At 44.6% G+C, this 72089-nt stretch overlaps 1 long non-coding RNA gene across 1 annotated transcript; it reads left to right on the top strand.

Moving 5' to 3' along the window:
- Window positions 1–1040: 1040 nt before the first annotated feature.
- Window positions 1041–45270, top strand: LOC127567557 (uncharacterized). Its single transcript, XR_007955909.1, has 3 exons — window positions 1041–1101; window positions 40696–40854; window positions 45189–45270. It is a non-coding gene; the product is annotated as an uncharacterized LOC127567557 (long non-coding RNA).
- The last annotated feature ends 26819 nt before the right edge of the window (window positions 45271–72089 follow it).

The raw sequence follows: 72089 nt of genomic DNA on the forward strand, positions 1-72089 counted from the left end.
ACGCTACGACTCTACTCAATGTCTCCTCATATGGCTAGCCCCCACCATCCCAGGAGTAAGCCTGGGCGTTCTTTGCTGCACTCCAGCTATCACAGTTATGTCATTTTTTGGGCAAGGACACCAAACTTGTTCACAGTATTCAAATGAAGCACTTTTACTGTGTGGTCAATGCTGTAATGTTGAAACTGCTGCAGGAGAACTGTACAGATCAAGTTCCCACTGTGTGATTGTAGTTACATGATCTGTTTGCAGTGAGATTGAGGTGAGTATGGGTCTGGGCACTGGGGAGAACTCTTCTGTTCGAGACACCATGCGATAGAATCTGTCACAGCTGCCAGCAAGAGCAGACAGGACCTCAACTTTAAAATTCCATCCAAAAGTCAGCACATCCAATGGTGGAGCAGGCTCTCAGGCAAGATGTCCATGCACAACCCTCCCCACCATCGAGGACATCTTCAAGAGGCGGTGCCTCAAGAAGGTGGCAGCCATCACTAAGGACTCTTACCATCCGGGACATGCCCTTTTCTTGTTCAGATTATCAGGGAGGAGATACAAGACCCACACCCAATGATTTAAGAACAGCTTCTTCCCCTCCACCATCAGGTTTCTGAACGGTCCATGAACCCATGAACAGTTGTGTAGCGGTTAGCGTAACGCTATTGACCCAGGTTGAATTCCGGCTGCTGTCTGTAAGGAGTTTGTTCGTTCTCCCCGTGTCTGCGTGGGTTTCCTCCGGGTGCTCTGGTTTCCTTCCACATTCCAAAGACATACGGGTTAGGAAGTTGTGGGCGTGCTGTGTTGGTGCCAGAAGCGTGGTGACACTCGTGGGCTGTCCCTAGCACACTCAACGCAAAGATGCATTTCACTGTTTGTTTCAATGTACATGTGACTAATAAAGAAATCTTAACAACGTTATTCCTTAACAACGTTATTCCTTTCTTTGCACTGTTTACCTATTTGATAATTTATCATAATTTTTTCTCTTTCTACAGTACTGCTGCTGCAAAACAACAAATTTCACAACATATAAGTGATAATAAATCTGATTCTGATGCTCAAGCACCTGGAGTGGGAATTGAACCTGCAAGTTTCAGATTCAGGGTAAGAGTAGGAACCACTGATCTGAGTTGCACTTGTTAAGACAACGGTCAAATGTTTTCGAAAATCAAAAAAAAACTGCAGATGCTGGAAATCTAAAACAAAGTCAGAAAATGATGTAAATACTCAGCAGGTCAGGCTGCATCTGTGGGAAGAGAAACAGAGTTAATGTTTCAGGACAAGAGACCCTCCATCAGACTGGATGAAAGATCAAATGTTTTCCTTTTGGAGAGGATTGTGTCCCATATGCATAACATCAACACAATGAGAATTGAGGCATGTCTTCTTTTCCTTTCAAACATTTTGTCAAGACCCTTTTGAGTGAAAACCACATCTTTTGATGGGTTTGTGTATTTTTCTGAGGGGGCACTTCTTTAGAGAATCAATCTTTCAAGTGAACCTGGAATATTGACTCTGTTTCTCTTCCCGTGGACACTGCCTGGCCTGCTGAGCGTTTCCAGCTTTTTCTGTTTTATTTCAGATCCTCTGAAAGAATGTCAAAGATTTACCTACATTGCATCTGTAACTGCATTTCAAATGCACTGTAATGTGTGATGGGTTGTCCAAAGACCCCAGAAAGCTTTGTAGATCCAAGGTCTTTGTGGACGTCCTGTGAGTCTTTCTTGGGAGCACACATTGACTTTGGTTACGCTGACTGGTTGCATCACAGCCTGGTCTGGAGGCTCCAATGCACAGGATCGCAAGAGGCTGCAGAGGGTTGTAGACTCAGCCAGCTCCATCACGGGCACTCCCCTCCCCACCATCCAGGACATCTTCAAGAGGTGGTGCCTCAAAAGGCAGTATTCATCGCTAAGGACCCTCACCATCTGGGACACGCCCTCTTCTCGTTACTACTATCAAGGAGGAGGTACAGGAGTCTGAAGACCCACACTCAACAATCCAGGCACAGCTTCTTCCCCTCCACCGTCAGATTTCTGAATGGTCTATGAACCCATGAACACTACCTCATTATCCTTTTTGTTTGCACTATTTAGTTTTGTAACTTACAGTAATTTTATGCCTTTGCACTGTACTGCTGCCATAAAATAACAAATTTCATGTCATATAAGTCAGTGATAATAAATCTGATTCTGGTTCTTTGAAATAGTTGATGGCTTTCTGATCTCTGAACTAAGGTTATGAGTCCCTCTTCAGAGATCTTACCACAAAAGCTCCAGCTCACACTCCAGCGCAGTATTGACAAAGTCCAGCACTGATAGAAGTGCCATCTTTTGGATGAGGTGTAAAGGTTCCTACAGAAAAATTATGAAGTAAACCAAGGCCTCATTCCTGATATCCTGGGCAATATTTATCTCAAGCTCAACATTACTGAACAGATGATCTAGTCATTAGCACATTGCTGTGTGTGGAAGCTCACTTTGTGTAACTTGGCTGCTGTGTTTCCTACCTTATAAAAGTGATTGTATTTCATAATTTCTTCATTCGTGGTGGAACACTTTGAGAGATTGCTTTTATAAATGCAAACCTTTCTTACTTCAATATCATGATGGGGCATTGAGGGAAGAACCAACTAGGTTGATATTGGGCTTGGATGATCCTGAATTAAGTCATGGGTCACAGGTGCGGAATCTGTACTGATGTAATGTGTGAGCAGCAGAGATTTGTTCAGAGATGGATAACACAAACTAGAAGGAGTGCATCTCAGCTCAATGTGCAGAAAGGAAACATGCTGATGAACATAGATTTGAAGCTTTAACAGTGCATTATTCACAAATAAAACACCATTTTTCATATGTGAACGTTCAGTTATATTCTCAAAGTTACATGTTTTAGTGGTGCTTAATTAATTTTAAAGTTTCAATTAACAAATTTTCTTTCCAATGTGCAGCTGGGATTAAACTTTAGGTAATAATGAATGTTCTGATTCTCCAAGTTGATGTTAAAATATTATTCAGTAATCAGGACTAAAATAGAAAATATATTCAATGATATTTCATTTCATTATGGAACCCTACTGTTCATGTGAATGGATATCCCTGTTTACAACATAACAAGAGTCGCTCCACTCTAATGACCGATTTTGGTAACAGATGATATTGTGTTGAATACTATGCAATGGCAAGTATCAAGAAAGCCATTCACCAATGATGAAAAAGTGCATGGAATAGAATAAACAACCTTTTTAAGAGCACCAAGTCATGGTTATGGGTGGCATCCCAGCTTCAAACACAGAAGGGAATGAGTCAGAATGTGTCCAAAAAGGCTACAAATTATCCTAGTTTCTGCTGGGTTTTGAACACAGTATTGCCTTTATATCTCAGAAGCGGACTATCCCACCTTCTTAAATCTCCAGTCTGGCAACAAGTGGACAGGTGCATGGATAGGAAAGGTTTAGAGGGATATGGGCCAAACATGGGCAAATGGGACTGGCTTAGATGGGAATCTTGGTCGACATGGACCAGTTGATCCAAAGGGCCGATTTTTGTGCTGTGTGACTTGATGGCTCTAAATGAAGATCACTACATTATATTCTTATTGATGAACGATTGGCGTTGAGAGACATGGCTAGCTCAGCCCTCCATATGGTTGCTCTCCCCATTTTCTGATGTTCTCCATTCATTGCATGGTTCTCCCATCTCCATTTCCCTACAGACCTGATTTTTGGGATCAAAGGGAGAAAGAGTGAAAACTAAGAATTTTCAATGTATCCTTGAAGCACAGCTTACCTTCCCTGCTCTCAGTGTACAGCCCTTGGGAAGTTGTTATTGAATCTGCTCTGAGCACCCTCTCATTCAATGCTTTCCAAACCACAACAATGTACTGCAGAAAGTAAACACCTGCACGTGATGTAAGGATCTGCAGAGAGTAGTGGACTCTGCCCAATGCATTGCGGGCACATCCCACCCCACCATCGGTAGTATCTACAGGAGGTGTGGCCTCAAGAAGGCAATGTCCATCATCAAAGATCTCCACCATCCAGGCCATGCCATCTTCTTGCAGCTGCCATCGGGCAGGAGGTACAGAAGCCTGAAGTCCCACATCACCAGGTTCAAGAGCAGCTACTTCCCTTCAACCATTCAGTTCTGAACCAACCGGCACAACCCTAATCACTACAGTTTAGCAACACTATGACCACTTTGATCACTCTGCACTAAAATGGACTTTTTTTTATTCTAATTGTGTCCTTTCTTGTAAAATTGTGGATAATTTATGTTTAATTTATGTTTTACTTGTGAATGTTGCTTAAATGGTGCTATATCCCTGTGATGCTGCTTCAAGTAAGTTTATCATTGCACCTGTGCACACATGTACTTGTGCATATGACAATAACTCAAATTTGACTTTGACTTCAACTTTGACATCCCCTCTCTGGTATTTTCATGAATTACCTTAAAAAGCTCTGTCGTTTTTCTGGGGAGTGAGGGAGTCAGTGGCTGGGGGAGGATTTTAAATTGTTGGATTAACTCCAGCACTTAGTCTCTGCCAGATTTACTCTGGTGTGAATCTACCAATGCAAGCAGTGTAATAGATGTTTTTGAAAAGTTGCTGGATCCAAAAAGTACCCTGATGAGAAAAGATAACACAGAAACATCCAGTAAAGGTAGAGCAGAACCTCATTGTTAAGCACTGCCTAGACTGCTATGACTAATGCCTACTGTGTGTGCAGAGCAAGCTAAATATTTTGATTTTAAAAAGTAATGGAAAACCTCTGTCATTTAATACACCATCCTCTGTTTAAAGCAGCCCCCTACATAGTTCAATGTGTTTTCAAGAAGCTATTCATAATATTGATAATCTTGAGGTTACTAATGAGCTTAGGCCTACTGTGTATAATTGAGCAGTCTGCTGCAGAACGCAAGATATAAAACAGAAGCTGATAGCCTTGTGCTTTGATCATCTCACAGCTCCCAGTTACAGAGCAGAGGCTGTGGATCACACACTATAGACTATGTCTGTTTTGTAGTTACTAAATCAGTCAAATTTCCTTTTATATTACATAGGTTTACGGGCATTTTGGAGATTGCATTCCGAAATTCCTTTCACTTTTCCATCAAAATTGAAATTTGACAACCCGTGCCTGGGACCATTATTGGATACTTCACTTGCATCCATACTGACATTCATTTGATCCAGATATGATTATGGTTGCTTTCTCACTGACTGCTTGAAACTCTGAACAGGCTGTCAGGAAAACTCCGAGGCGACTGTGAGTCTGTGATCATGAGTCTTGGAGGAGAATATTACTGTTGCTGTTAGTTTTCTGTGTTACCTCAAACATCGACTGGATGCACATTGGCATCAGACTTTGACTATTTTTAAAGGCACGGAGTTGGCAATATCAAGCACTGGTGAATGCTTAAAGAATAATCCTTAACATAGCAAAGAAGTAAACTGCCGGAGGAACTCAGTAGGTCAGGCAGCACCTATAGAGGCAGAGGGATGGTCAACGTTTCGGGTCGAGACCCTACATCAGGACTGAGGGTGTAGAGAGGAGATCATCAGTACCCGAACATAACCTGATATCAGAATGCAACAACATCAGATTATAGGTCATGATAACTTAGAACATTTCTGATCTAAGCAAATACTGATACCATCTTAGTGGTCTGTTGCTTAAATATTGATGAACGTTGGGCAAATCTCACCTGTGGCTATGCAAGTGACTCCAAACCTTGATGTATTTTATCCATCTGGCCATAATGTGGGGGATGGAAGTCTGCAATGCTATTATTACAGTACAGAAGGAGGCCATTGATCCCATCAGGACTACAAATAGCTCCCATCAGTCGTACTTCCGCTCTTACTTCCCTGTAACCTATTCTCCCTCAACTGCCCATGAACTCCTCTTTGATTCTTTTACCAGCTCACCTACACTAGGGGTAATGTAGAGCAGCCAATTCACCCTCTCTTTGGGACGTGGGAGGAAACTGGACCACTCAGAGGAAGCCCACGCAGGAAGGACCTGCAAACTGCACACAGACAGCACTCGAAGGCAGGATCGAACCCGGGCTGCTGGAGTCGTGAGACGGCTGCACTACTTGCTGCATCTCCCTCCTGCCCTCACTAATGACTGATGCACAGCCCAGAAATGGTTTTGTTGATCATGCTGAAAGCTGCAGTACACGTGTCTTGTCACAGACTGTCAGAAGGTTCTGTCCTGACCCACTGACATGAGATCCTTTGGGATGATGTCCGCCAACTGAGCCCGTTGCTCACGCCTCTCTCTTCTGCCCTGCCTCTGCTCCCCATACAACCTGTATTGATGAATTGGAACTGGTATTGGTTTATTGGTAAAGGGGTTAAGAGTTATGGGGAGGTGGGAAAATGGGGTTCAAAAAAATTCAGCTACGATTGAATGGCACAGCAGTCTCGATGGGCCGAATGGCCTAATTCTGCTCCTATATCTTATGGTCTTATCACCTTATTATTGTCTCATGTACCGAGATACAGAGAAAGGCTTGGTTTTGCATGCCATCCATACAGATCATTTCATCACATCAGTGCATTGAGGTAGTACAAGGGAAAACAATAACAGAATGCAGAATAAAGTGTTACAGTTACAGAGAAAATATAGTGCAGGCAGACAATAAGGTGCAAGGCCACGAGGTGGTAGATTGTGAGGTCAAGAGTCCATTTTCTTGTTCAATAACAGCGGGATAGAAGCTGTCCTTGAGCCTGGTGGTACGTGTTCACAAGCTTTTGTATCTTCTGCCCGAGGGGAGGGTGTGAAGGGAGAATGTCTGGGGTGGGTGGGGTCTTTGTTGACTGCTTTTCTGAGGCAGAGAGAAGTGTAGACAGAATCCATGGAGGGGAGGTTTTCGTGATGAGGTGGTGATCTTCCCTCCTCTCAGAGGCAGCACTTCCTAGATGTTCAGTGTGTTCAGTGCTGGCCGTTCCTCTCCACTAACCAACGCTCATTATTGGGCATGTCCCACTAGTGTCAGCATTTATATGTTCTGTTTTTGCAATTATTGCAGGAGGGCACAGTGGGGCAGCGGTTAATCCTTGCCTTACAAGTCCAGGAACGCATGTTCAATTGCACCTCCAGTGCTGTCTGTGTAGATTTCACACATTCTCAGAATCAGAATCAGGTTTGTTATCACTGACACATGTTGTGAAATTTGGTGTTTTGCGGCAGCAGTACAGTGCAAGACATAAAGCCATAAAAATTACTATAAGTTACAAAAATAAATAAATAGTGCAAAAGAGGAATAATGAGGTAGTGTTCATGGGTTCTTGGACCGTTGAAAACTGATGGTGGAGGGGAAGAAGCTGTTCCTGAAACGTTGGCTCCTATACCTCCTGCCCGATGGTAGTTACGAGAAGAGGACATGTCCCGGATGGTGAGGGTCCCTAAAGATGGATGCCGCCTTCTTGAGGCACCGCCTCTTGAAGATGTCCTCAGTGGTGGGGAGGGTTGTTCCCCTGATGGAGCTGATTGAGTCTACAACCCTCTGCAGCCTCTTTCAATCTTGTGCGTTGGAGTCTCCATACCAGGCTGTGATGCAACCAGTCAGAATGAATCTGTACATCTGCAGAAATTTGAATGAATCTTTAGTGACATCCCAAATCTCCTCAAACTCCTAATGAAGTAGAGCCACTGGCGTGCCTTCTTCGTGATTGCATCGATGTGTTGGACCCAAGATAGATCCTCTGAGATATTGACACCTAGGAATTTGAAGCTGCTCACCCTTTCCATCGCTGACCCCTCAATGACTGGTGTGTGTTCTCCTGACCACCTCTTCCTGAAGTCCACAATCAGTTCCCTGGTCTTGCTGACATTGAGTGCAAGGTTGTTGTTGTGACACCACTCAACCAGCTGATCTACCTCACTCCTGGACACCCCCTCATCACCATCTGAGATTCTGCCAATGACAGATTTTCTGTCATCGGTGATTTTATAGATAGCGTTTAAGCTGTGCCTACTGACTGTATTTACTGTAACTGTGTGTGTTTCTTTCCTCCAATGTCCCAAAGGTGTGCTGGTAGGTTAAATGGCTGCTGTAAATTACCCTTAGTGTAGGTTAATAACAAAAAGAATCAAAGTGGAGTTGATGGGCATGCGTGAGGGAGGATAAGTTGTAGGAATACAGGGAAATAAGGAGATGGGGAATGGAATTCACGGGATGTTCTGCTGGGAGCTGGCAAGAAGCCAGTAGTTTGAATGGCCTTCTTTTATGTTGGTATAAGCATCATAGTATAAGGTAAGAAGCTGCTTGTGTTGTTTAACATGCAATCTGTAGATGCCTCTCGTCTCAGAATAGTGAAAGGGACAGGACACTGTCGATCTTCATGGAGGTGGTGCAGTGGTTGAGGATTTTAAACTCAGAGATAAAACTTGGGAATAGAAAATGTAAAATTACCTCATCACCAACGGCCTGTCCTGGTCAAATCATGTAGATGCCACGACCAAGAAAGCTCACCAGCACCTCTACTTCCTCAGAAGGCTAAAGAAATTCAGTATGTCCCCTTTAACACACACCAACTTTTATTGATGCACCATAGAAAGCATCCTATCTGGATGCATCACGGCTTGGCACACGGAAACCAGCCTCCCCTCCTTGGACTCTGTCTTTACCTCTCGCTGCCTTGGTGAAGCAGCCAGCATAATCAAAGACCCCACCCACCCGGGTCATTCTCTCTTCTCCCCTCTCCCATTAGGCAGAAGACACAGGAGCCTGAGGGCACGTACCACCAGACTCAAGGACAGCTTCTACCCCACTGTGATAAGACTATTGAACGGTTCCCTTGTACAATGAGATGGACTATGACCTCATGATCTACCTTGTTGTGACCTTGACCTTATTGCACTGCACTTTCTCTGTAGCTGTGACACTTTATTCTGTGCTGTTATTGTTTTTACCTGTACTGCCTCAATGCACTCTGTACTAACTCAATGTATGCACTGTGTAATGAATTCATCTGTATGAATGGTAGGCAAGACAAGTTTTTCACTGTACCTCGGTGCAAGTGACAATAATAAACCAATATTAATACCTTCCACTATTACTGCTTGGGCTCTGTATGCTTCCATCGTTAAAGCTCAGTGTCCAGACCCTTCCTGTCTGCATGGTTTTGGGGCCAGGAATTTTCATGAGTCAGTGAGGATGTTACGCGTTTCAGGGAGACTTTGAGAATATCCTTGAAACATCATCTCTGTCCTCAAGGAAATGTCTGGCTGTGATGGAGATCAGATTAAACTGCTTGTTCTGGGAGGCTGATGCTAGGCATGTGGACAATATGCTTCAGATACCAAAACTTGAGCATAACCCAACCCTCAGTGTCGGAGATGTTAGCTGGGAGAGGGCGCTGATGTTGGTTCACTTTCATTGCCAATGGACTAGGAGGAGTTAGTGTAAGCAATGTTGGTGAAATCTCTCCAGTGTGTTGCAATGTCTACTGTAGGTAATCCATGTCTCTGAAGTATAACAGTTACTAATGTCTGGTAGACCAGAAGCTTGTGGCCTGGTTTGAGGTCATAGAATCACAGAGTTATACAGCACGGAAACAGGCCCTTCAGCCCAACTCATCCATGCCGACCATGGTGCCTCCCAAGCTAGTCCCATTGTCCTGCGTCTGGCCCATATCTCTCTGAACCTTTCCTCTCCATGTATCTGTCTTGGTCCATGTACGGGTCTTGGGTTTATTTGGAGCAATTGTTCACACAGTGCTGCTTGGAGACAAATTTTATTTGAGAACTCTTCCCTGAAGCATGTTGGTACTTCTCAACCACCTCAGTGTGATATAAATCCTTCAGATGGTTGTTGGTTTAGAGAAAAACCACTTCAAATTCTCCAGATTTGTCAAACATAGAGTCATAATTATTATTATTAATAATGATCATTATTAACCATCAGTGAGAAACTGGAGTGTCCAATTGAGAATGTGTGAGGCTGATCCTCGGCTGGGGCCACATTATAATATGCAGGATGACTGCTTAGATGTACAGGTTGATGCAGAGGGTGGTGAGGGACAGGTTTTGGGAGGGCATGTTAAGGGAACTCTTGGACTGACAAGGAAATTGGGATGATCTCTTGGCTTGGACTGGGTTACTGTTCTGTTGGGCTGCGAGTGACCTCATTATTACACGTTGAGCACCTGCTCAGGTTAACCATCGTGATCTTGGCATCGTTCCAGCAGGATGAGAGGGGATCTTATAGACCCATATAAAGTTATGAAAGGGAGAGATAAGATAGAGGCAGGAAGGTTGTTTCCACTGGTAGGTGAGACTAGAACTGGGGGACATAGCCGCAAGATTCGGGGGAGTAGATTTAGGATGGAGATGAGGAGGAACTGCTTTTCCCAGACAGTAGAGAATCTGTGGAATTCTCTGCCCAGGGAAGCAGTAGAGGCTGCCTCATTAAATATATTTAAGACACAGTTAGATAGATTTTTGCATAGTGGGGGAATTAAGGGTTGGGGGAAAAGGCAGGTAGGTGGATCTTGAGTCCACAGCCAGATCAGCCATGATCTTATTGAATGGTGGAGCAGGCTCGATGGGCCAGATGGCCTCCTCCTGCTCCTATTTCTCATGTTCTTATGAGGAGAAGCTGTCTGGCTTCCACTCTGGATGGAAGGGTTAAAATCCAGTCTTAACCCCCCTCACCCCACACCCATGAACTCCATCATCAATATTTAGTATCCGTTCATCCATCTCCACCTGCCCTTTGGAAATCAGTATGTCTTAAATATAATTGCCCTACAACATGATCCGTAATGCTAGTGCTAACTGTTGTATTGTGACTCCTCTCCCCCTCCCTCTTCATGGCCAGCTGATTTGGAAACATTCCAAAGGAGCCGACTGTCATTGCTGACTTGACTTCCTTGTGACTTTTCCCTGCAGAATGCAAGGGAAGGAAGAAAGCCTTTCAGCTCTTTTTATCCCTCTGTGGGTGTGAAGTGATCAGGTTGGATAGCTCACACCAACAGTTCATTAAAGAGGATTGGAGAGCCACATCTCAAAGGTAGATGGCACAACATCTTTTTAGCAGCATTAAGATGCAGTCCTATCATTTGTTTCCCACTGCAGATATTTTACCCTTGTTTGGTTAAAGATTGTGTCTTTAGTTCTCGTGGTTTGTTACTTGTTTCCCAGGATGGACACGCTGTGAGTTCAAGCCTTCACCACACCGGCCAGCATCTGAATGGTGATTGAGTTGGCTATTCTCTGGAGTTTAGAGGGGTAGCCTCAATGGGACATACACAATGGACGCGGCAAGGTCGATATGGGGAGGATGTTTCCCACTGGCTAACTTGTCTAAAACTAGTGACACGGGAGGGGCAGGCCAGTTAGGACTGAGATGTGGAGAACTTTCTTCACTCAAGAGGGTGGTGAATCTTTGGAAATCTCGACCTGGGAGGGCTGCGGAGATTCAATCATTGATCGCATTCCCATCAGAGATCAACATATTACAAATATCAGAGGGATCAAGGGATGGGATTAGGGAAGGGAAATTGCAGTGAGGTAGAAGATCAGTCTTGAGCATGTTGAACAGTAGAGCAGGGTTCAAGGGACAGAATGGCTGGTGCCTGTTTCTTTTGTTTCTGGTAATGCAGCAGCTCCTGCCTGGGTTTCGTACAACTTCAGTGTCTAATCAGTGACCCCTGTACAGCTGACCTCCACTGACTTTTAGTCCAGCTCAGCTAGAACTTTAAAATTCTCACACTTCCAGAGAAGTGTGAAGTGGTACACTTTGGAAGATCGAATTTGAAGGCAGAATACAAGGTTACTGGCAGGACTCTTATCAGTTGTGGAGGAGCAGAGGGATCTTGGGGTCCATGTCCATAGATCTCTCAAGAGGCAGGTCCTGCAGGTCGATAGGGTCGTTAAGAAGGTGTATGGTGTGTTGGCCTTCATTAGTTGGGTGATTGAGTTATTGAGTTCCAGAGCTGCAAGGTGGTGTAGCAGATCTATAAAACCCTGGTTAGACCACACTTGGAGTATTGTGTTCAGTTCTGGTCACCTCATTATAGGAGGGATGTGGAAGCTTTAGAGAGGGTGCAGAGGAGATTTACCAGGATGCTGCCTGGATTGGAGAGCATGTCTTATGAGTGGAGAGAAGGAGGATGAGAGGTGACTTGATAGAGGTGTACAAGATGATAAGAGGCATAGATCGAGTGGACAGTCAGAGACTTTTTCCCAGGGCAAAAATGGCTCACATGAGGGGGCATAATTTTAAGGTGATTGGAGGAAGGTATAAAGGGGATGTCAGGGGTAAGTTTTTTACACAGAGAGTGGTGGGTGCATGGAACGCACTGCCGGCAGAGGTTGTGGGGGCAGATACATTGGGGACATTTAAGACTGTTAGATCGACACATGAATGATGGAGGAATGGATGGCTATGTGGGAGGGAAGGGTTAGATAGATATTAGAGCAGGATAAAATGTCAGCACAACATCGTGGGCTGAAGGGCCTGTACTGTGCTGTAATGTTCTATGTTCTATGTGCTATGTTATGTTCATTCTTGTTCTCTGATCCTTCTTGGTCTTGTTCCTCTCTAACCGTAATTGGTAATTGGTTTATTATTGTCACAACTACCGAGATACAGAGAAAAACTTTGTTTTGCATGCCGTGAATACAGATCATTCCAAACATCCGTACATCGAGGCAGTACAAAGGGAAAAGCAATAACAGCATGCAAAATGTAGTGTTACAGTTACAGAGAGAGTGCAGTGTTGCCTCTTCCAGCCCCAGAACCCTCTGAGTTCTTTATACTCCTTTAATTCCAACCTCCTGCCTCCTTGATTTTAATCACTCCAATACCGACAGTCATTGACTTCAGCTGCCAAGACACTATGCTCCAGAATTTTCTCTTTAAACCTCTCCGCCTCACCATCTTTCTCTATGCTCCTTAAATACATTCTTATAAATCTACAACATTTAGTTAATTATACGACTAATGAAGGAATTGTTTGAAGACTGTCTCCAATGTCTCACCAAGTACTTTCTTAATTAAATCCATTTTTATTGTATAATTCTCCGCTATTTTAATTCCCTCATATGCTTAGTGTCATACTTTGATGAATGCTCCTGTGAAGCGCTTGCAGTGTTAAAGGCACAGTATAAATCCTTCTCCTTGTTGGTGATGTTGGCATGGTTCTGTGGTGGCCAGTGACTGCTCTGCCGATTGGCAAAGAGTGTGCAGGAATCTCCCACACCACAGGACACATTGCAGGGGAGAACCATTGAGCAGATTCCAAGTGTGTCCTTAAGGGGGAGACATTCCTGGCTTGACGAAGGTTTCAGTCAAGGTCTGGGAATTCGATCATATTCTCGTTCTCCCAGAGGTGAAGCTGTTGTGGGGCCTGAGGAAACGATGTGAGTACAAAAGAAAGTGAACAAATCTTCACAAAGTAAGATGCCCCAGCAGGAACCTTGTTTTTGTTTATCTTTTTTTGTAGCACTGTATTCACGCTTTACTCCAGAGTCTTGAGTGATGCACCAGCACGATACTGAGGGAGTGCTCTACTGTCGAAGGCACTGTCATTTCAACAGAACAAAGAACAGTACAGCACAGGAACAGGCCCTTTGGCCCATGATGTTGTGCCGAACTAATGGTAATTAAATGCCTAACTAAACTAATCCCTTCTGCCTACACAATGCCCATAACCCTCCATTCTCTGCACATTCATGTGCCTATCTAAGAGCCTCTTATACACCTCTGTCGTGTTTGCCTCCACCACCACCCCTGGCAGTGCATTCCAGGCACCCACCATTCTCTGTATAAAAAACTTGCCCCGCACATCTCCTTCAAACTTACCTCCCTCACCTTAAATGCATGCCATCCAGTATTAGACAATATGACCCTGGGAAAAAGATATCGGCTGTCTACTCTATGCCTCTCATAATTCGATAGACTTCTATCAGGTCTCCCCTCAGCCTCTGCCGCTCCAGAGAAAACACCTTATAACACCTGCCCTCTAATCCAGTAAGCATTCCTGGTAAACCTCTTCTGCACCCTCTCCAAAGCTCCACATCCTTCCGACAATGGGGCGACCAGGATTGAATGTGATACTCCAGATGCAGCCTAACCAGAGTCTTATAAAGCTGCAACATAACTTTCTGACTCTTGAACTCAATGCCTCAACTAATAAAGGCAAGCATTCCATACACCTTCTTTACCAATACGGCTTCTTCACCAATTTAAGCTTATGTTAACATGTTTGCCCTCACCTTGTAATGTACTGTGCTGCTGCTGCAAAAAGCTGATTTTCGTGGCATTTATATCCTGGATATGTATGTCTATGACAGTAAATTTGAACTTGAACTTGGACGCACATCCTGCCCCACCTGTGATAGAACCTGTGCATTATACATCAGTCTGATCTGACACCTCACAGCTCAGAGAATTTGAGTGGAAACAAGTAATTCCAACCCTGAGAGGCTGCCTAAATTACAAAAATGTTAGGTTCAGATTCACGCCTAATGTGAATAATCTTTCTATTTCCTTCCGAGCCCAGTTCTTTGAAGTTCCTCAAATCTCCTGTCCTCCCTCTCTTTCTCTCTCTTTTTACCTGAGCCTTTCAGGTGTATGACTAACATGTCTGTTAAGCAATAAAAATTAATTTAATTATGAAAATACTCAGTGAGATGATGGAGGCTGTTGTTCATTCATGTCCATTATTAGTTATGTAATTAACTCAACTGATCGCTGATGTGCCACAGAATGTCAGCCTCTTTGTGAAATGCAAGTGCCGAAAATTGGTGGCTTTGTTTTTTAAGCTGTGTTTTATCTCTGTTTAACCTGATGCATGAGATCAGTTGGCTAATTTGTTGGACCTTTCCAATAATGATAGATCACACGCATTAAGCAGTGAAAATGATTCATGATTTTCTCCTACAGTGTTTCATGAAACCAGCAGCGAAACAAAACGAAAAAAGATGTGGATTCCAATCGTGTCTTTCAGGTCACTTCTTGGAGTTTTGTGTCCAGTGAAGTGCTATTAGGATGTAGTCACTGCAATCAGGCAAACACAGCTGCAATTTTGTGCACAGCAATATCCCACAAATAGCTTTGAGATTTAGATGATGTTAACAGAGGTATGAATATTACCTGGGCATATTACCTGGGAATATTACCTGGGGATAACGACACTTCTCCTCTATGTAACCCGTGTTGATCTTTCTGTCCTTCCCCATTCTTCAGGTCTGTTCATTTTGGCACTCAGTGATCTCTTTTAAAGTGTAGACACAAGAGACTGCAGATGCTGGAACCCAGAGCAACAAACCATCTGCTGAAGGAACTCAATGGGTCGAGCAGCATCTGTGGGGGGGGGGGGGGGGGGGGGAAGGAATTGAGGCGGGGTTTCGATCTGAAACGTCAACAATTCCTTTCCCCCACAGGTGCTGCTTGACCTGCTGAGTTCCTCCAACAGATGGTTTGTTCTGTCAAAGTGTGTCATGTGGTCACTTTCAGCATGTGTAATGCCAACCAATCTTGGTGTTGTACCTTAATATATTTGAATTAGAGGGCACACAAACTTTCTTCAAAAAAATAGACTCCTTGGAGAGTCAGAGTCAAATTTAATTATTCATGGAAGTAATTTGTTTAGTTACCCTGATAAGAGACCTTGAATAAAGACAGAAATATCTACCACCCTGAGTAATTGATTTTCCCAGAACACAGAAAGGCCTTGTTGGTTCTTCTTTGCAGGGGAAAAAAAAACATATTTCTCCACTTTTTTTTTAATGTTTTCATTTTAAAACTCTCTAGGATGTCAGGCTATGACTGAACTATCAGAGTGCAACAGGCAAAAATATTTTCTCTTCTCCCTCCCCATGAGTGAGGTAGAAAAATATCCACTGTTACCTGAGCTAAATGTGTGATAATAGTTGATACACATTGAATTCTGCTTCTGTAATTTGATTTCACTAAGGTTAAAGTTTCATTAAAGTATACACTACAATATTGCCTGTGGTATATGCAGTGTGAAGGTATCGTTCAGAACTGAGTATATCATGTGGTATGACTTTAATACATTGTTGTAGCAGCCACAGTTAGTTGTGAGTTTACTGTCTTCAGTAAAAATTTGTTCTGTTAGTTATTCTACCTCAATTATTTGTCTCTGAAAGCAGCAGCACTAAAAAGCTGACAGACGCTACATTACCCATTTATGTCAGAGAGGAATTTCTACCCCAAGCATTTTGTACCGATTTCAGAGGCCAGATTCCTAAACAAATTAACTTTTGTGTTAGTGCACTTTCAGGAGGTTGGCAACGTTGACAAAGTTGGAAGTTATTGCCCACAGCCTCATTGTCCTGAAGAGCTGGTCGAGGGACTTGTTGAATCCTTTAGTAGTCACTTCAAAGTCAAAGTCGAGTTTATTGTCATGTGCACCAGTACATGTATGTACTGCATCACAGGCACATGGCATTAGAGACATAACATTCACAAGATAAACATAAATTATACAAAATTATATAAGAAAGAACACAATTAGAACAAAAAAAACAAAGTCCATTGTAGTGCAAAGTGGTCATAGTGTTGGTATATAGAGGCAGTGATGAAGGTTGTGCAGGTTGGTTCAAGAAGTGAATGGTTAAATAAGATGATATCTTTATTAGTCACATGTACATCGAAACATACAGTGAAATGCATCTTTTTGCGTAGACTGTTCTGGGGGCAGCCCGCAAGTGTCGCCACGCTTCCGGCGCCAACACAGCATGTCCACAACTTCCTAACCTGTACGTCTTTTGGAATGTGGGAGGAAACCGGAGCACCCGGAGGAAACCCACGCAGACACGGGGAGAACATACAAACTCCTCACAGACAACGGCCGGAATTGAACCCAGGTCGCTGGCGCTGTAATAGCGTCACACTAACCGCTACACTACCGTGCCTGCCCAAGTGGAAGTAGCTGTTCTTGAACTTGGTGGTGTTGAAGTACAAGTTGCTTTGGTGTATCTCAGAGCACAGATAGTCTCCAATTCTAAGCACTGGGGGCACTCCTAGCCCAAACCAGATGAGGACAACAAATGTTCCTTCCCTATAAGACACTCTGGTGAGTACTTACACCAACCCAATACTGATGGCTATTTGATGTAGACATGATTCTACCAAATAAAGAGTATTGAAGGAGTCAACAAATACAACCTGCACTTACGTAGAACCATTGGTGGGAAAAGGCTCCCAAGTTGTCAAACAATATTTGACACTGAACCGTTAAGGAGGTGAGTAAAAGCTCTGTGATAGGCTTAGGTTTTAAGAAGCACCCTAAAGTCTGCTTGTTACAGAGAAAGAACCCTAGAAAATTTGTCAAACATGATTTACTTTTCATAAAACCATGTTTGACCTGGTCTGATTACATTGAGCTTTTGCAAGTGACTATTTCTTGCTTGATTATAGACTCCAGCAGTTTGCCAACCACAGATGTGAAGCTAACAGGCCTACAGTTTTCCACTTTGTGTCTCCTTCCCTTCTCAAACAAAAGATCACATTTGTGCTTTCCAGTCCACTGGCACCTTTCTGGGACTCAGTGAATTTTGAAAAACTTCAGTCGATGGCTCCATTATCTTTGCATCTCTCAGGTGCAGGCCATTGGGTTCTGGAGACTTGTCTGCCTTTATCCAGTGTCTTGTCCATTGTGATAGGGATTATTACAAGCTGTTTGAAACAAGCCCATTGGATAGATGTGTGGTCCTTCACCATAAACACTAATACAAAGTATTGGATTAACTTATCTGGCATTTCTTTGTTTCCTGTTATTGAGTCATAGGCTCATGGAGAAATATACCATGAAACAGGCCCTTCCACCCAACTTATCCATTGTGACCAAGGTGCCATCCAAGCTGGTCCCATTTGCCCATGTTTTGGCCATATCCTCCAAACCTTTCCTGTCCATGTACCTGCCCAAGTGTCTTTTAAATGTTGTTATTGTATCTGCCTCAACCACTCTGTCTATACTTCTTGCTGCCTCTGTAAAGCAGCCAGCATAATCAATGACCCACACATCCCAGACATTCTCTCTTCTCCCCTTTCCCATCGGGCAGAAGATACAAAAGCCTGAAAGCACGTACCACCAGGCTCAAGGACAGCTTCTACCCCACTGCGATAAGACTATTGAACGGTTCCTTAGCACAATTAGGTAGACTCTTGACCTCACAATCTACCTCGTTATGGCCTTGCACCTTATTGTCTGCCTGCACTGCACTTTCTCTGTAACTGTAACACTTTATTCTGCATTCTGTTATTGCTTTTACCCTGCACTACCTCAATGCACAGTGTAATGAATTGATCTGTATGAACAGTATACAAGACATGTTTTTCACTGTGCCTCGGTATATATGACAATAATAAACTAATTTACAAATTTAGCAATTTACTTCCTCTGACAGCTCATTATTAATTCCCCAGTCTCATTGTCTAGGGGTCCCACACTTACCTTAGCTGTCCTGTTACTTTTTCATATCCATAGAAGCTCTTGCTATTATTTTCCATTTTACTTGCCAGTTCTCTCTCATAATCAATTTTCTCCCTTCTTATTAGGTTTTTACTCTCTTGCTGTTGGTTCCTGTAAAATTCCCAATCTCCTAACCTACCAACTAGCCCTTGTGCTCGGGCAATGACTAAACCTTGCTTGTCAACGGTCTTCAGTGAGATTAGCTCTGTCGTAGACCTATTGGTTAGGGTCAAGGCAGGAAGCAAATGTAAGAAACTGCAGACACAAGAGACTGTAGATGCCGGAATCTGGAGCAACAAACAATCTGCTGGAGGAACTCAGTGGGTCGAGCAGCATCAGTGGGCGGGGGGGGGGGGGGGGGGTGGTGCCGTGGGGGGCAAAGGAATTGTCAACATTTTGGATTGGAACTCTGAATCAGAAACTGCATTGTATGCTCAGGTCTTGGATTTAATATTTTCCTCGACCTCCTTTATAGAACACAGAAACCAGCCTCCCCTCCATGGACTCTGTCTACACTTCTCGCTGCATCAGGAAAGCAGCCAACATAATCAGAGACCCCACCCACCCCGGACATTCTCTCTTCTCCCCACTCCCATTGGGCAGAAGATACAAAAGCCTGAAAGCACGTACCACCAGGCTCAAGGACAGCTTCTATCCCACTGTTATAAAACTATTGAATGGTCCCCTAGTACGATAAGATGGACTCTTGACCTCACAATCCATTTTGTTATGATCTTGGACCTTATTATCTACCTGCACTGCACTTTCTCTGTAGCTGTTACACTTTATTCTGCATTGTTTTACCTTGTTCTCCCTCAGTGCACTGTGTATTGAGTTGGTCTGTATGAACGGTATGCAAGACAAGTTCTTCACTGTACCTCGGTACATGTGATCATAATAAACCAATTCCAATCCCAATTAAAATCACCTATGAAAATTTCAGTACCCTTCCTACATGCGTATGATAATACCCCATTTTGTGCCTTGTCCTGCTGAGAAACATCACTTTGGAGGCCTATTGACTAGTTCTACCTATGCCTTATTTCCCCTATTATTCATTATTTCCACCCCAACCAATTCCACATCACTATCACTGCTTCTACATCATGACTAAGTACCCAGCAAAGAGTCCTGATGCAGGGTTTCGACCTGAAGCATCAACGTTTCCTTTCCTCCCACAGATGCTGCTCGACCCACTGAGTTCCCCCAGCAGAGTGTTCCTTGCTCCAGATTCCAGCATCTGCAGACTCTTGTGTCTCCATGACTAATTACCATGCCGATACCTTTCCTGATTAACACCACCATCCCACCTCCTTTCCTTTCTTGCCTATCCTTTTGGAACATTGAATATCCTGGAATATTGAGTTAACTGTCTTGGTCACCCTGCAACCATGTCTCTGTAATAGCTATTAGATCAAACTCGTTTGTTACTATTTGCGCTGTCAACTCATCGATCTTGTTAAAATGCTGTGTGCATTTAGATAGAGAGCTTTAAGTCTGACTCTTAACTTACTTTGGATGTCACTTTCTGCCACACAATTTTCCTTTTACTTTCTGTCCCATCCGTCATATTTTGCTTTTCGTTCTCTCCCTCCCTGCTCTTTCATTTCTCTTTGAGTTATGACAGGTCCTCCCCAGATTACAGCAGGGTTCCATTCTTGTGAACGGTTTGTAACCCGGACAGTTTGCAAGTCGGAAATGCGGGCACGGACTGAGTTCCCACACAGCAGAAGATCCCTGCAGCCCTGCAGCAGCCGGAAAATCCGTCTCGCTGGTCTCCCAAATGTTTGTTCAAGAAATTGCAGCGAGTTGTGGACACAGCCCAATCCATCACAAAGACCAGCCTCCCCTCCATTGACTCTGTCTTCACGTCCCACTGCCTCGGGAAAGCAGCCAACATAATCAAGGACTCCTCCCACCCCAGACATTCTCTCTTCTCCCCTCTCCAGTCAAGCAGAAGATACAAAAGTCTGAAAGCACAAACCAGCAGACTCAAAGACAGCTTCTGTCCTGCTGTTATCGACTCTTGAATGGACCTCTCATACACTAAAAGATGAACTCTTGAAATGTTGATCTCCCAATCTACCTCATCGTGGCCCTTGCACTTTATTTGTCTACCTGTCCTGCACTTTCTCTGTAACTGCAACACTATATTCTGCATTCTGTTTTCTTTTTACTACCTTGATGTAATTATGTACGGCATGACCTGTCTGGATGGCATTGCAAAACTAGTGCTTTTCATGGTATCTCAGTACATGTGACAATAATAAACCAATCATTTCCTAGTCGTCTCTCTACAAGTCCATCACTGTTCAAATCCTACTAATTCTTGCTACCTTTCCTTCTCTTGGTGTTAATGATGGCAAGGATCCAGCAATAATATGCCAGTAACTCCACTGGGTTCAAAAGATGTTTCAAGTTCACTCTCTGTGCTTTAGCAACGTGTCATTGTTTGATCACTGAGGTCGATGAATAGCATGGTGATTTTTGAGGCTTGAGCTAGAAAATGCTCGAAACACTCAGCAGGTCAGGCAGCATATGTGAAGAGAGAAACAGTCACCGTTTCAGGTCCAGGACCCTTCATCAGAACCGGCACAGAGAGAAATACAGGTCAGGTTTCAGTAGGAGAGAAGGAGGGGGAGGGGTTTGGGTAGAAAAAAGGAATATCTCTGATAGGTTAAGACCAAATGGCCGAATGGGTTAATTTTGTTTCAGATTTCCAGCATCTGCAGTTTTCTGAAGTTTTTTACATTTAGTTATGGGGATTTCTTTGGCCGGGTTGTTTGAAAATATAATTCAGTTGTACCTTCCCAAAGAATACTGAATGAAAGGGCAGCAAGGGGCTTCTTGTATAGGTTACAATAACCAATTGCTAATGTTACTAGGATTCTTACGGAGGTTATAGCAGAGCACTTAAACAAAAACAGTGTACCCCAGCTGTTCAAGTAACGGAAACTCGTTCTTACGGAATTCACAAATCACTCCCAAAAATTTGAGATGCAGATTAAAAATTCACTCTTACAGAGTTTATCTGAAAATAAATAAACAAATAAACAGAATATATACACAGAGAACTGAAGTAGTTTACCAAGGACAACGATTGCATGGTGCCAGTTCACAGTGGGACGCCAGTTGAGGGATTTGCTTTGGAAACTGACAAGGCATTCTCTTCTATTGATAATTGTACAGTGATACTTTATCGGACAATATAGCATCCATTTCTAGTTAATTAAAACAACAATGGTTTCTATTCTGCCTACCTTGATATTCTGCCTCCCTTGCTTATAGACCGCACACCCAATGGGGCATTACTGTTGAGTGAAAAACTTTCCATAGGAATGCATCTCCACTTATAACATGGGTTTCCGTGGGAGCACGGTAGTGTAGTGGTTAGCATAACGCTTTACAGCGCCAGTGACCCGGGTTCAATTCTGGTCACATTCTGTAAGGAGCTTGTACGTTCTCCCCAAGTCTGCATGGGTTTCCTCTGGGTGCTCCAGTTTCCTCCCACATTCCAAAGACGTACGGGTTAGGAAGTTGTGGACATGCTGTGTTGGCGCCGGAAGCGTGGCGACACTTGCGGGCTGCCCCCAGAACACTCTACGCAAAAGATGCATTTCACTGTGTGTTTTGATGTACATGTGACTAATAAAGAAATCTTATCTTAAAAACAGGTTTGTGTTATGAAATATCATGAACTGGATGCTTTTCTATGAATGCAACCCCTTTGTAATGTAGGGGTACAAATATAAACTCAAAGCCAGGCAAAACCAACATGGTTTTGGTGAAAGGGAGATCTTCCAGCCAGAATTATGGTGGATTTGTTATATGTTTCACTTTTGTGACCTGTTCCTATGACAATCAATTGATCCATCTCAGGTTTGAATAGACTCAGTGCCTGAGGACCCACAACCCAAACTTCCTCTTTCTCTCAGTCCCAAACATCCAATTCTTGTGACCTTGTTGTCCTGACCAGAGGAAGCAGCTTCTGTAAACTACAGTAATAGAAGGTAACTGAATGGACATACCCTATGGATTGAAAATGAGCCTTTTAATAAAATTAATCCATTGGATGCAGACGTCACAGGCAAGGCCAGCATTTATTGCCTATCCTTTATTGCTCTCGAGAAAATGGTGGTGACTTTGTCTGGTGAAGGGATTTCTGCCATGTTCCTGGGAAGGGATTTCCTGGGGAGGGACACAGCAATGGAAGAGTGGTGATATTTTTCCAAGTCAGAATGGTGTGTAACCTGAAGGGGAATCTGCTGGGGGTGGGGTTTTTGTGCATTTGAAATACTCATTCTTCGTAGAGTTAGAGAGTCATACAGCACGGAAATGGGCCTTTCGGCCCCATCTTGTCCACGCCAACCAATGTTCCCATCTAAGCAAGTCCCATTTGCTCGCGTTTGGCCCATATCCTTCTAAACCTTTCCTATCCATGTACCTGTCCTAGTACCTTTTAAATGTTGTTAATGTACCTGCCTCAACCACTTCCTCTGGCACTCCCTCTGGGTCAACAATTTGCTCCTCAAGTTCCTATTAAATCTCTCCCCTCTCACCTTAAACTTGTGCCCTCTAGTTGATTCCCCAACCCTTGAGAAAAGACCGAGTGTATTGACCCTACCTGTGCTCCTCATGATTTTATACACCCCTATAAGATCACCCTCACTCTCCTATGCTTTAACGAAAGAAGTCTTATCCTACTCACCCTCTCTCCATAACACATTCCTCGAGTCCCAGCAACATCCTCATAAATCTCCTCTGTACTCTTTCCGGCTTTAATAGTGTCTTTCCTATAGCAGAGTGACCAAACCTGAACACAATATTCCAAATGCGGCCTCACCAACTTGCTGATGGGTTTGGAAGGTGCTGTCAAAAACTGATCAGCCAAAAGACAGAACCCTCACCAAACTGCGTCATTGAATACTTGAGAAAAAGGTTCCTTTCAAAACCACTCTTCAAAGAATTTTCTTCTTTCCCTTGAAACGGCTGACTTCACTCGACTATGGGGATGTGGGTGACCATCTCCAGACAAGCAGCAGTGGCGGACAGGGGCTGATCCCTAAAAGATAGGTAGGACGCCACCAAGGTGCCAAGTGCCCTAATCTGCCCCTCCTGCTACCCAATCTATCTCCCACCTTCTCTCAGCTTTGGCAGGTCCTGGTTGGAATTTCCCCCATGCAGAGGATGGTGGGTGGTAATACAATCATCTACCACTGTGTGGCACAGTATGCCACCACGCTGCCCAAGCCAGTGAAGCAATTTCTTGCCACAACATTTTTATCCACCGACTCCCGTGGATTCACAGATTGACCCTTGACTTTCAGTAGCCACTGATCACTCTCCAGCACCTCAGCTGAGTGGGGTAAGGAAGGATTGATTGGAGCCTTCATTGGTTAATGCCTGCTGAGTATCCTAGGGCACCAAAGTTGGCATTAACCTTGTCGATAACAACAATGAAAGCTTGCATTTATAGAGCAATTTTAACAATGTAAAAAGTCCTACTGTGCTTCACAGAAGACTTATCAAGCAAAATTGGGCATTGACTTCAGGAAGAGGGGTGGTGCACATGCTCCTGTTTACATCAATGGTGCTGAGGTGGAGATGGTTGAGAGCTTCAAGTTCCCAGGTGTAAACATCATCAATAGCCTGTCCTGGTCCAACCACGTGGATATCATAGCCAAGGAAGTGCACCAGTGCTTCTTCTTCCTCAGAAGGCTAAGGAAATTTGGCATGTCCCTGTTGACCCTCACCAATTTTTGTAGATGCACCATAGAAAGCATCTTATTTAGATGTATCACAGCTTGGTACGGCAACTGCTCTGCCTGAGACTGCAAGAAACTGCAGAGAGTTGTGGACACAGCTCAGCACATCATGAAAACCAGCCTTCTCTCCATGGACTCTGTCTACACTTCTTGCTGCCTCAGGAAAGCAGCCAAGGACCCCTCCCACCTCCTATGTTCTCTCTTCAACTGGTCGCCTCACTACAGGAAGGATGTGGAAGCCATAGAAAGGGTGCAGAGGAGATTTACAAGGATGCTGTCTGGAATGCGGAGCATGCCTTATGAAAGTAGGTTGAGGGACCTCGGCCTTTTCTCCTTGGAGTGACAGAGGATGAGGGGGGACCTGATAGAGGTGTATAAGATGATGAGAGGTACTGATCGGGTAGATAGTCAGAGGCTTTTCCCCAGGGCTGAAATGGTGGCCACAAGAGGACATAGGTTTAAGGTGCTGGGGAGTAGGTATAGAGGAGATGTCAGGGGTAAGTTTTTTACTCAGAGAGTGGTGAGTGCGTGGAATGGGCTGCCGGCAACGGTGGTGGAGGCGGATATGACAGGGTCTTTTAAGAGACTGTTAAATAGGTACATGGAGCTGAGAAAAGTAGAGGGCTATGGGTAAGCCTAGTAATTTCTAGGGTAGGGACATGTTCGGCACAGCTTTGTGGGCCGAAGGGCCTGAATTGTGCTGTAGTTTTTCTATGTTTCTAACTCCCTCCCATCGGGTAGAAGATACAAAAGCCTGAAAGCACGTACCACCAGGCTCAAGAACAGCTTCTATCCCGCTGTTATAAGGCTATTGAATGATCCCCTTGTATGATAAGATGGACTCTTGACATCACAATCTACCTTGTTATGACCTTGCACCTTATTGTCTACCTGCACTGCACTTTCACTGTTTTCCCTTGTACTCCCTCAATGCACTGATGTGATGAAATGATCCGTATGGATGACATGCAAAACAAAGCTTTTCACTGTACCTTGGTACGTGTGACAATAATAAACCAATTTATCAAATGCCACAAGGAGATGGTGAGAACATGTGGCCCAAATCTTGGGCGGTTGGATTAAGTAACATCTTCAAAGTGGCCTATCTTACCAGTAGACGCCACATCAGCTCACATGCCTTGACGCTGATGTACACACAAGGCTCAGTGACCATTGGCTAGATTAAGATAACTCCATGTGGCAGCTTTTATCTATTCTGTCATGGAGTGTATTTGCCACAGAAAGATAAGGATGGAGAGGTTTGCTGAACCATTTCAGAAGACAGTGTTAACAGTTGACCACATGGCTGTCAGACTGGACTCACCATGTAAAGGATGAAATTCCTTCCCCAACAATCATTTGTGAAGCTGATGGATTTTTACAACAATCCTCCAGTCACCACTACTGATTCAATATCCTTTAATATTCCACATTTTCTTACCTAGCTGAAATTCCTCAGCTACTGTGGTGGGAATTGAACTCTTTAGATCATTAGGCTTGGTCTCTGGGCTGTTAGTCTTGGAACATAACCAAAAGGCTATTGCACCCCATAAACACAGTGGTTCTAAAGAAGGCATGGCTGAGATCAGCTGTCTCAGGGTGTGAGCTCACCTTATGTGCGCTGAATTAGCCGGTGAAGGAGTGAGTGGGGTGCAGTTCCGAGAGGTCATAAGAGATTGTGGTTGACATGATGGATTAGCAGAAAGATTGCATGTGTCCTCTCTGCACAGTGGCTCAGTTAGTAGCGCTACTGCTTCACAGCACCAGAGACCTGGGTCCAATCCTGACTTCCGGTGCTGTTTGTGTGGAGTCTGCATGTTTTTCCTGTGACTGTATGTGTTTCCTCCGGGTGCTCCGGCTTCCTCCCACATCCCAAAGACGTGTGGGTCGGTGGGTTAATTGGCAGCTGTAAATTTCCCCCAGAGTGTGGGTGAGTGGTTGAATCTGGGGGGAGTGGATGGGAGTTAGGGCAGGGGGAACAAGATGGGATTAGTGTAGGATTGGTGTAAAAATTGGTGTTTGATTCTGCTGAGCAGCAAGCCGTGGACTTGATGGGCCAAAGGGCCAGCTTCTGTGCTCCCTCCTCTATGATCTGTGTTTTGGGGGTAGACGTTGCAATAATGGTGAAGGTATGAGTGTGGGAATAAGGTACAGATGTAGTACGTGTGATGCAGTGAAGCTCAGGCTACATGAGAAATCACAATCCACTAGGATAAAAAGAAAAAAAAATCCATTTTACCATTTGGTAATTGGTTTCTTATTGTCACATGTACTGAGATCCAGTGAAAAGCTTTGTTTGCGTGCCATCCAGACAGATCATTCCATACATAAGTACATTGAGGTAGTACTAAAGGAAAACAGAATGCAGAATATAGTGTCACAGTTCCAGCAAAAGTGCAGTGCAGGTGAACAAATGAGGTGCAAAGGCCATGACGAGGTAGACTAAGAGATCAAGAGTTCATCTTTATCGTACAAGAGGTCCGTTCAAAAGTCTTATAACACTGGGATAGAAGTTGTCCTTGAGCCCGGTGGTATGTGTTCTTAATTCTAATGGTATACACAATTGCCACGGAGCTTATATACCTGTAGCATCATTGACAGAGCAAAACCTCTAAAGGTGCTTTGCAAGATGGTTGGCAAACTGAACCTGATGGAAGACCCAAGACTGCAGATGCCGGAACGATGAAAGGTCCAGATGAAGGGTCCCGACCCGAACGTCAACTCTCCATTTCCCTCCACAGATCCGCCTGACCTACTGAGATCCTCCAGCAGTTTGTTTCTGGCTCCTGATTCAAGACTAGACTGGAGATACTCAGGGAGAGAATCAAAAGCCTGATCCAAGCTATGAGTTCATCTTAAAGCAGGAATGAGAGGTGGAGAGGAAAGGGGCAGGAGAACTTCCAGAGATTAAGGCCCTGGTAAGTCCTAGCCAATAGGAGAGCGATTAGAGAAATAAAGGACTGCAGATGCTGGAATCTAGATGAAAAACACGATGATGCTGGAGGAACTCAGCAGGCCAGGCAGCATCCGTGGAGAAAAGCAGGCAGTCAACGTTTCGGGTCAGGACCCTTCCTCAGGACTGAAGATAGGAAAAGGGGGAAGCCCAATATACAGGAGTGAAAAGCAGAGCAGCGATAGGTGGACAGATGAGGGGAGGAAGGGTGGACAGAGGGTGGTGATAGGTAGATGCAGGTAAGAGATAGTGACGGGCAGGTGCGGGGGAGGAGAGGAGAGCAGATCCACCGGGGGATGGGTCAAAGGTAAGGAGAGAAAAACAGTAGAAAAAAGGAGAGAGAAGCTATGAAAGGGAAGAAAAGAGGCATGAGCAATTAAACTCATGCCTGACCACAGAGCTGAGGGAGGACAGTTACTTTAGAGGATGTAGTGTTGGAGCAGGCAACAACGGTGGGGAGGACTGAGGTTACTGAAGACCTAAAGCCACGGATGAGAACTTTAAAATTCAAAGCGTTGTTTAACCAGGAAACAATGAAGGGTAGCAACCGCCAAGGTGACAGGGTGCACAGATTTTAAATTGTGGCAAGTTATGGGGGACGTTTGAAAAAGTTTTTGTTTCAGAAACAGTGGTAATGATCTATAACTCACTGCCTGTATGGCTGGGAGAAACAAACTCAATTCAAAAGGAGTCATCAGGTTCTCTAACTTCTGGTTGAACTTTGCTGTCTCTAACTTCTGGTTGAACCTCGATGTCTCTAACTTCTGGTAAACGCTCCCCACTGTCCCTTCATTTCCCTTATCCCACCAGCCCCCGTCACCCCACCTCTTCCCCCTCCCCCACCCTCTCCGTTTGTCCATCACCCACACACCCCCTCCCGCTGGCTCCTCTCCTCACCTCCTTCCCCTTATTCCATGGTCCACTGACCTCTCCTATCAGATTCCCTCTTCTTCAGCCCTTTGTCACTTGCACCCATCACCTCCCAGTTTCTTAGGTCATTCCCACCGCCCTCATCTGCCTATCACCCCTTAATCCCACAGCCACTGCAATGTAACCTCATTAACGGTGACATTTTGTCTCATTTCTTTGTACACTTCGGGAGCTGTCTCTAAGTTCCTTCACTGATATTTTGAACATAATGAGAGAAATATTTCTCCGTCTTTCTGTGTCTAAGTGATCTGTGAATCCGTTTCTTTTATAAATGAGTTTACAATTGCATCCCAGATGGTTCCCACAGAGGATCTGCTTCTAACCTTTATTCATTTATAGGACATGGGTATCCTTGGAATGTCTGGCATTTACTGACCTTCACTCTGGTGATGTGCAGGAGAGTTGGGAGGAGCTGTTGTTCTCTCCTATCACCCCCTAATCCACCTATCACCTTCCAGCTCTTGCTCCATCCCTTCCCTCCACCTTTTTATACTGGCTATCTCCCCTCTGTCAGTCGAGTCCAGATGAAGGGTCTCGACCTGAAACGTCAACTGTCCATTTCCCTCCATAGATGCTGCCTGACCCGCTGAGTTCCTCCAGCTTGTTGTGTGTTAGTTGAAAAGGGAATTGGATAGGCACTTGAGGGAGGATGGCGGGGAATGGGCCTGATAGAATCGTTATACTAGTTGATAGCATAATAGCTTTGATGGGCTGAATGACCTCCTTCTGTATTGTTACAATGCTGAGATTCCAGAATTGTCAGAAGAGGTTGTACTGACAGCTTGATGCCTCTTCTGGAAATGCAAGTAAGCCAATAGATGATGTAGGTTTTCAGGCAGATTAGGAGTTCATTTGGTCATTCTACAGCCACTCCCTTCACCATGGGCAAGCCATGGATGCAGTGTGTCCGATCTACAAGCTTTCCTGGACCCACGTCCCCCATCTCCTCCTGGGTTGAGGGCAGCTGGAACGTGAGAACAACAGCTCCTCCCAACTCTCCTGCACATCACCAGAGTGAAGGTCAGTAAATGCCAGACATTCCAAGGATACCCATGTCCTATAAATGAATAAAGGTTAGAAGTAGATCCTCTGTGGGAACCATCTGGGATGCATTTGTAAACTCATTTATAAAAGAAACAGATTCACAGATCACTTAGACACAGAAAGACGGAGAAATATTTCTCTCATTATGTTCAAAATATCAGTGAAGGAACTTAGAGACAGCTCCCAAAGTGTACAAAGAAATGAGACAAAATGTCACCGTTAATGAGGTTACATTGCAGTGGCTGTAAAACATAAATGGGGATGCAGGTAACAAGATTTTAAATATTCTGTTGTAGGAGCAGAAATCATGAGTGAGCTTGGATTCAAATCAGCAAATGAAATGGGAAGTCAGCAACACTGGGAATTTAAAGGGATTTATGGAGTCATAGAGTACTACAGCACAGGAACAGGCCCTTTGGCCCATCTAGTCCATGCCAGCCTGGCTTCCTGCCATGTCCCATCTACCAGCACCCAGACCATAGCCCTCCATACCTCTCTCATCCATGTAACTATCCAAACTTCTCTTAAAAGTTACAATTGAACCTGCATCCACCACTTCTGCTGGCAGCTCATTCCACACTCGCACCATTCTCTGAGTGAAGAAGTTGCCCCTCGGATTCCCCTTCAATATTTCACCTTTCACCTTAAACCTATGACCTCTAGTTCGTCTCACCCAACCTGAGGGGAAAAGGCCTGCATTCATTCACCGTATCTATACCCCTCATCATTTTGTATACCTCTATAAGATCTCCCTTCATTCTCCTGCACTCCAGGGAATAAAGCCTGAATCTATTCAACCTTTCCCTATCACTCAGGTCCTCAAGTTCCAGCAACATCCGTGTAAATTTTCTCTGCACTCTTTCAAGCTTATTGATATCTTTCCTGTAGGTAGGTGACCAGAACTGCACACAATGCTCTAAGTTTGGCCTCAACAATGCCTTACACAACTTCAACATCACATCCCAACTCCTGTACTCAGTGCCCTGATTTTTGAAGGCTAAGGTGCCAAAAGCTCTCTTTGTGACCATATCTACCTGTGATGTCACCTTCAAGGAATTATGGATGTGCATTCCCAGGTCCCTTTGTTCTACCGCACACCTCAGAGCCCTACCATTCACTGTGTAAGTCTTACTCTGGTTTGTCCTCCCAAATTGCATCACCTCACACTTGTCTGCATTAAATTCCAGCTGCCATTTTTCAGCCCATTTTCCCATTTGGTTCAGATCACTTTGCAAGCTTTGATAGCCTTTCTCACTGTCCACTAAGCCCCCAGGAAGATCAAAGTTAATGTATCTGCTGTTGAAAGGTAGTGGACTCAAGCCACACTCAGGCTAGATGTGTGAGGAACTGTTAATAGATGGAACAAGGGGCAGTGATAATCATTTGAGGAAACTGAATACTCTGAAAACTGGACGTTCTCTCTTCTCCCCCCTCCCATCAGGCAGAAGGTAAATTGGTAAATTAGTTTATTATTGTCAGATGTGCTAAGGTACAGTGAAAAACTTTGTTTTGCATGCCATCCATACAGATCATTTCATTATAACAGTGCATTGAGGTAGCACAAGAGAAAACAACAACGGGATGCAGAATAAAGTGTTACAGTTACAGAGAAAGTGCAGTGCAGGCAGACAGTAAGGTGCAAGGTCATGACAAGGTAGATACAAGAGTCCAGATACAAAAGCCTGAAAGCACGTACCACCAGGCTCAAGGACAGCTTCTATCCCGCTGTTATAAGACTATCAAGCAGTCCCCTAGTAAGATAAGATGGACCCTTGACCTCACAATCTACCTTGTTTGCTGGAAATCTTTGCTTAAAAGCCAGCAGCTCCACACGGAGAGTTTAACATTCTAATGCTCTAGCTGCTTGGAACACACACAGACACACACACACGCACGCACGCACGCACGCACGCACGCACGCACGCACACACACACACAGAAGCACTGAGCTTCCACATTGCTGATGACTACACCGGGCTCCTCCAGCGCTGGAACACAGACCTCTCAGCATTTATGCTGGGGAGCTCACCCACTGATCCTGTGTCGGGTTAGGCTTGGCGTACACACTGTGACCCCAATCATTTTTATGGAGAAGAATGATTGCCAGGGAGAGAAATCAGTTTATTTATGATGTTTTGATTTAATAATTCACAGAGTGGTTCCAGCACAAAAGGAGACCATTCAGCCAGTTGAGTCCATAGTGGTTCTATGCAAGAACAATCCAACTGGTCACACTCCATTGCCTCTTACTTTCTTATTTCAACATAGAAGGCAGACACTTGATCTATCAAGTCCATGCCAGCTCCCACTAGTTAGGAAGGTGTTAGAGTCCATTATTAAGGATGAGGTTTTGGGGTACTATCCCTGGTTCATTCTATGCCTCTTAATTCTTGACCCATCAATGGAAACAGGTGCTCCCCATCTACTCTCTCTGTCTGTACCCTTCATGACTTTAAATCCCACCCTCAGATCCCTTCACAACTGTCTCAAGGAGAACAACACAGACACAGCTTCTCTCGTCTGTCCACACATGTAAAGTCCCACCTTCCTGGAATCATTTTGGTAAATCTCATCTGCACTCTCACTTTTACGTCTTTTCTGAAGAGCGGGCCCCAGAACTGGACAAATACTTCCGCTGCAGCAGACTCCAGCTTTTGCATTACGTGTTTTTTTTGGCGTTATTTTCTGTGGTTTTATTATTGTTAATTTTAAAAACATGTTTCATTTTTAAAGTTTGTTGACTGTTTCTGAAAATTTCTGCATAAAGTTTTTTCCTCCTTTTTCAAAGGAAATTTATTCAGTGATTACAGCCTCACATTATTACACAACTACAGTATTCCATGATTCACACAATTTACAGTCAACAGCTTCAAATTACAACACAGTAGTCTCCATCCAGAACACACTTGACTCCCTGTGGTACCCACTGGTCCTGGAAGGCCCCCAATGTACCCGTGGATACCATGTGCTCCTTCTCCAGGGACACAACAGGCACGGACGTAGCCCAGGAAGATGGGGCAGACAATCGGCTCGGACAGAACCCTCGACTGCCTGCCACCTGGACCCGTGAATGGCCACCTTGGCCAGGCCCAGGAGCAAAAACTGACCAGGAGATCCCCCCAGTGACCCACAACCACCGCCCCTCCGCACCGGGTGACCGAAGATCAGGAGCGTGGGGCTGAAGTGCAGCCAAAGCGTGAGGAGCTGCCCCTTCAGACACTCAAATAAAGGCTGCAGCCTCTCATGTAGACGTGATGCACCGACTCCTCCTGGCCGCAGAAATGGCGGGCGGCTGGGGAGAGTTTCTGCAGGTCACAGACATTTGACGGTTTTGAGAGCTTGTTCGGCCCTGCTTTGTGGCTTAAGTGACTGTCAAAGCATTCCTGTTTACTTATGACTGGAAATCTCTGCATTAGGCTCTTTTGTGGCTTTTATGCAGAGTTTGTCCGAGGACCCATATTTCCATTTGCCATAGAAGGAGGGAGTTTTTGCTCATTAAATCTATGCCACTTAATGGAGTGATCCCACTCCCCCTTTAATTATCCCCCTCCTGGCAGTCTCCCAGGGTTCTGTTCCTGAGAACAGTTCATAACCCAAACTGTCCATCGTTCGGAAATGAACAGAAAGAGTGTGTGGGAGAGGGTCACAAGGACACTGGTGACGGGGGAGCGAGCAGGCACGGGAAGAACGGCCGCCAGCCGGGCTTCACTGACTCAGTGAGTGAGCGAGTGAGTCTGCTCAGCGCCCCCGGCTCTGCTCGGCTCCACCCAGCCCCCGACTGTTGTGGCTCGGGTGGGACGTGGTGGGGGGAGAGAAGGCACGAGGAAATGCCCCGTTCCCACCCGGCAGAAGGTGCCTGCAAATCCATCCCCATCCATCTCCCACACACTAGTTCACATATCCTTAAGCCGGGTGCTCATAAACCGGAGGAGGGCCTGTGACACGTTCTCCTCATATTCCCAACAACTCCTCCTGGATTCCACCACCCACCTGCACACTGGATGCAATTTACACTGACCAATTAATTGACCGACCCGCACGCCTTTGGGATGTGGGAGGGAACCGGAGCACCCGGAGGAAACCCACGTGGTCACAGGGAAGAACATGCAAACTCCACACAGACAGCACCCGAGGTCAGGATTGAACCCGGGTCCTTGGAGCGGTGAGGCAGCGATTCTACCAGCTGCCACACCGTGACCCCTTTAACAGAAATCCTGAACCAATACTTGAATGGCTTTAGTTGTGTAGGTCTTGGGCAAGAAGCAGGAGGAGAGAGAGCGACTGTCACTTCATCCAAAACCATGCCTCGCACAGCCTCCTGTTCACCCACGACCCTCTGACCCACACCGGCTTCTCATCCGAGTTTCAAACCTTTCCCCACCCACCCTTCCTCTCTGTAACCACTTCCCTAACACCCTCCAACCTTCTATGCACCTGGAATTCCGGCCTCTTGAGCATCCCTGAGTTCCCTCACTCCATCACTGGCCCAGCCACCAAGGCCCTGAGCTCTTGAATTCCAAAACACTCCATTCCCATTCCGTGCTTGGCTGGTCATTACACCTCTGAGAGGGTGCAGTGGCAAACCGGTTAAGTGACTGAATTAGCATTTTGTGACCTGGACCAATGATCTGGAGGTGTGAGTTTGCCTCCGCCATGGGAATTATAAAGAATTCAAGTTATTTAATGTCTGCAATATAAAAGAAATGATAGTCTCATTAACGGCAACCATGAAATGGCAGATTGTTGAAAAACCCATCTGTTTCACACATATCCTTCAGGCTTCGGGGATTACCATTCTGGCAATTACAATGCTTAAAAGACATTTGGACAGGGACAAGGTTAGGAAAGGTTTAGAGGGATATGGGCCAAATGCAGGCAAATGGGACTGGCTCAGGTAGGCAAATAGAACATAGAACATAGAACACTACAGCACAAACCCTTCAGCCCACGATGTTGTGCCGACATTTGATCCTGCTCTAAGAGCTATCTAACCTTTCCCTCCCACATAGCCCCCTATTTTTCTATCATTCACGTGGCTATCTAAGAGTCTCTTAATGTAGTGGTTAACGCAACGTTATTACAGCGCCAGCGACCTGGGTTCAATTCCGGCTGCCATCTGTAAGGATTTTGTACATTCTCCCCGTGTCTGCTTGGGCTTCCTCCGGGTGCTCTGGTTTCCTCCCACATTCCAAAGACATACGGGTTAGAAAGTTGTGGGCATGCTATGCTGGCACCGGAAGTGTGGCGACACTTGCGGGCTGCCCCCAGAACATTCCACACAAAAGATGTACTTCACTGTGTGTTTCGATGTACATGTGACTAATAAAGATATCTTATAATGTATCTGCCCCCACAATCTCTGCTGGCAGTGCGTTCCACACACCCACCACTCTCTTTGTTAAAAAAAACTTACCTCTGACATCCCCCTTATACCTTCCTCCAATCACCTTAAAATGATGTCCCCTCGTGTTAGCCATTTTCACCCCGGGAAAAAGTCTCTGACAGTCCACTCGATCTATGCCTCTTATCATCTTGTACACCTCTATCAAGTCACATCTCATCATCCTTCTCTCCAAAGAGAAAAGTCCTAGCTCACTCAACCTATCCTCATAAGACATGCTCTCCAAACCAGGCACCATCCTGGTAAATCTCCTCTGCACCCTCTCTAAAGCTTCCACATCCTTCCTATAATGAGGTGACCAGAACTGAACACAATACTCCAAGTGTGGTCTAACCAAAGTTCTATAGAGCTGCAACATTATCTCGCGGCTCTTGAAGTCAATGCCCTGACTAATGAAGGCCAACATACCATATGCCTTCTTAACAACCCTATCGACCTGCGTGGCAACCTTGAGGGATCTATGGACGTGGACCCCAAGATCCCTCTGTTCCTCCACACTGCCAAGAGTCCTGCCATTAACCCTGTATTCTGCCTTCAAATTCAATCTTCCAAAGTGTATCACTTCACACTCTTCTGGGTTGAACTCCATCTGCCACTTCTCAGCCCAGCTCTGCATCCTATCAATGTCCTATTGTAACCTACAGCAACATTCTACACTATCCACAACACCACCAACCTTCGTGTCATCTGCAAATTTACTAACCCACCCTTCCACATCCCCATCCAAGTCATTTATAAAAATGAGAAAGAGCAGGGGTCCCAGAACAGATCCCTGCAGAACACCACTTGTCACCGACCTCCTATCAGAATACGCTCCATCTACAACCACCCTCTATTTTCTATGGGTGAGTCAATTCTGAATCCACACAAATGGGTTGGCATGGATGAGTTGAGCTGAAAGGCCTGTTTCCATGCTGTGTAACTCTATGGTCTACATGTGATTCTAGACCACCAACATAACTGATGCTTAACAAACTCCTCATTCAATTAGAGATGGATAATAGACACCAACAATGCCACATTCCTTGAGTAAATGAGACAAAAAGACCATTGATGCAGTGCATCAGTAAACATTCAGGGCCCACAACTTTAATGGGAATAACACAAAGTGCTTCACAGGTTGGAGGAGACCTGTGGTTGGGAAAGGCACCATGCTAATCCAAGTTTTTCGTTCACCACTGATCGATAGTCCCAAAGTTACACATGAACTGAATTAAAAAGTAATTGTCTACAAATAATCCCCAGTATGATCTATGGGAAGGGAAGGATGAAACTTAAATAGATTGAGACAAGAACAATTAATCTTCTCATTTAAGGCGATAAATCTTCATTGAAGATAGTATTACCATGCACCACTAATTTATATGGAGCTTCAATGACTCTCTTTATAACCCTTCACCCCTCAGTATATTTATTCGACAGCTCTTTATGTGGCTGTTAAATTGGTGCTGACGTGGTTATGTTTATAATTTCACATGTGGATGACTATTTATTTATTCTTCTCTTTCTATTATCTCCCATCACTCTATTAGCTTTCATCAGTTGGGCTCATCCCACTTAACGCTCTCACACCCAACATGGGTGCAAGGCTTGGACAGGGGGACAGCGGGGAGCAATTGGGCTGGAACAACACAACCCTAGTTTCTGGTGACGGGTCATTGATCTGAAATGTTGACTCGGTTCCCCCTCTGTTGATGCTGCCTGGCCTGCCGAGAATTTCCAACATTCTCAGTTTTTATTACAGTTCTAATTTGATGGGGTTGCTGAGTTAAGGCAGTAATGCAGCTGATGTTAGTTCCCATGTCACAGACTTAAGCATAGAGATCGGGGCTCTCACTGCAGTGCAGCACTGAGGGTGTGCTGTACTGTCAGAAGTTTATTCGTTTGCTTGTTTATGGGATGTCAATGTTATTAGCAATACTGACATTTTAATATCAATCCCATAATACTTCTTAACTGAGAGGACAATTAAGAGTCAGCTATATATGGGGCAGTACAGTGACATAGCTCGTAGAGCCGCTGCCTCACAGCTCCAGAGACCCGGGTTCAATCCTGACCTTGGGTGCTGTCTGTGTAGAGTTTGCACGTTCTCTGTCCCACTGTTATCAGACTCTTGAACGGACCTCTTAAGCACTAAAGATGAACTCATGATCTCCCAATCTACCTCGTCACAGCCCTTGCACCTTATTTGCTCACCTGCACTGCACTTCCTCCGTAACTGTAGCTCTACGTTCTGTATTCTGTTCATTTTTTTTCCTTTTGTACTACCTCAATGTACTTTTGTATGGATTGATCTGCCTGGGTGGCACCAAACAAAAGCTTTTCACTGTATCTTGGTACATGTGACAATAATAAACTAATTACTAATTGACTGCATGGCTTTCCTCCAATGTCCCAGTGATGTGCAGGTTAGTAGATTACTTGGCCACTCGCGTCGAGACCCTTCATTTGGACTGGTCCAGATCAGTCCAAATGAAGTGTCTTGACCCAAAACATCGACTGTCCATTTCCCTCCACAGATGCTGGCTGACCTGCTGAGTTCCTTCAGGTGTTTTGAGACATAGGAGATACCCCTGGTGTGGTTCAGCATTCTGTTTTTGTTTGGTAAAGCATCTTTAATGGTGTTGCTGCATTAAAGGTGCAATATAATTGAAAGTTGTTGATGAAAAGCATTACTTAAAATTGCTTATGCAAATGTGGACAAAGTTGACGAGGCTGTGTTTATGTTCTGGGAAGGTACTGACAGCATCTCCTTGATATGCCATACCCCTTGCCCAGGAATTGGGGAAGAGTTCCAGCAAATTACCCAAGCGGTGATGAAAAAATGCCACCGGGTACCTAAGCTGGGTGGCGTGAGACAATGAGACAATTGGAATTGGAATTGGTTTATTATTCTCACTTGTATGGAGGTGCAGTGAGAAACTTGTCTTGCATACCGATTGTACAGATCAACTCAATACACAGTGCACTGAGGGAGAACAAGGTAAAACGATACAGAATGCGAAGTAAAGTGTTACAGTTACCGAGGAAGTGCAGTGCAGGTAGACAATAAGGTGCAAAGTCATAACGAGATAGATTGTGAGGTCAAGAGTCCATCTTATTGTACTAGGGAACCGTTCAATAGTCTTATAATAGCTGGATGAAAGCTGTCCTTGAGCCTGGTGGTACGTGCTTTCAGGCTTTTGCATCTTCTACCCAATGGGAGAGGGGAGAAGAGGGAATGTCCGTGGTGGGTGGGGTCTTTGATTATGTTGGCTGCTTTACCGAGACAGCGAGAAGTGTAGTCCATGGAGGGGAGGCTGTTTTGCGTGATGTGCTGAGCTGTGTCCACAACTCTCTGCAGTTTCTTTGTGGTCCTGGGCAGAGCAGTTGCCATACCAACTTGTGATGCATCCAGATAGGCTGCTTTCTATGATGCATCAATAACAATTGGTGAGTGTCAAAGGGGACGTGCCAAATTTCTTTAGCCTCTTAAGGAAGTAGAGGCGCTGGTGAGCTTTCTTGGCCGTGGCGTCTACGTGCTTGGACCAGGACAGGACAGGATATAATCCTTGTTACTTTAAAATAGTATAATGCTAAAAAAAGCATTAAGTACTTGTTCTTTTCAAACTTTTAAAAACAGAAAAAGCTGCGAATACTCCACAGATTCTGACAGCCAGAATCTTTTTCCCAGGATAGCAATGTTGACTATGAGAAGGCATAGCTTTAGGGTAAGAGGGGGATGTGTGGGGCAAGTTTTGTTACTCAGAGTGTGGTAGCCTGGAATGGGCTGCCGGGGGAGTGGTGGAAGCAGATACGAAAGTGATGTTCAGGAAGCTTTTAGACAGACACAAGAATATGCAGGGCATGGATGGTGTGGATCATGTGCAGGCAGAAGGGATTAGTTTAATTTGGCCTCATGCTCTGCACAGGCATTGTGGGCAGAAGGGCCTATTCCTGTTCTCTACTGTTCTATGTTGTGTGTATGTCAGGATTTTTATTTGCACTAAAACCTGATTGTTCAATCTTATTGGACAATAAGCAGGATTCAATGTAAGAATGCAAAAAAAGTCTTTACAAAAAACAAATTAAAAAAATCTATTTCCACAATAATTATTCTGTATTCTTTTAAATTTTATTTGCTTTGTTCAGTTATTAATTTTTTTTTTATTGTTATGTGTCTGTGTTCCCTGGGGTTTTTAAAATGCCTGTTTAAGAGTGCAGTGCCATTATATTAGTGGCTAGAAGGAAGTTTACCACTTCAAGGCTTGTAATAACTTCTTAAACTTTTGAGTAAGGGATTTTTGCATTTGGGACGCCAGTTATGCAATGCGGTAACCCTTTTAAACTTTGGTGTTCAAGCCACACTAATCGCCTTCTCTGTGTCAAAGAAAATGAATGATGTTTTACAGTGGGATGATGCCTGCTGATTTGTACGGATTGGTGAGCCTATGTGCCCATTGAAACAGTTTGCTTAAAGCAGGGGTAATGGATGTCACCGGTGATTATAGCAGACAAAACCATTGGCTTGTCTGCACATTTCTTCACTTCAAAGCACAGGATACATGGGCAAATCAGCTCTGATCTGGATGCACCACAATCATTCGACATTCTCATGATACCACTGAAGCCTTACATGTTATTCATTCTGCAGCCTGATCCCAGCAGAAAATGTTCCTCATCAAAACTCCTGATCAAAAGTAGTAACACACTTAAAAGCACATCAAAGACTCTGAATCCTTATCGATAGATGGTCACTAAACAGGGGACTCATTAAACCAGTTAGGTAACCATGAATGGCTCATAATAAGGTCTTTTTGCACAGTAGTGTAGGGCAGGCAGGGTAGTGTAGCAGTTAGCGTAACACTATTACAGTGCCAGCGACCTGGGTTCAATTCCGGCCACTGTCTGTAAGGAGTTTGTACGTTCTCCCCGTGTCTGCGTGGGTTTCCTCCGGGTGCTCCGGTTTCCTCCCACATTCCAAAGACGTAGGGGTTAGGAAGTTGTGGGCATGCTATGTTGGTACTGGAAGCGTGGCGACACTTGCGGGCTGCCCCCAGAACACTCTACGCAAAAGATGCATTTCACTGTGTGTTTTGATGTACATGTGACTAATAAAGATATCTTATCTTATATATTTGCAAATTGATCATAGAACTCTTTGAACACATCTATTTAGAATCAAAATTATGGTACATCATAAAATTATAGAATCATAAATAAGTACAACATGGGAACAGGTCCCTTCAGTCAATGTACCAACCACCAAACACCCATTTTTACACTAATCAAAGTCGAGTTTATTGTCTTATGCACAAATACATGTGTGTACAGGTGCAATGAAAAACTTACTTGCAACAGTATCACAGGCACATAGCATCAGATAAGCAGCATTCACAAGAAAAACATAATTTAAACATAAATTATACACAATTTTTACAAGAAAGAACACAATTAGAATAAAAAATCCATTTTCGTACAAAGTGATCCCTCCCGAGTCCACCAATCATCTCAGACTCCTTTCTCGCCACTCCCCTTCTCCTCTCTATACCGGCCCTCTCGCCGTTCCACTCTCAGTCTTGATGCAGGTTCTTGACCCAAAATGTCAACAATTCCTTTTCTCCCACAGATGCTGCTTGACCCGTTGAGTTCCTCCAGCTCCCGATTCCAGCCTCTGCAGTCTCCTGTGCCTCCATTTTGGAAGAGAAATGGACCAAAAACGAACTGCTGGAGGAACTCAGTGGGTCAAGCAGCATCTGTGGAGGGGCAAAGGGACGATCAACATTTCAAGTTGAGACCTTGCATCAGAACTGAGAGTGCAGATGGGTGAGACGGGGGCTGGTAGGTGATAGGTGGATCCAGGTGTGTGGGGAATGATGGTCAGATGGGGCCCGAGCCCAATGGGGGAGGGGGAGGGAGGTGTTTAGAGGGTGGTGGGTGATAGGTGGAAACAGATGATGTACAGATGAAGCCAGGTAGGGGAAGGGGAAGCCAGGTGTGTGGCCATAAGGTCCTTCCCTTCTGCTCCACCATTTAAAAAAGATCTTGGCTGATCCCATTTTGGCCTCAGCTTCCCGTTCCCCATAAACCTATAATCTTCTGCAGACTGAAAATGTATTTATGCCTTTAATTTATTCAATGACTCTGCCTCCATGGTGTTCTAGGTTAAAGAATTTCAAAGGTTCGCCACCTTCAGAAAGAAGAAGGCCCACCTCACCTTCATCTTACCTGGTGCCTTCTTATCCTGAAGATAACCCACTAAATCTTGATTCCACAAAGAGAGGAATGGAATTTTACATCAACCAGCAGATGGAACCTGAAAGGTACCTCCTCTGTAGATACTCCACTGAAGTTTCAGTCGAGATCATTGGGTTCCAGTCTCGGATGTTGACTGCAGAGAAGCAAAAACCCTTTATCTTGCTGCATAGAAAACGTAAAAGCTGTCATTGTGTGAAATCTCCCGACTCCCTCACACGACCAATGAGTCGTCAGATGAAGTTCAGACAGAACCTGCCCAAGGTGCAAATTACTGCCCAAGTGACCTGGATGGAACATTATTCTGTTGGTCAGCTTTTTGGAAATGTTTAGGGTACTTTGAGGTATTGGTTGCAAATCTGCTTCTGTGTTGTGACACAGGTTACATAGAACATAGCACGAACAGGACCTTCGGCCCACAATGTTGTGCCAAACTAATTAGATGCTGATCTAAACTAATCCTTTCTGCCTACACAATGTCCATACCCCTCCATTCTTTGCACATTCATGTGCCTATCTAAGAGCCTCTTAAACATCTCTATCGTATCTGCCTCCACCACCAGCCCTGGCAGCACATTCCAGGCACCCACCACTCTCTGTGTAAAAATCTTGCCCCACACATCTACTTGCAAATTACCCCCTCTCACCTTAAATGCATGCTGTCTGGTATTAGAAATTTCAACCCTGGGAAAAAGATACCGGCTGTCCACTCTATCCACGCCTCTCATAATCTTATAAATTTCTAGCAGGTCTTTCCTCAGCCTCCTCCGCTCCAGAGAAAACAACCCAAGTTTGTCCAAACTCTCCCTATAGCACAGCCCCTCTAATCCAGGCAGCATCCTGGTAAATCTCCTCTGCACCCTCTCCAAAGCTTTCATATCCTTCCTATAATGGGGCGACCAGAATTGAATGCAATGCTCCAGATCTGGCCTAACCAGAATTCTATAAAGCTGCAGCCTGTGGACATCCACTCAGTGACCATCCATATATTGCCCGTCCTAACCCGTTCTTGAACTGAGTGGATTGCAATTACAGAGGAACATTAAGTGTACACAGAGGCTGAGCAACAATGGAAAGTTTCCTTATCTTTGGGACATAAGTGAACCATCTGTGCTTTCCAAAGCTCCAGAGGTTCCACAGTCACCATTGCTAATACCAGTTTTAATCCAGGTTTATATCATTGCTTGTATTTAACTTCACCAGCAGCTGTGGAAGCAGTCACACAACTTTGGATCAACAGTCCAGGTGTCAGGACACAGTTCTGGAAACTTCACCACCATACTCCTGCACCAAGACCACCTCTGATTCCTAATTGTTGCATTAAGTTCTAGTCATAGAGTCATATAGCAGACAAACAGGCCCTTCGGCCCAACTGGTCCATACCGACCAAGATACCCCATCCGTAACCTTCTCAACTTATCCAGTCCATGTACTTATCCAACTGTCTTTTAAATGTTGTCATTGTACCTACCTCAACCACTTCCTCTGGCAGCTCATTCCACATACATACCACCCTTTGTGGAAAAAAGTTGCTTCTCAAGTTCCTATTAAATTATTCCCCTCTCATCCTAAACCTATGCCCTCTAGTTCTTGATTCTCCAATCCGAATGTACTCCCTCCACCATAACCCTCTGCTTTCTACAGGCAAGCCAATTCTGAATCCACACGGCCAAGCATCCCTGGATCCCTTGGCCTCTGACCTTCTGAAGAAGCCTACCATGTGGAACCTTGTCAAACACCTTACTAAAATCCATGTAGACCACATCCACTACACTACCCTCATCAACCTTCCTGGTCACTTCCTCAAAGAACCCTATCAGGCTTGTGAGGCAAGATCTCCCCTTCACAAAGCCATGCTGGCTGTCCCTAATCAGTCCATGATTCTCTAAATGCTCATAGATCCTATCTTTGAGAATCCTTTCTAACAGCTTACCCACCACAGACTTAAGGCTGACCGGTCTGTAATTCCCTGGACTATCCCTACTACCTTTTTTGAATAAGGGGACAACATTTGCCACTCTCCAATCCTCCGGTATCATCCCTGTGGACAATGAGGACTCAAAGATCCTAACCAACGGTTCAGCAATCTCCTCCCTCGCCTCACGAAGCAGCCTGGGGAATATTCCGTCAGGCTCCGGGGACTTATCTGTCCTAATATTTTCTAACAGCTCCAACACATCCTGTCTCTGGATATCTACATACTCTAGAACATTACCCTCAGCAACACTGTCCTCTGCATCATCAAGACCCCTCTTCTTGGTGAATACTGAAGAGAAGTATTCATTGAGAACCTCACCCACTTCCACAGCTTCCAGGCACATCCTTCCACCTTTGTCTTTAATTGGACCTACCTTTACCCTAGCCATCCTTCTGCTCTTCACGTACGAGAAAAAAGCCTTGGGATTCTCCTTAACCCTACTCGCCAAAGCCTTTTCATGTCCCCTTCTCACTTTCCTCAGCCCTTTCTTAAGTTCCTTCCTTGCTACTCTATATTCCTCACGAGCCCTGTCTGATCCTTGCAGCTTACATCTCATGTATGCTGCCTTCTTCTTCCTAACTAGTTGTTCCACCTCTCTCATCACCTATGGTTCCTTCACCCTACCATTCCTTCTCACCGGGACAAATTTACCCCTAACATCCTGCAAAAGATCCCTGAACATCGACCATATCTCCATAGTGCATTTCCCTTCAAAAATGTCATCCCAATTTACACTCCCAAGTTCTCGCCTTATAGCCTCATAATTTGCCTTTCCCCAATTAAATATCTTCCCGTCCTCTTTGCTCCTATCCCTGTCCATGACAATTCTAAAGGTTATGGAGCAATGGTCACTGTCCCCCAAATGCTCACCCACTGATAGATCTGTCACCTGTCCCCGTTCATTACCTAAAACTAGATCTACTATGGCATTCCCTCTAGTCAGCCTGTCAACATACTGTGTCAGGAATCTGTCCTGGACACACTTAACAAACTGCGCCTCGTCTAAACCCTTGGCACTAACTAGGTGCCAATCAATATTTGGAAAGTTGAGGTCTCCCATGGTAATAACCCTGTTATTTTGCATCTCTCCAAAAACTGCCTCCCAATCTGCTCCTCAGTATCCTTACTGCTACCGGGGGGCCTATAGAATATTCCCAGGAGGGTAACTGCCCCTTTCTTGATCCTAACTTCCACCCATATTGACTCTAGAGAGGATCCTTCTACATTATCTACCTTTTCAGCAGCTGTAACAAGTGTCCCTGACCAGTATCGCCACCCTTCCTCCTCTTCTCCCCCCTCCCTATCCCTTTTAAAACACTGAAAACCAGGAATATTCAATATCCATTCCTGCCCTTATGTCAGTCATGTCTCTGTAATTGCCACAATATCGTAGTCCCATGTACTTATCCAATCTCTCATTCATTTCCCTTATTCCTGATGCTTCTCGCATTTAAGTAAATGCACTTTTATCCTACTCTAAGGTCTATCTAACCCTTCCCTCCCACATAGCCCTCCATTTCTCTATCATTCATGTGTCACAGAGTCACAGAATCAGACAGCCATACAGCATGGAATGAAAGAAGTCCCAACCTGCTCAAACTCTCTCCATAACTCAGTCCCTCGAGTCCTGGCAACATCCTCGTAAATCTCCTCTGCACTCTTTCCAGGTTAAAGGCATCCTTCCTATAGCAGGGTGACAAAAACTGAACACGATACTCCATTCTTGATTTGCAGGAAAATGTTCATCCCTCAATCATTGTCACCAAAATAAATAAAAAAAGACTTTTTCTGGTCTCTATTATAATGCTGTGTATGTGAGCTTGCTGTGCACAAACTGAGTGGCTTGCAGTTGCAGAGAAAATCATGCTGGTGTTTGTGGAGTCACATAAACACCAGACAAGGACAACGGATTCCCCTCCTGAAGTAACAGTGGTGAAATTCATTCAGTAGTAACAAATCAGTTTTGGGGAGGTTGCAAGGGACTGTGGAAAGGAACTTCTGTTTGTTTTTACATGAGGGCTGCTCAGTTTGTGAAGGTGGTTTGCCATCCAGCACTAAAACACACTAACCTCACGCTGCACACGTCTCTATAAGTTGTCGCCTGTTGTGAGGTGTGATGTATCAAAGGGGATAACAGTTGCAAGGTTAATGTAAATCATTACAAAACCCCTAAGAATAAAAACTGGAAATGAATTTTAAAACTAATTGTTCAAATCACTCTCGCTTTCTTACTCTCCTCAGTTGGCTAATCAGCTTCAATTTGCATTAATGTAATACTCTTAGTAAAGTAATACATCCCAGAAACAATTATAATCCTTTTATCAAAGCGAGGACTGCTTTTGTTTTGTTTCTAGTACATTCAGTTTTCATTGTTCTTTCAAGAGCACAGTTTTTAAAGGGTTTCCTATTTTTTTACATATGCAGGTAAACCAATCTCCTCTTCGGCAGATCAAGAGACTGCAGATGCTGGAATCTGGAGCAAAAAAACTTCTGGAGAGGAACTCAGCAGGTGGAGGAGCATATCTGGGGGGAGGGGGGGGAGGCGGGGAGGGAATGGATAGTTGACGTTTCAGGTCGAGACAGGTAGTCCAGGTCACGATCTTCAGCAGTCCCTGGGGATTGAGGATGTCCTGCTTCTGCTTTGGTTACCACGGGAACCATAGAACAGTACATCACAGGAACAGGCCCTTCCGCCCACAATGTTGCGCCAAACTAATTAAACTGGTAATTAGACGCCTAATTAAACTAATCCCTTCTGCCTATGCAATGTTCATGTCCCTCCATTCTCTGCACATTCATGCACTTATCTAAAAGTCCTTTATCGCATCTGCCTCCATCACCAACCCTGGCAGCGAGTTCCAGGCACCCACCGCTCCCTGTGCAAAAAACTTGCCCCGCACCTCTCCTTTGAACTTACCCCCCCTCACCATAGACTCTTTCAGAGATGGAGCAGGAAGTGGTTGACGTTGCAGGGTCACTGTGTGCTCCCAAAGCATGTCCTTCGTGTTCTCAATACCACCCCAACTGCTCCTTCTTCACTTTGTGGTCCTGGGTCAGATTCCTAGAAGTCAGTGGGGAAACTGCATTTTCTCAAGGAGGCTCTGAGCACATCCTTGAATCTTTCTCTGTCCTCCTGGTAACCTCTTTCTGTGACAGAGCCCGGAATAGGACACCTGTTCTGGGAGTCTGGTGTGAACAACATAGCTTGCCCAATGTTGTTGGCCTTAACGCTGGGGATGTGGGACGGGGAGAGGATGCTGAAGGCGGTTGTTTATCCTCCTGGTGGAAATAGATTGTCTTTCCTTGCTCATGCTGGAACTCTCTGTCCAACGACACTGTAGGAGTACCTACATCAGAAGGACTGCAGGTGATCTGAGGAGGAAATCTTTCACCCAGAGGTGCTTGTGAATGTAACATACTGCCTCAGGCATTGGGGGAGGCAGAGGCTCTCATAACATTTGAGAATTATCCAGATGTGTACTTGAATTGCCAAGGCGTAAAAGGCTGCAGAACAAATGGTGACACGAGAGACACCAGATGCTGGAATCTGGAGCAACACACAAAATGTTGGAGGAACTCAGCCGGTCAGGCAGCATCTATGGAGGGAGATGGACAGTCAATGGTAGAGGGAAGGGGTAGAGCAGGAGCTGGCAAGTGATAGGTGGATCCAGGTAAGGGAGGGACGACAGGGGAAGGGGAGAGTGGGAATGACGTCAGAAGCTGGGAGGTGATAGGTGGAAGTGACAAAGGTCTGAAGAAGATAGAGTCTGATAGGAGAGGGAGGGGGAGGGGTAACAGGTAGGGTGATGGGGATTGGGATTAGGATGAGAACCAGTAAAGAAATAAAATGGGACAAGGGACTGAGGGGGAGCAATTACTGGAAGTTTGAGAATTTGATGTTAACGCTGCCAGGTTGCCCAGGCAGAATATGAGGTGCTGTTCCTCTAGTTTGTGTTTAGAATCGACCTGGCAGCGGAAGAGGCCGTGGACAGACATGTCAGTGTGGGAACGTAGAGTGGAATTAAAATGGCTGGCCACCTGGAGATCCTGGCTGTTGCAGTGGACAGAGCGAAGGTCCTCGACGAAGCGGTCACCCAGTCGGTGTCCGGTCTCACCGATGTAGAGGAGGCCGCATCGGGAGCATCAGATGCAATAAACGACACTGATGGATTCACATGTGAAAGACTGCCTCACCTGGAAGGGATGTTCAGGGCCCTGGATAGTGGTGAGGGAGGAGGTGGAGGGGCAGAAATGGTAAATGGGGTTAGTATAGATGGATACCTGATGGTTTCAACGACATGGTGGGCTGAAGGGCCTGTTTCTATGCAAAAGATGATGGCTCATCACTCATCACAGTTGTTCTTGTTCTCCGGACAAGATTTTTAAGATTCATAGTAAAACTAATGAGTTTGTTTCAGTCAATAAATATAAACAAAGAGTAGTGTGAAGCTATTGTTGTGGTGAGATTCATCCTATTTTATATTGAAACAGTTTTGAACATTTTGAAAACATAGTTCCACTTGACCTTTGTTGCACACACCTACTACTATCTCTCCTCTGCAGTTACTGGCTTTGGTGTTTTATTACAATTTGCACTGTGTTTTGGAAGATTAATAAATGCTTGAACAAAATTGAATTGAACTGAACAGCCGCAATTAATTCCTGATCAAAGTAATTAAACTAAAGGACTCATTGTAAGGTTTTAAAGAGCTGGCGTGTAGATTGTGTTCAAAAGTAACATTCTTAAAGAACTGAAGCATCGGCTGTCAAAAGAACAAAAAAAAAGTAGAACAGAAATGTTTAACCAAAACTAATGTCAAAGCCATTCATTCTTATACACATCGTTTTAGCAGGAATAAGAAAACTTGCCTTCAAAGGATTCAATTATTGCTCTTTCCCACTTCAGTACAAAACCTGCCAGCTTTATTCACTGTAGACTTATTCATTTTAGCATACATCTCATTATAACAGTGCTTGACTCAATGCAAGTGCTTTACAATGTGCTCAAAGCAATGCATGTGATCCTTCATAACTTCAACGTTTTACAAGAAGAAATAATCTGGACTTTGATCATTGTCGGGCTGTACCTGATGTATGCATGCATGCACACGCACACACACACACACACACACACACACACATGCGCGCGCACACACAGACACACAGACACACACACACACAAACATGGATGGACACGCATACAAACATACACACATATACACAAACACGTGCATGCTCATATACAGAGAGAGATACATGAACAAATGCACACATACATATGTGCACATGCACATACATATAATCAAGTGCATAAGTGTGAAATCAGGTATCTGCACGTGTGTGTGCAGATGCATGCGTACAAATGCATACAAACACACACACACACACACACACACACACAAACACCACACACACACATGCGCGCATACACACATGCATACACACGCACACATATGCACCTTATCTGTTTTCATCCAACGGTTTTCTCAAACACTCATAAGTGAGAATGTCCTGCACTCTGTGAACAATCAGCTTGTTGAGAGTATTTTTGATCCAAGCTCATAATGCAACGTTTGCAACAGCTTGCTTTGATTTTCTCTCATTTTGACCTAGTTTTCTTTCCCTTTTATGAGCCTTGATCTTGGATTAAGAAGCCTCGGGTTTTGTTTCATTGTCCTCCACAGCAGCCCATTCACGGAGCAGTAGGTTACAGCAGTTCAAGTCTTCACACAGATATCTTCTAAACGCTTTCTGCCTCTTAAGGTCCTGAACCCGTCAATGCCTGTAAATGCTCCCAGACATGAAATGTTAACCTGTTTCTCTGTCCACTGAAGCTGCCCGATCTGCTGAATGTTTCCAGCATTTCTTGCTTTACCTCTCCGTTCCTGAACCTCTCGGTCTCACTTACCCTCTCTCCAACAACATACAAGAGGGCCAGGAGTAGGGTCTTCAACCCCGCAAGCTGTTTCCCTTACTTTTTTGATCAAGGTTTTAAACTGGTGAATTGGTAAATTGGTTTATTAATGTCACATGTACTGAGGTACGGTGAAAAACCTTATTTTGTGTGCTATCCATATAGATTATTTCATCACATCGGTGCATTGAGGTAGTACAAGGGAAACCCATAACAGAATGCAGAATAAAGTGTTACAGTTACAGAGAAAGTGCAGTGCAGGCAGATAACAAGATGCAAGGTCATAACGAGGTAGACTGTGAGGTCAAGCGTTAATTCTTATCGCATTAGGGGACCATTCAACGGTCTTATGATAGCAGGATATTTTTGTCACCTCTTGGGATATTTCACTGCATTAAAAATTCAGTGAAATATTACTTTACTACTGTGGAACAGCAATTGCAAGTGAGTTGGGATGACATTCTTTTTTTTGCTCCGTTTAGAATGAGCTCACCATTCTCATTTGCTCACTGAACAGAAATGGAAGTGGCTCCCCAAACCCTCTTCCAGACTGTGGAGCCATCTTGGTGGGACATCATCGATGAGAGGACATTGTAATGTCAGCCTTTATTCACTGTAGATTGGCAGATCTTCACTGCATGTGTGTGGTGTGTCTAATAGATGTTAATTACCCAAAGGGTTAATTAAACATCCACATCAGCCTGTCTGTGCAACAAGTTTTGCAAAATTTTAATGAACACTCCAAGGACCTCACCACGTTCTGATATTCTTTTTATGTATTTAGCATAGAAGCCTGATTCCTGCCCAGTGTGGCAGCACCCTGGGAAGGGACAGGGGCAGGAATGAGCAATGGTTCCATCTTTTGAAGGCATTCCTGAAACATTGAACACCATCTCTACACAGTCTGAGCCCTCTGCCTTGGCTCCCTTCTGGACCCTCAGGACTTCCCTCTACAGAGCAGCTGTAGAACTGGGGACAGGATCAAATCCACTCCCAATTCTCCCCCGCCTTCCCACCGCCCTTCCCAATACCAATGGGTCAGATGGAAGATCACCAACAAGAATTGTTATCTCTTCTCTCTCTCTCTTTTTCTCTCTCCATCTCTCTCCCCTTTCTCTCTCCCCTCTCTCTCCCTGTCTCTCTCTCCTCTCTCTCCCCTCTCTCTCCCTCTCTCTCTCTCTCCTCTCTCTCCCCTCTCTCTCCCTCTCTCTCTCTCCTCTCTCCTCTCTCTCCCCTCTCTCTCCCCTCTCTCCCCTCTCTCCCCCTCTCTCTCCCATCTCTCTCTCCTGTCTCTCTCCTCTCTCCCATCCCTGTCTCTCCTCCCTCTCTCTCTCCTCCCTCTCTGTCTCTCCTCTCTCTCCCCTCTCTCTCCCTCTCTCTCTCTCCCCCCAATTCTCTCCTATTCTCTCTCACTCTCTCTCTGTATCTCTACCTCTCTCTCTTACTTTTTCTCTCTCTCTCCCCCACTCTCTCTTAATCTCTCTGTTTGCCTCTTTTCTCCTTTTCCCATTTCCACTGTACCTCCCCCTCTCTCTCTCTTTCTCCACAAGTGATGACAGACCCACTGTGCATTTTCCGGATTTTCTGCTTTTAGCTGGGGTTACCAACTCCTGCAGTGTTTTGTGTTTTGCTTGCGTTTGAGGATTGCTTCTACAGCAGCCCAATTTTAGTCTGTGTTTGAGGAGGGGGTGAACAAGGGTTCAACCTGATCTCTCCCCTCCACCTGCCTTGGGTTAAATCAAAGAGTTGGTTTGGAATTATGGTAAAAGGAAAATGTGACTAATAAAGAAATCTTATTAACGGCAAATATCTTATAAATGTCCTAAAGTGATTTTTTTAACCAATGAGGCAGAAATGGCAGCCAGTTTGTGCACGGCAATATGAGAGGCTGCAGAAGGTTGTAGACTCAGCCAGCTCCATCACAGGCACAACCCTCCCCACCATCGAGGACATCTTCAAGAGGCGGTGCCTCAAGAAGGCGGCATCTGTCCTCAGCATCTGGGACATGCCCTCTTCCCAGAACTACCATCGGGGAGGAGGTACAGGGACCTGAAGTCCCACACGAATCAGAAACAGCTTCTTCCCCTCTGCCATCTGATTTCTGAATGGTCCATGAACCCATGAACACTACCTTGTTATTCCTTTCCTCTTACACTATTTATTTATTTTTTAATTTATCATAATCATTCTGTTTCTGAATAATGACCAGCTAATTCATTTTTGTCGTACTTTTGGATGGGCAATAACTATTGGCCTGATCACCAGAGAATCTTCACTGTGAACCAACGCAATGGGATCTTATAAGTCCACTTCAGAAGAGAGGCTGGACGACAGCACAACGTTCCCTCAGTAGTTCACTGCAAGTTCAACCTGGACCTCAGTGTTAAGTCTGTGTAGTCCAAGCTGATCCCCCAGTGCAGTACTGAGGGAGTGCTGCACTATAGTTCAGGCTCTGGAGTGAAACTGGAATTTATGGCTTTAGAGGCGTTAACACCATCCAGAGAGACAGAACTGGCAGATAATTCAGTACTGCTTGCAACTAGAAAACTCCTTAACCAATTATCTTGTCACTGACCAGTCGATGGCATAGCATTCCTTTTTTTTAATAAAGGCTCACATCTTCTGATCCTCTATCTTCAGATACATTAATCACACTTTACCCAGTTAGCACCCTCAACTACATCACGTTATATTTTTTGAAGCTATTTCTCTTTCAAGAAGAAATTACATTTCAAAGCTTTGTCTGAGTCCATTAGTTCACGGCAGACTTTACGTTAACACTTTATGTTCAAGAAAATTTGAATGGAAACTTGAACAATTACACACCTCCCAAATGAATAGAAGTGGGGGAAGGAATTGTAACAATTCAAAATGCAATTTCATTTAAAAGTTTCAAACTTACTTCTTGATATACTTATTGGTGGTAACTTGGCAAAGCTTTGTTAATGAAGCATAAAATGGATCTCTAATTAAGTCCAAAGTGGAAATGACCTCCGAGTATTTAGTTCTGTGTTAGTTACACTGACATGTGCTATCAAAAAATAATGAAATTCACATTCTACATATTAAAACTTCTAAAGCTCCAGCTCTGCTTCCCATTCCAGTTCACAATGAGACCTCTATCATCAAAGATTCCCCACCATCTGGGCCATGCCATTTTCTTGCAGCTACCACCAAGCATGAGGTACAGAAGCCTGAAGTCCTACACCACCAGGTTTAAGAACAGCTACTTCCTTTCCACCATTTGGTGCACAGGTAGAGAGTTGCATGTATCAGGGAAAAGTCTAACATGGAAATCACAGTAGTGTAGTGGTTGGCGTAACACTATTACAGTGCCAGTGACCCAAGTTCAATTCTGGCCACTGTCTGTAAGGAGTTTGTATGTTCTCCCTGTGTCTGCTTGGGTTTCCTCTGGGTGCTGTGGTTTCCTCCCACATTCCAAAGACATACGGGTTTGGAAGTAGTGGGCATGCTATGTTGGCGCCGGAAGTGTGGCGACACTTGCGGGCTGCCCCCAAAACACTCTACGCAAAGATGCATTTCATTGTGTGTTTCGATGTATATGTGACTGATACAGATATCTTATCTTATCTTATCTCATCTTATCAATGGGATAACCTATCACACCATTGTCCCGTATTTCTCTTAAAGCTATTCCATCCTTAACAGTCAGCAGGTCAGGCAGCATCTGCAGAGAGAGAAACAGATACCACTTCATGTCATAGACATTTCATCAGTTCTGATGCTGTCTTCCAACATCTTCTGGTTTTATTTCAGATTTCCAGCATGTGTCATTTTTTTTCATTTTCATTTACTGTCCTCTGCCAATATGTGTGAAGTGTGCATCATTGTACCTGTGTCTGGCTGTTGATTCAATAGCCTATTCTTCAGCTTCAGACTTTATTTAATAAAGGGAAAGCATTGCCACTGGCAGAAGGCTCAGTGACAAGAAGAAGCATTTTGAACATATCTGGCAAAATGAAGAGTGAAGGAAGGGAGAGAGTTCTTCACTTGGTCAGTTGCATCTGGAATTTGCAGTCACACACCTCCAGCCAGAATAAGTCCCACGATGTAAAGCTTTAAGACATATAGCTGGGAATTTCAATTATCTCTTGGGAAGATGGGTTTTTTGGGAAACTTGTCCCCTGCCTTTGATCAGTAGTTCCTCAAACATGGGGATCTGTGGAGGGTTTCACTACTTAATTGGCCAGGTGGAGGAAGTGTTGCAGTGTAATGGCATTCTAATGTGCCTCATTGTCTCTGGTGAATTTACACTTCAGTATGAAGCCATCCAGTGACTTCGGGATGACACATGCTGGGGCATAAGTGAGGGGTTATATCCGTCGTGGTTACGTGGGTCACCCAGACTCAGTGGACTGTGAAATTTGGTCCTTCTCCAAAGTCGTCAGAAGTACCATCTAATCTGGTCCCTCAGCCCCAGAATGGCTTTGAAACCATGCTTCGGGAGCAGATAGAGGCCTTATGCAAACAGGGGTAGGAACAACTCATCTCATAATCTATTCATGCCGAACCCTATTGCATCAGGTGCCCCTTCTCCATCTGTGGAAGAGTCTGCAATTCCCCCATTGGTCTCATCAGTCACCTCAGAACCCACAGAACTAGAGTGGGAATAAATCCTTCTTTCTTACTTTTTTAGGAGGTTAGGGAGGTTCAGCTTGTCACCGAACACTCCAATAAACTTCTACTGATGTAGAAGGCAACGTCTATCATCAAAGATTCCCCACCATCTGGGCCATGCCATTTTCTTGCAGCTACTATCAGGCATGAGGTACAGAAGCCTGAAGTCCTACACCACCAGGTTCAAGAACAGCTACTTCCTTTCCACCATTTGGTTCTTGAATTTGGAGGCACTCACCTTTGGATGAGACATTAACAAAGGTCCTGCCTGACATCTCAGATGGCATGCTTCCATCAGTCAGAGAGTCTAGGATCCGAGGGCACAGCCTCACAATAAAAGGACGTCCCTTTCAAACTGAGATGAGGAGGAATTTCTTCAGCCAGAGGGTGGTAAATCTGTGGAATTCGTTGCCACGGAGGGCTGTGGAGGCCAAGTCATTGGTTGTATTTAACTCAGAGAATGATTTGTTCTTGATTGGTAATGGGGGTTAAGGATTATGGGGAGAAGGCAGGAGAATGGAGTTGAGAAAAAAATGTCAGTCATGGTTGAATGGCAGTGCAGACTTGATGGGCCAAATGGCCTATTTGTACTCCTATATCTTATGGTCTTACAGTCTTATGATTTAAAGAAAATCTGTAAATTGTACCTGGAGTACATCCCATACATTTCAATACTCCCTTACAACAGAGAAAGAGGCCATTCAGTCCATCGAGTCCCTAGGTGGCACACAGAACAATGCTCCTCCCATTAATTTTCCTGTTCCCTATTCCCCCCACATTCCAAATCTTTCTACCTCTCACCTACATGCAATTCACTGCAACCAATTAACTTACCAACCCGCACATCTTTGGGCTGTCGAAGCTCCCGGGGGAAATCCACATGATCACAGGGAGAACGTGCAAACTCCACACAGACAGCATCTGAGGTCAGGATTGAACCCAGATCACTGGAGCTGAGGAGTGGCTCTAATAGTTGCACCATTGTCCTGACCAATACCCATCCCTCAACCAGGTTTACTAAAAATCTCACCATGATCACAACATTGATTGTGGGAGCTTATTTTGCCCATATTAGCTCCCCACATTACAATGGTAACTACACTTCAAAAGCACTGAGGTCATGATAAGGACAAGGGTCACAGAGTCATAGACTAATACAGAATGGAAACAGACCCTTCGGCCCAAACTTGTCCATGCTGTCCAAGATGCCCATCTGAGCTAGTCTCATTTGACATTTGCCCCATATCCCTCTAAACCTTTCCTCTCCATGTACCTGTCCAAATGTCGTTTAAATGATGTTATTGTACCTGCCACAACCACTTCCTCTGGCAGTTCGTTCCATACATAAATGCAAGCTTTTATTTTCGTGTTAAGAGTGAAAATTATGTTGTAGCTCATGAACTGGCACAATTAGGCTTCTGAATATTCAGTTAAACAGCTTGCGTTGCCTTAGAGCCAATCAAGGTTCATTACAGCTCTTCAGAATTTACCGGTTAGCTATCAGAAGGAAAGACAACACGTCATTTTGCTCTAACGTTGAAGATGTTACGTGAGAATGGTTGGAATATCACAGGAATAATTGGACACTGTGCGACTCAAACTAATTGAACGTGATGGGATAGTTTTTATATTTTACATTTTTGAAAATATCTGCGTAGCCTTTGTTCATCACTGCCACATGTGCAAGAGGAAAGATTTAGTTTCATGTCCAAATTGTCTGATTTATTCATCTAATGGGAGCAGGAATGCATAATTCTTTCAGTGGCAGCAATAATTTAAAATAAGAACTATTTCTGTAGTATATTGAGGGCTAGTTTAAATTTCTGGTTAACACAATTACTACTACAGAGGAAATCTGTCCAGGATCATGTCCACAATAGATCCGTCGCCATATTTTCTGGACTATGGTGTTTCGTTTAGTTTGGAGTTGGAGACCTGGATTAGCACACAGACTGTGGGGAAGATTTCTGATTCACCTATGTAACATTTCTTAATTCTCTCACTGATGAAAGAAAGACAAGAGGTCTGAACTCCCGTTGAGGAACATAATGTCTTCCTGTGCTTTGAGAAGGGCTTTCACCAAACATCCAATTGCAAAGTTTCCTTGGGAACCTTACATGACCACACACTCTTTGGAAAACATTGTTATGCAATCCTTTGTGTGTGTGAAGTATTTATGTAAAGGCTCAATCAGAGTTAATGGCATCGTTGCAGTTTTCTGACCAAAATACATGTTATTGTGCATCAGATGGGCCATAATGCTAAATCTATCGGAGGTGCTATATCAAGAATGTATCAAAGATCCCCACCATCAGGGCCATGCCATCTTCTCACAGCTCCCATCGGGCAGGAAATGCAGAAGCCTGAAGTCCCACACCACGAGGTTCAGGAACAGCTACTTCCCTTCAACCATTCAGTTCTTGAACCAACCTGCACAACCCTAATCACTACAGTTTTGCAACACTATGACCACTTTGCACTAAAATGGACTTTTGTTTTGTTCTAATTATGTTCTGTCTTGTAAAAACTGTGTGTAATTTATGTTTAATTTATGTTTTTCATGCGAATTTTGCTTATCTGATGCTATGTGCCTGTGATGCTGCTGCAAGTAAGTTTTTCATTGCACCTGCGCATACATGTGCTTGTGCATTTGACAATAGACTCGACTGACTTTTATAATCATTTGCTGCTACTGTGATCATCAGTGTTATCGGCACTGGGGTATTTCTTGGTGCTGTCTCTCCTCAAAAGTACAGCATATGGAGTCAATATGGCAAAGTCAGTGATGGTAAAATCAACATTGCACTGGAGACCCTTTGATTCCCAGCTGGTTCCCAATTAGTGCTGATTTCACAATGAATGAACAGAGAAGGTCATGACTCACAATCTCCAATCTCTGTCGGTAACTCACAATGCAAAATTTGCAACAGCTTTCTTTGATTTTATCTTATTTTGACCTAGTTTTTTTTTCCTTTTATGATCAGGTTTTCTCTTCATTGTTCCCTCCCCCCTCAATGTCCTTCTTTCACTTTACCAGTGCTGATCAACTTCCCAGTGGACGCAGCCAGTGAGACAACAGCCAAGAGGGCAGTTGCTGCCATTTGTGAACACGTGGGCTGGAGTCCGTTGCCTGTAAGTGGGAGACAACCAGAACAGGGATTTAGAGTCATAGAGTCATACAGCACGGAAACAGGCCCTTCGGCCCAACTCATCCATGCCAACAATGGTGCCCATCTAAGCTCATCCTATTTGCCCGCATTTGGTCCATATCCCTCTAAACCTTTCCTTTTCATGAACCTGTTCAAATGTCTTTTAAATGATGTTACTGTAGCTGGCTCTACCACTTTCTCTGGCAGCTCATTCTATCCACCCACAATGCTCTGTCTAAAGAATTTTCCCCTTAGGTTCCTTTTAAATCTCTCCCCTCTCACCTTAAACCAACGCCTTCTAGCTTTTGATTCCTTTTCCCTGGGAAAAAGTCGGTGTGCCTTCACCTTATCTCTGCCCCTCATGATTTTATACACCTTTACAAGGTCACCCCTCAGTTTCCTACGCTCCAAGGAATAAAGTCCTAGCCTGCCCAACCTCTTCCTATAACTCAGGGCCTCGAGTCCTGGCAACATTCTCATAGATCTTCTCTGCTCTCTTTCCAGTTTAACAATGTCTTTTCTGTAACAAGGTAACCCACCAACATCCTGTACAACTGCAGCACGACGTCTCAATTCCGATACTCATTGCCCTGAATGATAAAGGCAAGTGCCCCAAACGCCTTCTTTACCACCCTGTCTACCTGTCATGAAGTATGTCCCAGTTTAGCAACTGACTTCATAACGTAAAATCTAGCTCCCAAAAATGAGTGAAATCCAATTTATAGACATCTCCTCTGACACACCTCCCATCATAGAGTACATTAAGATGGACATGATCCTTTGATTAGTTGTACGGGAAATCCAAAGTAACCCCAATAAAAAATTGCCAAATACCTCTGGGTTGTCAATTGAATTCTTGTTCCTTGGGTCTTTACATGCAGCAGAGCAGCACAGCTAGCAGAGCCACTGCCTCACAGCGCCAGAGACCCCGGTTCAATCCTGACCATGGGTGCTGTCTGCGTGAAGTTTATATGTTCTTCCAGTGACTGTGTGGGTTTCCCCTGGGTGCTCCGCTTTCCTCCTAGATCCTAAAGACGTGCAGGTTGGTAGGTTAATTGGTCTCTGTAAATTGCCGTTAGTAGAATCTGGGGGAGGGTGGGAGTTTGGTGAGAATGTAGGGAGAATAGAAAGCTGTTCATATAGGATTAGACTAAATAGGTGTTTGGTGGTCAACATGGGCTGCTTCCTCTCCCCACACCTGAAGGGCCTAATACACTGCTGTATACCTCTATGGTTATTAAAGTTAAGCTCTGGAGTTACCCTTCAATTCTTGATGCCTTTCCTGCAAAGTCAAAGTCGTTTATTGTCATATGCACAAGTCCATGTGTGCACAGATGCAATGAAAAACTTACTTGCAGCAGCATCACAGGCACATAGCATCAGATAAGCAACATTCACAAGAAAAACATGAATTAACACACTCTGTAACACAGTCTGTAACATTGACCTCTTTGATGAAGATTTTGATCATCTGTCTTTGGTGTCCTTGCTTCAGACTTTGATAATTGCTTCTGTGAAGCATTTTGGAATGTACCAGTTACATACAAGTTTTCACTACTCCCAACTTTCCCCCCTCCATCCACCTCTCCTCACCTTGATCCACCTATCACTTGCCTCACCCCCTCATCTCTATATACTGGCTATCTCCCCTCCGCTCTTTCAATCCAGATGAAGGGTGTCGAACCAAGACATCGACTGTCTATTTCCCTCCACAGATGCTGCCTGACCCACTGAGTTCTGCCGGCAGTTTGCCTTTTGCTACAAGATGTTGCTGGTTTTTTGATACACTTGGTCATAACACGTTAATAAAGTTTTGCAAAGCCACAATACTTATCTCCTCATGCTGTCTTGTTTATTACATGAAATAGTCATAGAAAATTTAAATGAGGAAGAAATAGTTAATCGTCACAACACAGAATGGCCACATCACAGCATTAGCCCAGAGGTTGGGTGCTAACAGTGATATAAAATTTCAGTTCAAGCAACAGCATCTCCATGTTACAGATCAGTATATTCATCTATAATTTCAACAAAATAAGGTTATTCTCCTTCAGTTATTGTGCGGCTTCCCTGCAAGCAGTGACGGCCTCTCAGACTTCAGGTGTGCTCTAACCCTGGAGTGTGAGAGACAGGTGAGGTAAGAGCAAGACAGCTTGTCAGCAAGACAGCATTTGACTGAGTGTGGCATTGAGAAGCACTGGTAAAACTGATTTCAGTGAGCATCAAAGGGAAAGCACTCCAAAGGCGGGGTTGTACTTGGTGCAAGGGAAGGTGATTGTGGTTGTTGGAAGTTAATCATCCCATCCCGCACTGAGGGCAGTGCCCAAGACTCATCCATCTTCAGCTGCTTTATCATTGACCTTGGCATAGATATGGTGGACGGTAACAGTCTTTTCCACAGGGTAGGGGAATCTAAAACTAGCGGACATAGATTTCGGGTGAGAGGGGAAAGATTTAGAAGCGAGCTGAGAGGCAACTTTTTCAGGCAGAGGGTGGTGAGTATATGGAACGAGCTGCCAGAGGAAGTGGGTGAGGCAGGTACAAAAGTATCATTTAAGAAACACTTGGATAGGTTCATGGAGGGGCGGGGCTTGGAGGGATATGGGCCGAACGCAGGAAATTGGGACTTGATGGGTGGGCGCTATGGTTGGCATGGACTGGTTGGGCCTAAGGGCCTGTAACCGTGCTGTATTGCTCTATGACTCTCTGACTGCTTCCATCATAGGGTTGGAAGACTGGATGTTCCCTGATGATTGTGCAATGTTCAATACTATTTGCAGTGTTTTGGAAAATGAAGCAGCCCATGCCTGCATGCAACAAGACCTATGCAACTTTCAGGCACAGGCTGATTAGTGACATGCAACATTCTTACCACGGAACTGCCAGGCAATGACTGCTTTCAACAAAAAACAACATTCAGTGTCATTACCATCGCGGAGACTCCCAACATCAACATCCTGGGACCATAACCTCAACAGGACCAGCCTGTGGTTGCAAGTTTAGGTCAAAGTCTGGCAGTCCTGTGTTGAATGACTCAGCTCCAAACACTCCAATCCTTCCCACAATCTACGAGGCACAAGTCAGGAGTGTAATGGAATACTTGGCACTTGCCTGGAAGAGTGTAGCTCCAGCAACACTCAAGAAGCTCGACACCCTCCTGGACACAGCAGCCTGCTTGATTGACACCCTATCTACCACCTTAAACTTTAATTCCCTCCACCACTCTCTGGAGTGTGTACCATCTACAAAGGTCATTGCTGTTGCTCACCTGGTCTGCTCTGACAAGACCTGACAACAACCATAGTTGTTTGGCCACACAGGTCTTGGTGAAAATTGTGCACACTGTGATTATATATCTTATTTTCAAAATCCAACGTGGCTTCATTCCTCTCTTCGCCTGCAATTTCCCCTCCAGTCCTTCAACCCTCAGATTCCTGCAGTCGTCCAATTCCAACAATCCACCAAAGGCTGCCATCCCTTCAGTTGTCAAAGCAATTCGTTCTATAAACCTCTCTCTCTTTACTATTTAAAGCTCATGTCTGCCTGAGCTTAACAATCTTAAAACTTAAAACTCAAAGCCTCAGTCAAAAGAGCTGGTCACTGACTTTCCTTTTCTGGGTACATGCTGAGGTCGAGAGGGTTGAGAGCTTCAAGTTCCTAGGAGTGAACATCACCAATAGCCTGTCCTGGTCCAACCATGTGGACATCACGTTCAAGAAAGCTCACCAACACCTCTACTTCCTCAGGAGGCTAAAGAAATTTGGCATGTTCCCTTTGACCCTCACCTTTATTGATGCACCACAGAAAGCATCCTATCTGGATGCATCGCGGCTTGGTATGGCAACTGCTCTGCCTGAGACCACAAAAAACTGCAGAGAGTGGTGGACACAGCTCAACGAAACACGGAAACCAGACTCCTCTCCATGGACTCTGTCTACACATCTCGTTGCCTCGGTAAAGCAGCTAAAGTAATCAAAGACCCCACACACTCCGGACATTCTCTCTTCTTCCCTCTCCCATTGGACAGAAGATACAAAAGCCTGAAAAGCATGTACCACCAGGCTCAAGGACAGTTTCTATCCCGTTGTTATTGAATGGTCCCTTAGTTTGATAAAATGGACTCTTGACCTCATACCTCGTTATGACCCTTGCACCTTATTGTTTGCCTGCACTGCACTTTCTCTGTAACTATAACACCTTATTCTGCATTCTGTTATTGCATGATGTGATGGAATGATCTGTATGGATGGCATGCAAAACAAAGTTTTTCACTGTACCTCAGTACATGTGACAATAATAAACCAATTTACTAGTCTTCTTGTCAGCATACTCCCATGCAGTGCCGTATTTTTGGTGTGTTAAAAGTTGCATATAACTGGCCATAATTTAATAATTGTGTTACTTATTTAACTCCAAGCCAAGCTACTCTAACAATTAATGTGCCAACCAATGTGCATTCTCTCTCTCTCTCTTCTCTCTCTCTCTCTCTCCCCCCAGTCCCTTTCTCTCTCGCTCTCTTCCTCTTCCTTCCTCTCCCTCTCTCTCCTCCTCTCCCTCTCCCTCTCTCTCTCTCTCTCTCTCTCATCTTGCGAAGTGAAGTTGGACCCAGCCTGTCTATCTCGATCAGAGAGATTGTTGCTTCTCTCAATCTCTGTCCCTGAAGATTGATGTTCTGACACCTTATTGTCTCATAGTTGTACAGAAACCCTTGGTAATTCATGTTGTTACGGAGTCAGAGCTGACCTGAACTGGAACACAATGAGGAGCAAGCTTTTGCCTTACACAGATGCCAAACGTACATTACGATCAATTGCTTTGCAGTATTTTGATTCTAAAGTTAATTTTAGAATTTCAAATAATTCATAAGGTATTTTTCTTTAAATCTAGGGGAGCAATTGTAGACCTTTCCTCCATCTGAGTAATAATGGAATCCAAATAATGAATCTCCCATTTGTTCCCATGTCCCAAAGGTATATTGGGAGGTTAATTGGCTCCTGCCAATTATCTTGGTGTAGGTAAGGGGCAAAATAATCAAAAAAAGGGGAGCTGATGGGTATGTGAGAGAGATTAAGGTGCAGGGGTACAGGGAAAGAATAGGATTGCTGGGATTGCTCTGTTGGGAGTAAGGATGAAGCCAATGGACTGAATTCCTTCCTTCTGGGTTATCCTAAGTCCCAATATTACCTCGCAGTGTCCAGGCACAGCAGTAGGGAGGAGGCTTCATAAAAGAACAGAAGGAAGTTGCCATTCCATTAGATAATGCTGCATCTGGGACATGCCCTCTTCTCGTCACTGCCATCAGTGAGGAGGTACAGGAGCCTGAAGACCCACACTCAATGATTCAGAAACAGCTTCTTCCCCTCCACCGTCAGATTTCTGAACGGTCCGTGGACCCATGAACATGGAGTCCTGATGCGGGGTTTCAACCTGAAATGTCGACAATTCCTTTCCTCCCACAGATGCTGCTCGACCTGCTGAGTTCCTCCGGCAGATTGTTTGTTGAATCCATGAACACTACCTCGTTGTTCCTTTTCTTTGCACTATTTATTTTGTAATTTATAGTAATTTTATGTCTTTTGCACTGTAGTGCTGCTGAAAAAAAACCAAATTTCACGTCATGTAAATCAGTGATAATAAATAAATCTCATTCCGACTCTGATTCTGATTCTAATTCTGACGAGGGTTTGATCCTGACGTCCGGAACTGTCTGTGTTGGTGCGGCCTCTCCATGACTGAGCAGTATTCTTGCCACGATCCTCTAAATTTTAAAACAACTTATGTATTCATCGATGAGGTGTGTTGCTTCCCCGGCAAGGGTCAGCAATTCATTGACCACCCCTAACCATCTCTGGAGAAGATGGTGGTGACCTGCCTTCCTGAAGTGAAGATGTTCCCTAGTGCTGTCAGGAGGGTGTTCCAGGATTTAGACCCATTGTAAAGGACACAGCGTCCGAGGTCAGGGTTGATCCCAGCTCCTTGGAACAGTGAGATGGTTAGCTGCTGCTTCACCCTCCAGGTCTGAAGCTGGTATGTGTGGCTTTATGAGGTGCCCTTGCAGTCGCCACATCAAAAACACATAGAGATCTGTCTGACTTTTTTTTATGCCAAACATTATTTGAACACAAAGTGCTTCCCAGAAGTAACAGAATTTATGCCATGTTTTAACAGGAAGGTGGATACTGGGGGAAAGTAAGGAAATAAGACCAAAAAACAGTCGGTTTCAAGCAAGTCAGGATTGTGTGCGGCGAGGAGTAAAACCTGCAGGTGGTGACCTCCTGGATCCACTGATATTGTGCTTTTTGACCACACAAAAAAGGCCATTCTGCCCTTCTGGCTCCAAACAGGGCAATCCCATGTCCCATCCCCTGATCTCCTTATTTCCCTCCAACCTCTGATGGAGATACAAAAAATTCTGCAGATGCTGGAATCTGGAACAACACACAAAGCCAGAAAAAGAATTGCCCTCTTCCTTTCCAGTCCTGATGAAGGGTCTCGGCCCAAAACAGCGACTGTTTACTTCCCTCCACAGATGCTGCCTGACCTGCTGAGCTCCTCCAGCACTTTTTGTGTATCCTTCCAACCTCTTCCTCCTTACATGCCCATTAATTCCTCTTTGGTTCTTTTGCCACTTCACTGAGGGGTTTTGTTTGATTTACTATTATTGTCACATGTACTGAGGTACAGTGAAAAACTTGTCTTGCACACTGTTCACACAGATCAATTCACAGTGCATTGAGGTAGTACAAGGTAAATCGATGCAGAATGCAGAATAAAGTGTCACAGCTACAGAGAAAGTGCAGTGCAGGCAGACAATAAGGTGTAAGGTCATAATGAGGTAGATTGTGAGGTCAAGAGTCCATCTTATCGTACTAGGCAAATGTTCAATGGTCCTACAACAGCGGGGTAGAAGCTATCTTTGAGCCTGGTGGTACGTGTTTTCATGCTTTTGTATCTTCTGCCCAATGGGAGGGGGGAGAAGACAGAATGTCTAGGGTGGGTAGGGTCCTTGATTATGCTGGCTGCCTTACCGAGGCAGTATAGACTGAGTCCATGGAGGGGAGACTGGCTTCTGTGATGTGCTGAGCTGTGTCCACAACTCTCTGCAGTTTCTTGTAGTTCCGGGCAGAGCAGTTGCTCTACCAAGCCATGTAGCAGCAGAGATGCTTTCTATGCTGCATCAACAAAAATTGGTGAAGGTCAAAGGGGACATGTTAAATTTCTTTAGCCTTACAGCAGCCAATTAGCCTACCAACACATCTCTGGAACGTGTGAGGGACATGACAGAAAACTGCACCATCATTGAGAGAACATGCACATTGCACACATAGCGTCCGAGGTCAGGGTTGATCCCAGCTCCCAGTCAGGTCTGAAGCTGGTATGTGTGGCTTTACACTCACCACACAAAAACACATAGGGATCTGTCTGACTTTATTTTATACGAAGGATTGTTTGAACACAAAGTGCTTCCCAGAAGTAACAGAATTTATGCCATGTTTTAACAGGAAGGTGGATACTGGCGGGAAGCAAGGAAATAAGACCAAATGAACAGTCGGTTTCAAGTGAGTAAACATCTTTTCTCTGTGCTTTAAGATTCTATAAGGCACCAAAAGTTGAAAGTAATTAAGTGAAGCTGTAGAGTCATCCATTCTCCAAATGTAACGACTTTGGATGTGTATGATTAATAAGTTTCTGGATCACGTGAAAATTGGTGGTGTCGTGGATAGTAACAAGGGCTACAGCAAGATATAGATCAGATGAAAAGTGGCCAGAGCGTTGGTAGATGGAATTTAATCCTGACAAGTTCAAGGTGATGCATTTTAAGAAGTCAAGTGAGAGTAAGATCATAGACGGTAAATGGTAGGGCATTAAGGAATGTTGATGAACGGAGAGACTGAGGGGTCAAAGTCCATAGTTCCCTGAAAGTGGCAACACAGGTGGATAGGGTAATGAAGAAGGGAATTGGTATGTTTGCATTCATAGGTCGGAGCACAGAAGGTTAGAGTTGGGATTTTATGTTGCAACTTTACAAATGCCAGTGGAGCCACAGTTGGAGGATTGTATACAGTTATGGTTACCACACTATAGGAAGGATGTGGTTGCATTAGAGAGGGTACAATCAGAATCGGAATCAGAATCAGCTTTGTAGTCACTGATCTTTGTCACGAAATGTGTTGTTTTGCGGCAGCAGTACAGTGCAAGACATAAAAATTGCAATAAGTTACAAAAATAAATAAATAGTGCAAAAGAGGAATAATGAGGTGATGTTCATGGGTTCATGGGCCGTTCAGAAATCTGATGGTGGAGGGGAAGAAGCTGTTCCTGAAATGTTGTGGGTGGGTCTTCAGGCTCCTGTACCTGCTCCCCAGTGGTAGTAACGAGAAGAGGGCATGTCCCTGATGGTGAAGATCCTTAATGATGGATGCCGCCTTCTTGAGGCACCGTCTCTTGAAGATGTCCTCGATGGTGGGGAGGGTTGTGCCTGTGATGGAGCTGGCTGAGTCTACAATTCTTTGCAGCCTCTTGCGATCCTGCACATTGCAGCCTCCATACCAGGCAGAGATGCAACCAGTCAGAATGCTCTCCGCTGTACATCTGTAGAAATTTGCAAGAGACTTTGGTGACGTACCAAATCTCCTCAAACTCTTAATGAAGTGGAGCCGCTGGCATGCCTTCTTCGTGACTGCATCAATGTGTTGGGAGATTCACCTAGATTGGAGGACAGGCTGGACAGGCTGGGCTTGTTCTCCCCAGAGCAAAAGAGGCTGAGGGATGACCTGATAGAAATTTATAAGATTATGAGAGGCATAGATAGCGTAGAAAGTCTCCCCTCCATGGACTATCTATAGTTCTCGCTGCCTTGGTGAAGCAGTCAGCATAATCAAAAACCCCACCCACCCAGGTCATTCTCTCTTCTCTACTCTCCCATCAGGCAGAAGATACAGGAGCCTGAGGGTACATAGCACCAGGCTCAAGGACAGCTTCTATCCCACGGTGATAAGACTATTGAACTGTTCCCTTATATGATGAGATAGACTCTTGACCTCACAACTTACCTTGTTTGACCTTGCACCTTATTGTCTACCTGCAATGCACTTCCCTGTAGCTGTGACACTTTACTCTGTATTCTGTACTACCTCAATGCACTCTGTACTACCTCAATGCACTGTGTAATGAATTGACATGTATGAACGGTATGCAAGACAAGTTTTTCACTATACCTCGGTACAAGTGACATTAATAAACCAATACCAATACCAATATCTTTTTCCCATGGTAGGGGTATCAAAAACAAGAAGGAATAGGTTTAAGTTGAGAGGAAGGAGATTCAAAGGAGATCTGAGGGGTAAGTTTATTTACAGAGAGAGTGGTTGATATCTAGAACGTGCTGCCAGAGGAAATGGTGGAATCAGATGCAATCACTAAGTTTAAGAGGCATTTAGACAGATACCTAAATAGGCAAGGCACAGGAGGATACGGTCCTAATGTGGGCAAATGGGATTAGTGTAGAAGGGCAGAGATCAGCAGGGATGTGGTGGGCTGAACAGCCCATTTCTGTGTTGTGCAACACTATGACTCTAAATAATGCAAGACATGAAATTATGGCAGGACTAAAATGCAAATCATGGTTTAAGCCTCAGACAGTTTATAGATTGCAGTGTGATTTTCAAATAATCATCATGGAATAAATGATCAAGTCACCTGTTAAAACATGCTTTAAGATGGATTGAATATGCGGTCCACCACTGATTTCATTAACTAGGGCAACGTAGCTCTGAAGACCACAAGTGGAAATCAATGCACTTGTCTACGGTCTCCACACTCGGCTGACAGGGTGTTTAGAAAGATGACATTGAACAGGGCTTGGTGGAGAGGGTTTGTAGATAATTTCCCTCTCTCTCTAAAAGGAGTGCCTGCATAACTTGGGAGAACCCTACAATTCCACTCCCCCACCCCTTTCTAAGAGTAGTCCATGATTTGCCATTCATTCATTTTAACGTGTTCCCTCCATAATTGGTAATTTTCAGACAAAAGAGGCTGCAGATGCTGGAATCTGGAACAACATAAAGGGAGCTGGAGGAACTCAACGGGTCAGGCAGCATCTGTGGAGTGAAATGGACAGTCGATGTTCCAGGTCAAGACCCTTCGTCTGGAGGATAGAAGCTGTCCTTGAGCCTGATGGTACATATTTTCAAACTTCTGTATCTTCTGCCTGATGGGAGGGGGGAGAAGAGAGAATGACTGGGTCCTTGGTTATGCTGGCTGCTTTCCTGAGGCAGCAAGAAATGGCGGGGAGGCTGGTTTTCTTAAAGACTGAGTTGTGTTCACATCTTTCTTGCGGTCACGGGCAGAGCAGTTGCCGTGATGCTTGCGGGTAGGATGCTTTCTATGATGCATCTGTAAAAACTGGCGTGGGGTCACATGGGTCATTTGGGTTGTAAGGAAATAGGGGAGGGATTAGGATTGATGGGATTGGTCTGGCAGCCAGCATGGATAAGCAGGCATGGTAGTGTAAAGGTTAGGAAGTTGTGGGCATGCTCTATTGGCGCCGGAAGTGTGGCGACACTTGCGTGCTGCCCCCAGAACACTACACAAAAGATGCATTTCACTGTGTGTTTCTATGCACATGTGACTAATAAAGAAATCTTATCTCATTTATCAAATGGTCTCTTTTTTTATATGAGAATACAAGAAAAAATATGTGCATCATGTACTGCTGGGGGTATCAGATCATCAAATACAAAGGAAGAGGCCACCATGTGGGAGATGACAATGGTCTGCACCTCAAAGCTCCAGGAATCAGGGCTGATCCTGATCTTGGGTTGCTGGAATATTCTCTTTGTGACGGCATGTGTTTCTGCAAGGGGGTCTAGTCTGTCTCCCGTCCTACCAAGTGCTGGAGGGTTAATTGTCTGTGATAAACTACTCTGATGTGTAGTAAATGGCAGAAGAAGCCAAGAAACATTGATGGGCATCTGAGAGGGAGTAAGCTGTAGGGCTACAGGGAAGATGAGGAGTAGGACTGATGAGATGCGATGGACTAAAATAACCTCCTTCTCTGCCATAAGTAAGTGGACAACCTCCCCCCACCAGTTCCTCTGGAAAATAGAACAGTACCACACGGGAACAGACCCTTCAAGCTCATGATGCCTGTGCTGAACATGTTGCCACATTAAACTAATCCCTTCCACCTGCATATGGACCATATCCCTCCATTTCCTGCATATTCATGAGCCTCTCAAATGCCTCTGTGGTATCTGTCTCCACCACCTCTGGCAGCACATTCCAGGCACCCACCACCCTCTGTGGAAAAAACACTTGCCCCGCACATCTCCTTTAAACTCCACTCCCCATCACCTGAAAGCTATGCTCTCCCGTATTTGACATTTCTACCCTGGGAAAGAGATTCTGATTATCTGTCCTATCTATGTCTCTCACAATTTTATAAACTTCTATTGGGTCTCTAGAGGGCATGCATTTCAGGTAAGAGGAGGAAAGTTCAAAGGAGATGCACGGGCAAGTTTATTACAGAGAGTGGTGGTGGAGGCAGATATGATAGAAGCATTTAAGAGGCTCTCCTATCACTTCTGTTTCTGTGCTAGTTTTTTTGGCCAGGAGTCCTCATCCCAGACTGCAGACGCATTCTCCCGTCTCCAGAGTTCCCAATGCACTCGGACCACTCCCCCTGGCCTTTCGCCTCTGTCGATTTATTCACTGCTAACTGCTGGTTGGATATTTGACCCCACTGATTTTTCCAATCCCCTCACTCATTCTAACCTCCTGCCCTCTGAACTTTGTTCTGATGAAGGGTCGCAGACCTGAAACGTTGACTGTTTCTCTCTCCTCAGACGCTGCCTGACCTGCTGAGTTTTTCCAGCTTGCTCTGTTTATATTTTTGGTTCAGTTGTTTGCTCCACAATTACTTTCTGTTCACTGCTATTCTCTTTGTTATTTGTCAGTCAAACTTCCCCCTCTGCAGTAACATTTCAAAGGCACACGCATTTCACTGTCAGTTGTGCTCTCACATAAATGCAAGGACAGGAGGGCATGAATCCGAAAAGGCTGATTTATTCCTTTGGTTATTTACTTCTGCCTGTTGTTTAAAGCATTTTATTGATCACTGAGAGAGAGCTGAAGGAGACACAGTCCACAACCCAAGGCATGCAGATGACACAATTAAAGCTGTAGATCAGCAGCCCGAGGATGTCAACCACACACTCCCTCTGTGTGCTCTCCATGAGAGAACTGATGCATCGTCAAAATCTCCATGAAGTGCAAATAAATAAACCTCCATCAAAAGAAACAATCCTGATCAACACAACAAATTGCATTTATATAGCTCCGATGATGTGGCAGAAGCTCCAAGGTGTTTTAGACCATAAGAATTAGGCCATTTGGCCCATAGAGTCTGCTCCACCATTCAGTCATAGCTGAATTTTTTTTACAACTCAATTCTCCTGCCTTCTCTCTGTAACCTTTAACCCCCTTACCTATCGGGAACCTACCAATTTCTGCCTTAAATACACCCAAGGATTTGACCTCCACCACCCTTCGTGGCAATGAATTCCACAGATTCACCACCCTCTGGCTGAAGAAGTTCCTCCTCATCATTTTAAAGGGATGTCCCTTCATTCTGAGGCTGTGCCCTCAGACTCTCCTACCAATGGAAACATCCTCTCCATGCCCACTGCGTCCAGGCCTTTCAGTATCTGGCAGGGTTCAATGAGATCCCCCCCTCATCCTTCTGAATTCCATTGAGTACAAGCCCGGAGACATCAAACGCTCCTCATCAGTTTAGCCTTTCATTCCCGGGATCGTTCTTGTAGGAACAATATCCAAATGTTCTTTATAGGAGTGACATCGACATGATTTAACATTGGATGTCATATCGGGGCACATAGTCATGATACAGGGTTTAGAAAGCATAGGATGACAGAGGTGCAGAGAAGTTCAAGGTGGGAATTCCCAATGTTAGAACTTTGATGGGAATTGCTCTCCTTCATTGAGAACGGGGGTGGTGAGTGAAGGTGGCATAGGAGCACTGGAAAACAGCAGCAGAACCTTGTGTGGCAAGCTAATTGGGGGTAGAACAGGGGAGGCCAGGATCAGAATCAGAATCAGAATCAGGTTTATCATCACTGACATTTGACATGAAATTTGTTGTTTTGCAGCAGCAGCACAGTGCAAAGACATAAAATCTATAAATTACAAAAATAAATAATTAGTGCATAAAAAGGAATAATGAAGCAGTGTTCATGGGTTCATGGACCGTTCAGAAATCTGATGGCAGAGGAGAAGAAGCTGTTCCTGAATCTGCAAGTTTGGATCTTCAGGCTCCTGTACCTCCTCCCCGATGGTAGTAACATTACTGAGTGCAGGGCCACGTCCAACATCTCAATGAAAAGACCACAACTCAGAGAAGTGCTCTCTCTGCAATGCACAGGGCCTAGATCTTATTCTCATCTCGGCAGTGGGACTCAAACCCACAACCATTTGACTCTGAGGCAAGAGTGCAAATGGCTGAGCCACAGCAGGAGAACATTGGAACAATCAAGGTAGAGCAGAGGTAAGGATTGAGGCTTCCAACAGCACTAGAGCTGAGAGAGACAGAGCTGAGTGGTATCTTCTGTAGGCAAGCACTCAGCTTTCTCCATGTAGAGGTCAAGCAACAGGAGTCCCTGTGTCTGAAACCTGGATTCCAAGTCAAACAGGTAACTCACATCCAAGCCAGAGAATACGGACAAGAATATCAGTGTCCGGTGGTATCATTCAAACGTTCCTTCATTGTCTTTTGGCTTGTGAGAGCAACAGTGACCAAATTCCATTGGGTTTTCTTTCACTGGATGTGCTGTCAGCGCTGCCACAGTGTGTAGCACTTTTAACTCTGAACTACATAGAACATAGAAGAGTACAGCCAGGAACAGGCCCTTCATCCCATGATGCTGTGCCCAACTAATTAAACTAGTAAGTAAATGCCTAACTAAACTAATCCATTCTACCTACACAATGTCCTTTCTCGGTACGGCAGTGTAGAGGCAGGTATGGTAGTGTAGCAGTTAGCGTAATGCTATTACAGTGCCAGCGACCCGGGTTCAATTACAGCCGCTGTCTGTAAGGAGTTTGTATGTTCTCCCCGTGTCTGTGTGGGTTTCCTCCGGGTGCCCCGGTTTCCTCCCACATTCCAAAGACGTATGGGTTAGGAAGTTGTGGGCGTGCTATGTTGGCACCGGAAGCGTGGCGACACTTGCGGGCTGCCCCGAGAACATTCTACGCAAAGATGTATTTCACTGTGTGTTTCGATGTACATGTGACTAATAAAGAAATCTTATCTTCATATTCATGTACTTATCTAAGAACCTCTTAAACGCCTTTATCATATATGCCTCCACCACCACCCCTGGCAGCGTATTCCAGGCACCCACCAATCTCTGTGTAAAAAACTTGCACCACACATCTCCTTTGAACTTTCCCCCTCTCACCTTAAATGCATGCCCTCTAATATTAGACATTTCAACCCTGGGAAAAAGATATTGGCCGACTACCCTATCTATGCCTCTCATAACTTTAAAATTTTATCAGGTCTCCCCTCAGCCTCCAATGCTCCAGAGAAAACAACCCAAGTTTGTCCAACCTCTTCTTATTGCACATGCCCTCTGATCCAGGCAGCATCCTGGTAAACCTCTTCTGCACCCTCTCCGAAGCCTCCACATCCTTCCAATAATGGGGTGATTAGAATTAAATGCAATACTCCCGATGCGGCCTAACTAGCGTTTTATAAAGCTGCAACATAACTTCCTGACTCTTGAACTCAATGCTTCGACTAGTAAAGGCAAGTATGCCAAACGCTTTCTTTACTATGCTGTCAACCTGTGCAGCCACTTTCAGGGAGCTATGGACTTGGACTCCCAAGATCCTTCTATACATCAATACTATTAAGGGTCTTGTCATTAACAGTGTACTTTCTCTTTACATTTGATCTCCCAAAGAGCAACACTTCATATTTGCCTGGATTAAATTCCATCTTCCATTTCGCTGCCCATATCTGCAACCGACCTCTCTCCTTCTGTACCGTTTGGCAATCTTCTACACTATCCACAATGCCAACAATCTTTGTATTGTTTATGAACTTACTAACCCACCCATCTGTGTTTTCATCCAGATCACTTATATACTGTATATCACAAACAGCAGAGGCCCCAGTACAGATCCCTGAAGAACACCACTAGTCACAGACCTCCAGCCAGAATAAGTCCCATCGACCACTACCCTCTGTCTTCTATGGTCAAGCCAATTCTGAATCCAAACAGCCAAGTCATTGTGGATCCTATGCATCTTAATCTTCTGGATGGGCCTCCCATGAGGGACCTTGTCAAACACCTTACAAAAACCCATTTAGACAACATCCACAACTCTACTTTCATCAATCACTTTCGCCACCTCCTCGAAAAACTCAATCAAGTTAGTAAGACATGACTTCTCCCACACAAAGACATGCTGACTGTCCCTAATTAGCCCATGGTTTTCCAAATGCTTATACATCTTATCCCTAAGAATCCTCTCCAATAATCTTCCCTACCACTGATGTGAGACTCACTGGTCTATAGTTTCCAGGCTTATCTCTATTTT

The sequence above is a fragment of the Pristis pectinata genome, chromosome 2 (assembly GCF_009764475.1).
Source record: "Pristis pectinata isolate sPriPec2 chromosome 2, sPriPec2.1.pri, whole genome shotgun sequence".
Taxonomy (NCBI): Eukaryota; Metazoa; Chordata; class Chondrichthyes; order Rhinopristiformes; family Pristidae; genus Pristis; species Pristis pectinata.